Source organism: Solanum dulcamara, chromosome 3, assembly GCF_947179165.1.
Source record: "Solanum dulcamara chromosome 3, daSolDulc1.2, whole genome shotgun sequence".
NCBI classification, from domain to species: Eukaryota; Viridiplantae; Streptophyta; class Magnoliopsida; order Solanales; family Solanaceae; genus Solanum; species Solanum dulcamara.
The window spans coordinates 53,199,142-53,271,230 of NC_077239.1; the positions used below are offsets into that span (position 1 = coordinate 53,199,142).

The following is a 72,089-nucleotide window of genomic DNA, read 5'->3' on the forward strand; positions in this document are numbered from 1 at the left end:
CCAAACTCTTAAGGAAAAGGAGTTGTATACTAAGTTTTTGAAGTGTTAGTTTTGTCTTGCATCTGTGGGATTCTTTGGCCACATTATTTCTAGTGATGGTATTCGAGTGGATTTACAGAAGATTAAAGTTGTTAAGAACTAGACCAGACTCACATCAAGAATGATAAAGTCCATAAGGAATATGAATGATTCAACCTTCACTAGAACATCATAAAGAATGCCCACAGGCTTCTTCACAGTATGATCCACCATCAGAAGTTGCATTAACCTTGGTTTGTGCAATTGTAAGCCCAGTAGTTCAAAGACTGCTAGTAGCATCAAATTAATGTTAGCACCCAAGTCACACAAAGCTTTGACAAAGTTGAACGCTCCAATAGTACATGGTATGGTGAATGCTCTAGGATCTTCCTTTTTATGAACAAGCAATCTAGTGGCTATTACACTCCAATGATGAAAGGTTTTGGCCGGTGTGAAGCTCATAGTTCTCATTTTCCTAATAAGATCATTCATAATATTTGCGTACCCAGGCATTTTCTCCAATACTTCAATCAAAGGATCAGTTACGAAAGTTGCTTTAACAGGGAGATGAATTTGAGATACTTTCCATCCTCGACTTTCTTTCTCAATCTTTGCGGGAAAGGTGGGGAAGGTCGTGGAATTGGAATTAGAGTTGAAAAAGCTTCTTTCTCATTGTCAACCTACACATCAATCTTTTTATCCCTTTTTTTAGGCTATTTTGTGCTCAACTTTTTTCCCTCTACTTTCTCCTCAAATTTGCTAGCTTTATCATCCTCACTCGAATCAGAGTCGTGCTATAGGCACCCACTAAAACTGCCCTGGCGGCGAGTCTTCTTGTCTCTACCTCTGTAGGCCTTACGATGAATAGACTCAATAATATGGGCATGATCTACTATCTAAAAGAACAAACAGCCCGAGGCAACCATCTGCTCTGTAGCCAACCTCAAAGGAACATATAATTCTCTAACAAACTGGCATAACTTCTCCTCCTCAGTCGGCATAATCATGGTAGCATGCCTGAAGAGCTCATGGAATCGAGACTCATACTCTACGACTGTCATCGATCCCTGTCCCAGTGTTGTGAACTAATCTCTCGGCCTCTCCCTAAAACTGCAGGGTATATACTTCTCCAAGAAAGTCTTAGAGAACTAAGTATATGAAATCAACGTTGATCCCACGGGTTTGTGTCATGACCCAAGCCTAGATCCTAAACTTGACACGATGAATGATATATCCGGAGGTACCTAATCCAAGCCTCTTAACATTCTCATAGATTTTCATAGGTGATGACATTCAATAACTACAAGTGGAAATGGAGGAGATAATAGGACTAAGGGATTCAAAATAGAATAGAAGGCAAAAGTCAATTTAATCATCATATATTTATGTCCAATCATACCTCTACTAAAAGACTTAGTGGGGGCTAAGACATGTCTCGAGCTCACCCTCATTCAAATAGAAAAAGTACTCAAAGTAATTCAAACGTCTATACAAAATCATGAACTAGAAAGGTAAATGGGGTATTGTTCTCGAAATATGGGAACTCACCAAGTAGTAGTAGCCTTCAACGAATAAACTAGCCACGGGGAGGAGAGTGTAGAGAAACATTGGTACCTACATAGTGATATCATGTAGGCAAAGAGTATGTATTAGTACTTTCAATATACTAAGTATGTGGGCATGCAATATAATAAAAACGTTAAGACATTTATAAGCAAAGTACATAAGTGATTGAATGCATGAGAAATCATCATATATATAACTTTAAAACATTCATTTTGTGGGAAGATTACCAAAATCAATATTTAAGACCATGCGAGCTATTACATAGAATCCAACATAACCCACTATGTTGGCACAGGAAGACTACTTGTCGGGTAGAACTCCGTCAATTTTAATCATTTCTTTAACTTTAACTTTAAGGGTTAATCGTGGATCACTAGCTTAAATAGCCTATAAGGGCTCCTATGTAGGCACACAATTAATGCAACATGAGACTTTACTTAAGGACCCCTTAGGTGGAGTCACCATCTATATGCTACATTCGGTGCTAGGTCAATCCCACGGAATAACATTTAAATATCATATAGAATAAACATTCATATAACTTTAGACATCAAATCATCATTCAGTGGAATAACTTATTAAAACCTTTCATTTGATTCAACTATGTGAGAATTGTATTTATCACATTGAATCCAAGAAGATCTTTTATCATCATTCAATCATTCTATCATTTCATAGGACTCCCTTTAAACATAAACATTTGCTTTCACAAAACCTTCATTTGGAGCCAATCTTTCAATTCAACTTCATTTAAACATAATGAAACTAAGTGGGTTAATTTCATTCAACCCTCAAATACATTTAAAACAATGCAAGCATGCATGAGAGTGTCATCATATAAAAAACCATAAAATTTCATTATTTAAAAGATTGAAGTACTAAGTTGAGAAAAATATTTAGTCTTCATGCATGGAAGAACCCATGGATGAGACTCACATACCTTGGGGAACAAAGCCCTAACGTAGCTCTAAAAATGGGGACTTGAAGGACCTTGAATTGAAACCCTAGTCTTTGGCTTGACCTTGGGAGAACTTTGAGGGGTAGGGATTTGTGGTTTTGACTATAAGTGCTAGAATAATGGATTAGAATAGCTTAGGGTCCTTAGAAAGGGTAGTTTTAGTCCACAAAATGACTAAACTTTGATGTTAAAATATGGGAAAAGACTAAAATACCTTCATTCAAACTGGCTGAAATCTAACCGTATGAGTAAACCCTATAGGTTATAGAACATTCGATGAGTCATAGAAATGACTTGACATGTAGGCTCTGAGGAAACCCTGATGAGAGAGCCTCTGAAGTTTACTTACGAGTCGTGTTTATGACTCGTAAACACTCATACGAGTCGTTAGAAGGACTTGTTCTACGTGGTTGGAGGAACCTTGAGGACTGAGCCTCTGATCCTCCTCTATAACTCATTCTTAGGAGTCATAGTTGACGATGAGTCATAGACTCAAGTCGTCCTGCAGGTTTTGAAAACCTGCAAGTTTGAAGTCTCTGAAATTTCTTGACGAGTCATTTCTATGACTCGTCTACACTTTTATGAGTCATCAAGTAGACACGTAAAACCTTTCTTCTCTTGGTTCAATTTCCAGGCCTCATGGCGAGTCCTACGACTCGTAGGATATTCTACGACTCGTATAGTGAGTAATAGAACCTGATTTTCTTCCCTTTTCTAGAATTGTTCCTTTGTTTCAACATTTCGACTTATAGGTTCTTACAATATCTCCCTCTTGGGAACTTTCATCCTCAAATGAGAATTATTAGCATAGAAAAGACACGGCATGAGGACTAGCAACCCAACATGCATACGATAATACTTAAAATGCATAGAACATAAGATCTTCAAGCTTAGCATAAAAACATGACTTTAAAACTCACCTTCATGAACATGCATGCATATGAAGGAATTGGAAAGAAACTAAAACATATTTTTCGTAAACATTTGAGCATGAATAACTTAGTACCTTAGGCTTGAGTAGAATGAAAGAGATGGGGACAACACTTCATCATATCCGCTTTCAACTTGTTGATTCCTCCAAAGGAATTTGACGAATAGAACTTCTTTGTTCCTTAATCTCTTGACTTGTCGGTCTAAAATTTCAATCGGGACCACTTCATAGGTCAAGTTTTCTTCAACATCCACTATTTCCAAAGGCACAATGAAACTACTATCACCTACACATTTTCTCAACATAGACACATGGAATACCGGATGAACCACGGACATTTCCAAAGGCAACTCTAACTCATACGCAACCTTGATAATACATCTCAAGATTCTATAAGGCCCTACATACCTAAGGACCAACTTCCCTTTCTTACCAAACCGAAGTACCCTCATCATGGATGAAACCTTCAAATACACCCAATCATCTATGTTAAACTCAAGATACCTTCTTCTAGTGTCGGAATAGAACTTTTGACAACTTTGATCCATCTTTAATCTTTCACCAATGACTCTCACCTTCTCCAAAGCATCAAGCACTAAATCGAGATCCAACATGGTCATCTCACCTACTTTGAACCAACCAATCGGAGATCTAAATTATCTCCCATACAAGGCCTTAAACGGTGTAATCCTGATACTTGAGTGGTAGCTATTATTGTTGGTGAATTCAATGAGTAGTAGATGATCATCCCAACTCCCTTGGAACTCTAACACACAATCCCTTCACATATTCTCTAATGTTTGAATTGTCCTTTTGGCTTGCACATCCATTTGAGGATGGAATACGGTGCTTAACTTACTTTAGTACCGAGACCCCTTTGAAATGATTGCCAAAAGTGAGAAGTGAAATAGATACCACAATACAAAATAATTGACAAAGGCACACCATGCAACCTCACCAACTCCCAAATATACATCTTGGCATAATCTTCGGCACTATAAGAGGTTGTGACCAGTAAGAAGCGATCTGACTTTGTCATTCTATCCATAATTACCCAAATTAAATCATGACACTTCTAATATGAAGCAAACCCACTACAAAATCCATAGTCACATCTTCCCACTTCCAAGTAGGGATTTCAGTATATTGTGCTAGGCCACCCGGCTTTTGATGCTCGGCCTTCACTTGTTGGCAATTCAGATAGTTAGACACAAACCTTGCTATGTCCTTTTTATGCCACCCCACCAGTAGAGCTCCTTTAAGTCTTGATAATTTTTTATCGAACCGAGATGAATAGAATATGAATAATTATGAGCCTTCTTCAAAATCAAATTCCCTAGGCTATCCATATCTGGAACATATAATCGTCCTTGGTAATGTAATACCCCATCTCCCCCTTGTGAAAATATCTCTACTTTATTTTCTTTCACTAACTTCTTTAACTCTACTAGTGTTGGGTCAAGGTCTTGTTTTAACTTAACATCTACCACCAAATAGGATTCAGACCCATTATTAAAAATAATACCACCATCATCGGAACCACTCAACTTCACAACTAATCTAGCCAATTGGTGAACCTCCTTTACTAACTCCTTCTTTCCTTTATCAAATAGGCCACACTCCCCAAAGACACTCTACTAAGTGCACCAACAACAACATTGGACCTGCCCGGATGGTAATGTATACTCATGTCATAGTCCTTGAGGAGTTATAGGCACCTCATTTGCCTTAGATTAAGGTCATTTTGGGTGACCACATGTTGGAGACTTTTCTGGTTGGTGAACACATCTAAATGTACCCCATAGAGGTAATGCCGCAAATCTTTAAGGCAAAAATAATGGCCGCCAACTCAAGATCATGGGTAGGGTATTACGTTCATGCACCTTCAATTACCTAGAAGCATAGGCTATGACCTTACCATTTTATATCAAGACACAACACAAACCAATCTTTAAAGAATAAAAATAAACTACAAACCCTTTTAATCTCTCTAGTAGAGTCAAAATAGGAGCAGAGGTAAGTCGATCTTTCAAGGTTTGGAAACTTCTTTCACACTCATCCGTCCATATGAATTTTGCCTTCTTTTGGTCAACTTTGTCATAGCAGATGATATGGAAAAGAACCCTTCAACGAACCTTCTATAATATCAGGCTAAACCCAAAAATCTCCTAATGTCCAAAGGAGACAATGGTTTAGGCCAATTCCTCACTACCTCCGTATTCTTAGGGTCAACCTTGATCCCATCACCAAAAAATATGTGACCAAGAAATGCCACCTCTTTCAACCAAAATTCACACTTGATAAATTTGGTAAACAATTATCTATCTCTCAAGGTTTGAAGCACAACCCTCAAGTGATTCTTATGTTCTTCCTCACCCCGAGAGTAAATCAAGATGTCAACAGTGAAGACCAAAATAAAAGTATCAAGGTAGGGTTTGAACACCCTATTCATTAAGTCCATGAACACCACCAGTCCATTTGTCAACTCAAGCGACGCCACCATAAATTCAAAGTGACCATATCTTATCTGGAATGGCATCTTGGGAATGTCACACTCCCTCACCCTTAGCTGGTGATAGCGGGATTAAAGGTCGATCTTGGAGAAGTGACTTGCCCCTTGAAATTGATCAAACAAGTCATCTATTCTAGGGATTGGGTACTTATTCTTAATGGTCACCTTGTTTAATTGACAGTAATCTATGCACATTCAAAGAGACCCATTCTTGTTTCTTACAATCAATAGGGGAGCATCCCTGGATGAAATGCTCGGCTTTATGAACCTTTTCTCCAACAAGTCCTTTAGTTGTTACTTCAACTCCTTTCATTCTGCCGGGGCCATTCAGTAAGGAGGAATAGAGATAGGTTGGGTATCGAAGAGGAGATGGATACTGAAATTAACTACCTTTTTGGGAGAAATACTGGGAAGGGCATCGGGAAAGACATCAGAAAAACCATTAACTACAGGAATCGGCTCAAGAGAAGGACTTTTGGAGTCAACGTTCCTAACCCTTATAATGTGGTAGATGCAATCCTTAGCAATCAACTTTCGTGCCTTAAGACAAGAAATAAACTTACCCTTCACTACCAAATCATGACCTTTCCATTCAAGAATAGACTCATTTGGGAATTGAAATTTAACTAAACGAGTTTGACAATCTATGGAAGCATGAGATGCAAGTAACCAATTCATCCCAAGAATAACATCGAAATCTACTAAGTCAATCTCAATGAGATCACAAGGAACAACTTTATGCAATATAGATACGGGACAACCTTTATAGATATTTTTAGCAACAACCGACTCACCAATGGGGGTTGACACCAAATAATGCTCTACTAATATTTTGGGTAATGCATCTACCTATTAGCTAGGAATGGAGTAACAAATGACAAATTAGCACCCCAAATCTAATAATGCATAACATCAAATGAAAAGACCTTTAACATACCGATAACAATATTGGGTGTTTCCTCAACTGCTTGCCTTCCATGCAAAATATAGAAGCGGTTGGTGCATTGGCCACCTGCTTGAGCTTATTGACCATGAGTAATTTTGCCTTGAGGCCTGCCACCACCACCTCTACAATCCCAAGCATGATGACCCAGTTTAGAAAACTTGAATCATGTATTAGAGCTGACTAAGCACTCCCCTTTGTGAGCCCTCCCACACTTCTTGCAAGCGAGAAAATCTTGAGCACCCATATTCTCTCTTAGATCCTTAGGGTTAGCACCATTTTTCTTGTTGAACCTTGGAGGAGGATGTTGGTGGAACCTTGTCCCACAAGTCGTTGTCCACCTTGGCCCTTTCTATTACTACCATACATGGATCTTTGAGGATTGAACCCTCTGCCATCAACTTCTTCAATTTGTTCCGCATATGTCATTAGTTGGGAGATGTCCATCTTCTTGACCAACATGGCCATTTTCCATTCTTTGGACACCAAGCTAAAGACACCAAAAATGAACTTGCTCATTCTTGCCCTTGGATCGAAGACCGTGAAAGGAGCATACATAGACAATTTAGTAAATTTGAGGGCATACTATTTCACACTCATACTCCCTTGACGAAGGTTGATGAACTCTTGGATCTTGGCCTCCCTTAGCTCCAATGGAAAGAAGTGGTCTAGGAAGGCACCTTTGAACTCTTCCTATTTTATTGGCCCCATATCTTCCCCCTCTATCAATGACCCATTTCTCATACCAAAATCTTGCCAAACCCTTGAGTTGATAGGCCACTAGCTCAGACTTTTAATTTGGAGGCACACCCATAATGGCCACAATTTGATATACTTTATCCATGAATTCCACAGGGTCCTCATCAACTTTAGAACCATCAATCTCGGGTGGATTCATTCTTTTGAAATCCTGATTCCTTAAAGCCAGATTTTGTATGTGAGGGGGAGGGGGAGGAGCATTTCCTGGGTTAGCTTAGTTAGCTATGGATTGAGCTAATGATGTAATGATGTTGCGAAACTCTGCATGTGTCACTCCCTCCTCATGTTGTGGAGCTTCGGGAATAGGGTCCTCATCATCAACCCTTGTTCTTTGAGGTGCTCTTCCTTGAAGCATTATCTAGAGAACACAAAAAGATTTGTTATTTAGAGGAATTCTTAGGACACTCTAGGGCGTGACATGAATTTGAAATAAGTGAAAACTTTTTCTAAACGTCCCATAGTATCCTATTCATAGTTTTAGTGCACTTCATAACCAAGAACAAGACCCTATTCGACATGGTATATTGGACTCCGAGGAATATTTTGAAAACCTGGCTATGATACCAAGTTTTTCATAACCCAAGCCTAGGTCCTAGACGTGACACGGCGAATGAGACACCTAGAGGTACCACATACAAGCCTCTTAGCATTCTCATAGCTTTTCATAGGTGATGACATTCAATAACAAGAAGTGGAAATGGAGGGGATAATGGGACTAAAGGATTCAACATAAAATAAAAGTCAAAAGTCAACTTAAGCATCATACATTTATGTCCAAGCATACCACTACTAAAAGACTTGACAGGGGATAAGACATGTTCCTAGATCACGCTCATAGAAAATAGAACAATTACTCAAAGGAATTTAAATGTTTATACAAATAATGAACTAGAAAGGTAAATGGGGTATTGTTCCCGAAACATAGGAACTCACCAAATAGTAGTAGCCTTCAATGATCGAACTAGACACGGGGAGAACAAATAACTTAACCTCCATGAACGCGGAACAAGACCCGTGAATGTGGAGAACAAAAAGCCTTACTCCAAGAATGCGGCCAAGGTAACGCAAACGTGGAGAGTAAATTACAAAAACACCAGTAGCTATGCTCGATGGGGGCTCAAAACTCATTCAAAATCCCATTCACATAAATGCACTATGCTACCTACTATAAATAATATTCCAGACTCAACACATTTCCCAACGGAGTTTGTTTCATTAAAAAGGTGACCAAAGTCAAAGATTTTCATAGGAAGACACAAAAATCGCACAAACACCACTCATTTGGATCACCTCGGGAATAGAACCTAAGGTCACTTTAAATAAAACTTGACATTTCAAAGCTAATAGCGCTGACAGAAGTTTCATCCAAATGCCTTTACTCAAAATGTTGACCGAAGTCAAACTTAGCCAAAACTTTAAAATTAAAATGACAAATCACACAAACTCACAATGAAGACTCTACAACCCAAACCAACCTTCCTCCTAGACCAAAATGGACCTTTCAAAGTTGATGGAACCATCAAAATTCTCATATGATTCCCGAATCTCTGAATATTGACTAAAGTCAACTCTTTCAAGCTTTAAGCCTCAAAAATGAGCAAACCACCTCAAAAATCAACCGAAAACCTTAGGGAATGTGCCACCTATCCTAACATCACCTAAGATCTATAAAGAATCTATGGGAAGGGATAAAATGGTAAAGACATGTAAAAGCACGAAAATGACCTTGGAGGTCATTACACCTAAGCTTACACCCTAGACATGGATGGCACTTGAAAACCATTGTTGGTCCCAAGTGAACCCTTGGCCTAAACAAAAGACTAAACATACATGTGGAAGCTTCATAACACTTTAAAAGATTTAAGTAAATCTCATGGAAAATTTTGAATAAATCTGAATATAGATATTAATACTAATAATAAAAATCTTTAAAACTTCATAATACAAAAAGATTGATCTGACTCACTAACTTTGACTATCTTTGAAACCTATACTAAATTGAGTTAGGTGATGAGATAATACCACAACTACTTAACTAAATATCAAATAAATTGAACTAACTAAATTGGAGCCCTCCAAAAGAGAGGAGATCTTACCAGTTATTGATGGAAAGAGTTCTTAGTGAAAGTTTTCTACCGTAAGTACCTAAATCTACATCATAAAATAATGCAGCACCAAATGGTATCAGTACATGAAATTTATGGTATGTAATATAACTGAATGAAATAATATTTAAACTGAATACTTATGCTGAAAGGGATGCTAAAAATTACTTGACTAAGGAATGTAATGAGAACATGTAAAACTTTACACGTGATATAGAAATGATATTGAATACTCAAAATAATATACTTTTACTTTTCTTGGGGAGTTTCTCTAACCGAAAACTATCACTATGTATTATGACCCAAGCCTAGGGCCTAGGCGTGACACCGCGAATGAGAAACCCGAAGGTACCTCACCCAAGACTCTTAACATTCATTTATCTTTTCATAGTTAATGACATTCAATAATGTCCCGCCCCAAGTCTAGGGCCTAGATGCGATACGACGAATGAGACACCCAAAGGTACCTCACCCAAGCCTCTTAGCATTCATTAATCCTTTTATACATGATGACATTCAATTCAAGCAGAAGTATTAGGGAATAAGAGGACTAAGGGAAACAACATAGCATAAGAGTAATTTACAATATTGAACATCATCTATTTGTCCAACAATACCTCTACATCTTGAGACTTGATAGAGGTTAAGACATGTCTCTATCTCACTCTTATCATAAATAGAAATAAGTACCATGATAAGTATCCCAAAAGACTTTACATAATGAAGCTACAAAGGAAAGGATATTATTTCCAAAACATGGGAACTCACCAATAAAGTAGCATTCAACATAATCAAATAGCCACATGAAGGTGAGTGTGGAGCAACACCGATCCTACATGGTGATATCATATAGGCAAAAGAGTATGTGTCACTACTTTGAATGTACGAAGTATGTGAGAATGCAATATAATTAAAGGCATTAAGACATATAAATAACATACATAAGTGAGTTCATGCATGAGCATTTGAAACATTTATTTGTGGGAAAATGACCATAACCGACATTTAATGTGTGAGCAATTACATAGAATCCAATATAACCCCCTACATTGGTACGGGGTCTACTTGTAGGGTAGAACTCCATAAACTTCATTCATTCATTTCTTTCACACTTAAGGCTATTCATGGATCTACTAGCCTAAGCCTACAAGAGCTCCTATGTTGGCGCATAATTAATGAGACAAGGGTTGCTACTAGGATTCCCTTACTGAATCCTACCTCAATGCCCCATTTGGTGCTAAGTCAATCCCATGGAATAGTTCATATAATAAGAACATAGTCATTTATATAGCCTTAGATCATTAGAATATCATTTGGTAGAATAGCTCATTAAAGCCTTTCATTTGATTGACACAAGTGAGAATTGGCCTTTCACAAGTGGAATACATTATTTCATAATCATTTCACCATTTCATAAGACTCCCTTTAATCATAAATATTTGTTTTCTAAACATTCATTTTGAAGTCAAAACTTTTAACTCAAACTTCATTGAAACATAATGAGTTAGGTGGATTCTATTCAATCAACTTTCTAATCATTCAAATAAATGCTAGAATGCATAAGAGTAATGAAATACATCAATTAAGATATCTTTGAAACTACCCACCAACCACCTTGAAACCCTTTCATGCCTTCATATATAATCCTTTAATAAAATCATCAATTTAATGCAATTAAGAGTCAGTTTATACTAAGATAGATAATAAACTTCAAGTATTCAATAATATATACATTTGAAAGAATAATATGAAAACCCATAAAATTCATCATTTGAAGTTGAAAAATTGAGTTTAGGAAAAATACTTGGGCTCATGTGTAAAAGAACCCATGGATGAGACCCACAATTGGAGAATAAAGCTCTAATGCAGCCTTGAAAATAGAGACTTGAAGAACCTTGAAGTGAAATCCTCGACCTTTCTTGAACCCTTGGGAGAACTTGAGATGAACGAATTTTGTGTTTGAGTCTAAGTGTGAGAATGAGGGGTTTGGAATAGTTTAGAGTCCTTAGATACTATCCATTCAGTCCCCCAAAATGACCACATGAGTTAAATGATTTTCAATGAAAGTTTTATATGAGTTAAAGTTGAGATTTATGATTCTAAAGTTAAAGTTATGATGATGATTAGAATTAAGATCAAAAGATGTTTAAAGATGAAGATAAGGATAATTTTCACCGAAGTTATAGATTCTTATGAATCACTAAATAAATGAGCTATTCCTAATATGTTTTAAAGATGGGTTGATAGGCAGTTAATATCTTTCTCTACTATGTTATGATCCTATTTATGAGTTTCCATTGGGATATTGACTAAGCACCGAGGGGGATTCTAGGTGGGGTTCAGTCCGATAATGCAGTTAGTTACCCAAGGGAATTCTAATAGCAACCTAAAGTCCCAAACTACATTTCTCATGTAGCTTGCCTTCATGGCCTAGCTAGTAGATCCACATATAACACAATTGAGTTTAGTTGAGATATTTTTGGAGTATGTCCTGGTAAGGTAGCCTCCTCTATTTCGATGCATGAGTCATTGTCCTGCCTCGATGTAGGAGTTATCAAATTCCATGTAATAACTCACATGGTCTTAATTGTTGGTTAATGGTCCTATCCCACAGAAGTTGAAGATGAAGTTATGAGATGTCAAGTTATGAGTTTATGATAGAGTTTTATGATATTCATTGACCAAGAGTTTCTTATGATTTAAATTGCTTTTAAACTATACTCATATTCATTATGATTGGTCATGCATCCTATGGCATAGTGATTATGTTCTTTACTTGTTCATGTATATGTCACATACTTAGTACACTCAAATGTACTAATGTATATTTTGCCTATATTGTCTCATAATGTAGGGATGGACGACACTCATGATCAACCCACTCATGGCTAGAGATTTGCTTTAGATTTTAAAGAAGTTGGTGAGTCCTTATTCTACCGAGGACAAGACTTTTATTCATATTACGATTGTTTACACTTTCTTCTATTGTTAGGGTGATCTAGGAACTTGTCCTAAGCCCCCACTCAAAGACTAGACTAGAGGCATGTTTAGACGATATTATGGTGTAGTCTGGTTAGACGTTTATAGAATTGATCTCCCTTAGTCTCATTCCCTTGTGATGATTACTTTAGCTTATCTTTATCATTTTCTTTACCTTATGTATGCAAGATATGCTAAGATGTCTTATGGTTGGGGTACCTCGCATCTCAATCACCGTATTACGACTAGGCCCTAGGTTGAGTCGTGGCAATTTGAATGTTCTAAGTATATGGGCATGACATATAATATAAATCATAAAATATAAGGATCAAATAATATACATAAATAATAGAATCGGTAAGCCATGAGAACAATATGATGATCAAAGCATTTAAAGGACTTAGTTGAAAATCAATAAAAATAACATGATGAGCATGTACATATGTGGGAAAGGAACCATAACCGACAATAAGACCATGCGAGCTATAACATAAAATCCTGCTGCCTCCCCATTCAACAAAGAAAAAGGGGAATCTACTTGCCAAGGTAGACTCTAACCCGCTAGGTGGTTCATGTATAGACACTATATGTGGATCCACTAACTAAGCCATGAAGGCAAACCAACAGTTGCACGTAGTTTATGGAACTTGAGACTACTACTAAGGCTTTTGTTAAAGCCCTCACCTCAAGTCCGATCGATGCTAAGTCAAATCTTATAGAATACATATATAGCATAGTAATCATAATGAACATATATCACAGTCATGATCATAGGTTTGAAAATCATAGAGTATCTCATTTCATAACATAATTGCAATGTGAGAATTGGCCTTTCATTATTATAAAATTGTACTTGCATAATTCATATCATGAGTTTCCTAGGTCATCACATAGGGCCCTAAGTCACCATTTCCATAATTGCATGAAATTCATAATTGAATCATAATTGAGTTCCGCAATCATAATTCATACTTAAATATAGAGTAAACTCATGTATGTAATCAATTTGTTTGGAAATCATTGAACTTCATACTCATACTTTATGTAATTCAACATAGAAAATAGCTTCATGCATGATCATTCATAATTTAACTTAAAATCATGTAATTCACGTAGAAACATACTTATGATGATCATTAGAAATGATTTAAAATATAATTAAAACAACCCAACATAATTCATCAAAACTAGGGTAAATAAACCATTCAAAATTTAAGAAAACCTGGAGAAAACTTTGGGACTCCATGGGTGAAAGTAACCCATAGATCAATCCCCACATACCTTTATTGAAATCACTTAGAATTGAGAAGAAACCTTAAAGAAAATCTGAAACCCTAGAATGTAGCTTGGAGAAGAATCCTTGAGAGAATTATGTTCTTACTTTAGAGAATTTTGAAGTGTGACTTAGAATGAGAAAATTTCAAAGGATTGGGTAGATATAGGTTTGAACTTGGCCATAATTTTATCTAGGTTCATTGAACCAAACTTAGGAAATGACACAAATAACTTTCATTAAAACTCGAATCTGACCCTATGACTTGGTTCCTACAAATCGTAGGAGAAGTGATAAGATATAAAGATGACTCATCCTACATGTCGCCAAACTTAGAAATCTCAGGGTCTCTAAAGTTTGTATACGATTCATGTCTATGACTCATCTTCATGACTACGAGTCATTATTTAGACTCGTCCTGGGTCTCTGAACTTTCACCATGACTTATTTCGACGGGTCGTCAAGGTTTCTACGAGTCGTCAAGTGACTCAAAAACCTTTATCCTACCTTAGTTGAATTTCCATCCCTAATCTCGCTTCCACGATTCATTTCTACGACCCGTAAAAGTCCCTACGAGTTGTAACAACTCGTAGACTTGGGGTCAGTTGACTTTTCTTCAGTTTTCCATTTTGATCCAACTTTCTGACTTCTAGGCCTTACAGAACCCCACCTTAATGCTCAATTTAGTGCTAATTCAAATCCCACAAAATAACATAAATCATAGTAACATATGCATATACATATATATACATATATATATATATACATACACACTTTGAGGCATCAATCATTAATCAATAGAATAGCTCATTAAAACTTGATGATTCAAATATGAGAATTGTCCTTATCACATAGAATCCTTTCCTTTGGCTAAGAAGCCCCTTTCATCATCATTCAATCATTCTTTAGGAACCTTTACATTCGTAATATATAAGCCTTTGTAAATATTAGGTTAGCACCCCTTTTCAATCAATTCAACATTCTTTAAAAGTCATAGTAAAACATGGTGGGTTTAGCCAATTCAACTTGAGATTATTAACGTTAATGATATCATGCATGAGAGTAATGGAATGCATCAAATTAAAATATACTTAAAACAGCCTACCAATTCACTTTAAAACCTCTTTCATGCCTTCATACAAGCACATTTTATAAATCAACAATTTCATGCAATTAAAAGCCAATATGAGCTAAGATAACTAAATAGACTTCAAATATTCAATGATCTATGCATTTGGAATCATGATATGGAAATCCATAATATCCGCCATTTAAAATTGAGTTACAAAATTAGAAATCTTTGGGCTTGGGTGGAAGAACCCCACGAATAAAGAGCCCACATACCTTGGGGAATAAAGCCCAAATGAAAGCTTGAAAATTGAGGCTTGAAGACTTGGAATGAAACCCTAGCTTTCTTTGGTGAAGAAGAAGACCTTGAGAGGAGGAAAGGTTTCGGTTGAGGGAGTTAATGTGAGAAATGAGGGACTTGGGAAGGTTTTGGGTGCTTAGGGTAGATTTTAGTTCCAAAACTACCACACTTCACAATTAAAACATAGGAAAGGACTAAAATACCCTCTTTAAAACTGAGTCGGATAGTCCATACAATTTAACCCTATGAATCGTAGAAAGGTCGATGATTCATAAAAATGACTCATCCTGCAGGGTTTTGGAAATGCCCTAAGAACTGACCCTCGAGACCTTTACTACAGCTTGTCCCTATGAGTCATAGACTTTTCTATAGATCATCGAAGGTACTCGTCCTATAGGGTTGGAGGAACCCTGAGGACTGAGTCTCTGAACATTTGCTATGAATCATGTCTACGACTCATCATTCCTTCTATAAATCGTAACTTTGACTCATAGACTCATCCTGCACTTGGTCAAATTTCATTTTCGTAAGCATCCTCTCTACGAGCCCCTCCTACGACTCATAGAAATACCTGCGACTTGTAGGTGGACTCATAGAGTTGGGGTAGTCCACTTTTCAGAAGTTTCTCCTTTGCTTTGACTTTTTGCCATACGGGGTCTTACAATATCTCCCCTTTAGGAATATTCTTCCTCAAATGAGATTCACTAGCTTAGAAAGGAAGCAAAATAAGGACTAGCAACCCAACATGAATGCAACGATAAATAAATATACATAAACCATGAGACCTTCAAATGTAGCATAAAACATGACCTTAAAACTTTAACTTCATGAACATGCATTCAAATGAAAGACTGGCAAAAATCCGAAATGTAAGAGTCTTAACAATTGAGCATGACTAACTTAGTACCTTAGGTTTGAGTAGAATGAAAAAGATAAGGGTATCGGTTCATCATATCTACTTTCGCTTCCCATGTAGCACTCTCAACTTGTTGATTTTTCCAAAGGATATTAACGGATGCAACTTCCTTATTCCTCAATCTCTTAACTTTCTGGTCCAAGATTTCAAGCAGAACCACTTCATAGGTGATATTTGCTTTAACATTCACCACTTCCAAAGGTAGAATGGAACTTGTATCTCCTACACATTTCCTCAACGTCGATACATGGAACACCAGATGGACCATATCCATTTCCATTGGCAACTCCAACTCATAAGCAACCTTCCCAACATGTCTCAAGATTATATAAGACCCTAAATACCTAGGGCTCAACTTTCCCTTTTTGCCAAATCGAACTACACCCTTCATGGGTGAAACCTTTAAGTATAGCCAATCATCCATACTAAACTCAAGATCCCTTCTCCTAATATCGGAATAGGACTTTTGGCGACTTTGAGCTATCGTCAGCCTTTCTCTAATGACTCTCACCTTTTCCAAATCATCAAGAACCAAATCAGGACCCAATAAGGTCATCTCATCCACTTTAAACCAACAAACTGGAGACCTACATCGTCTCCCATACAAAGCCTCAAATGGTGCAATCTCAATACTTGAGTGGTAGCTATTATTGTATGCAACTCAATGAGCGATAGATGGTCATCTCAACTCCCTTTGAACTCTAATATATAAGCCCTTAACATATCTTCTAATGTTTGAATTGTCCATTCAGCTTGCTCTTTGGTTTGAGGATGGAATGCAGCACTTAGCTTCACCTTGGTGCAAACTCTCCTTTGAAACTATTTCAAAAAATGAGAAGTGAATTGGGTACAATGATTCGAAATAATTGACAAAGGCACACCATGTAACCTTACCAATTCCCGAATGTACAACTTAGCATAATCCTCGGCGCTATAAGATGTCTTAACTGGTAGGAAATGAGCCGACTTTGTCATTTTATCGATAATCACCCAAATCGAGTCATGATGTTTTTGAGTATGAGGCAAACCTACAATAAAGTCCATGTTCACATTTTCCTACTTCCAAGTGGGGATTTCAATGTCTTGTGCTAGGCCACCCGGCCTTTGGTGTTCGCCCTTAACTTGTTGTCAATTTGGGCATTTGGCCACGAACCTTGCTATGTCTTTTTTCATACCACCCCACAATAAATTTCCTTTAAGTCTTGGTACATTTTAGTCAAAACTGGGGTGATTAGCATATGAAGAATTATGAGCCTCCCTCAAGATCAAACCCCTTAGTACATACACATCCGAAACATATAACTCGTCTTGGTAACGAAGTAACCTATCTCCCTCATATAAAAAGACTTTTACCTTCTTCTCTTTCACCAATTTTTTTAACTCCACCAACTTTGGGTCAAGGTCTTGTTTTGACTTCATGTCTACTATCAAAGATGACTTAGACCTATTTTCCACAAGCATACCACCATTGTTGGAACCACTCAACTTAACCCCCAATCTAGCCAACCAGTGAACATCCCTTACCAACTCCCTCTTTCCTTCATCAACATGGGTCATACTCCCTATAGAAACTCTACTAAGTGCATCGACAACAACATTAGCCTTTCCTAGGTGATAATGCACACTCATGTTATAATCCTTGAGGAGTTCAAGCCACCTCATTTTCCTTAAATTGAGGTCCTTTTGGGTGAACACATATTAAAGACTCTTGTAGTTGGTAAACACATCCATATGTACCCTATAGAGGTAGTGCCGCCTAATTTTTAAAGCAAACACAACGGCCGCCAACTCAAGATCATGGGTAGGGTAGTTACATTTGTGCACTTTCAATTGACAAGAAGCATAGGCTATAACCTTGACATTTTGCATCAAGAGACAACTCAAACCAACCTTTGAAGCATCACAATACACCACGACCCTTATGAACCTTCCGATATGGGTCAAAATAGGAGCTAAGGTAAGTCGATCCTTCAAAGTTTGGAAACTCTTTTCACAATCATCCTTCCATAGGAACATTGCCTTCTTTGGGGTCAATTTCTTCATAGGAGATTAGATGGAAAAGAACCCTACTACAAACCTTCTATAATACTCGGCTAGCCCCAAAAAGCTCCTAATGCCCGAAGGAAATAATGGTGTAGGCCAATTCTTCGCCACCTCCATCTTTTTTGGATCAACCTTAATCGCATCACCGATCAGTATGTAACCAAGTAACGCCACCTCTTTCAACCAAAATTCACATATGCTAAACTTGGCAAGAAATTACCTATCTCTCAAGGTTTGAAGTACAACTCTCAAGTGATCCTTATATTCTTTCTCACCCCAAGAGTAAATCAAGATGTCGTCAATAAAGACCACATAAATATATCAAGGTAGGGTTTGAATACCCTATTCATTAGATCTATAAACACCATCGGTGCATTCGTTAACCGAAACGACATCACTAAAAATTCAAAGTGACCATACCTTTTTTGAAATGCCGTCTTGAGAATATCACACTCCCTTACCCTTAGTTGATGATAGCCGGATCGGAGATCAATATTTGAGAAGTGACTTACCACTTGCAATAAATTAAATAAGTCATCTATCCTAGTAATTGGATATTTGTTCTTAATGGTTACCTTGTTCAATTGACAATAGTCCCATCCGAAGTGACACATCCTTCTTTCTCACAAATAACACGGGAGAACACCATGGTGAAATGATTGGCATTATAAATCCCTTTTCCAACAAGTCCTTTAGTTGTTCATTTAACTCTTTTAATTCTGCCGGAGCCATTGATAGGGAGGAATAGAGATAGATTGGGTATCGTGGAGAATATCATGCCAAAATCAACTTCCCTTTCAGGAGGGACAATGAGGAGGTCATCAGAAAACTCATTAACCACAGAAATCGACTCAAGAGAAAAGCTTCCAGAGTTGACATCCCTAACCCTCACAATTAATAGATGCAACCCTTAGAAATCAACTTTTGGGCCTTAATAAAAGAAATGAACCTATCCTTACCTATCAAATCATGACCCTTCCATTCAAAAATGGACTCATTTGGAAATTGAAACTTGATTCTACAGGTTCTAAAATCTATATAGGCATAACATGCATGCAACAAATTCATCCCAAGAATAACATCAAAATCTACCATGTCAAGCTCAATGAGATTACAAGGGATAATTTTGTGCAACATAGAGACGGGATAACCCTTATAGACCTTTCTAGAAACAACTAACTCACCAACAGGGGTAGACACCAAATAAGGTTCTAACAATATTTTGGGTACCATATCAAACCTATTAGCAAAGAATGGAGTAACAAACAACAAATTTGCACCTGGTCTAATAATGTATACACATTGAAATCAAAAAAATTTAACATATCGATAAAAACATCGGGCATTTCCTTAACTTCTTGCCTTCTATGCAAAGCATAAAAGCGGTTGGTGCATTGGCCACTCCCTTGAGCTTGTTGACCATGAGCAATTTAGACTTGAGGCCTACCACTACCACCCTTACAATCCCTAGCTTGGTGACCCAGTTTACCACACTTGAAGCATGTATTAGAGCCAGATAAGAATTTCTCTTGTGGGTCTTCCCGCACTTCTTGCAAGTGCAAAATTTTTGAGCACCCACATTCTCTCTTAGAACCATCGGATTAGCACCTTTGTACTTATTGAACCTTGGTGGAACCTTGACCCATGAATCGTTGCCCACCTTGGCCCTTTCCACAAACACCATAATCAAACCTTTGATAATTGAACACTCCACTATCAACCCTAGCCTTGTTGAACCCTCTTGACCTCTCCCTCAACTTCTCTTCCTCAATTTGCTCCACATATATCATGAGTCATAAGATGTCCATAACTTTGACCAACATGGCCGTCTTGCATTCCTTGGACACTAAACTAGAAATATCGGAGATGAATTTATTCATCTTTGCCCTTAGGTCAGAGATAATAAAAGGAGAACACTTAGACAAGTTGGTGAATTTGAGGGCATATTCCCTCACACATGCTCTCATGGCGAAGATTGATGAACTCTTAAATCTTTACCTCTCTTATGTCCAAAGAAGTGATCTAGGAAGGCACCCTTGAACTCTTTCCATTCTATAGGTCTCATATCTTCATCCCTCTCAATAATACATTGTTCATACCAAACCCTTTCCACACCTTTGAGTTGATAGGCCACTAGTTTGTCCTTTTCATTTGGAGGCACACATATGATAGCTAAAATCCAATAGACCTCCTCAATAAACTCTATAGGGTCCTCTTATACTTTGGAACATTCAAATTCGGGTGGATTCACCCTCTTGAAATCTTGAATCCTAGAAGACAGAGTACTCACTTGAGGAGGAGGAGGAGGAGCAATGCCTTGATTAATTTGGTTGGCTATGGGATAACAAAGTGATGATATTTTGAAATTCTGTATGTGTAGGTCCTTTATCATGCTGTGGAGCCTTGAGAACCGAAGGATCTTGGTCCTCATATTTAAACCTTGCTCTAGGTGGACGTACCCTTCTTGGAGGCACTATCTAGAGAACACAAAATTATTCATTAGTTAGAAGACATCTTAGAACAACTCTAGGGCATGACATGAATCATGAAAGAAGGGAAAACTTTCCTAAGCGTCTCATAATCTCATATTCATAATTGTGACATACTTCACAACTATGAACAAGACCATATTTGATGCGCTATATTAGACTCCGAGGACCATTTAAAACCTCGAGCTTTGATACCAAGTTTTTTACAATCCAAGCCTAGAGCCTACGCATGATACAATGAATAAGGAACCCAAAGGTACCTCACCCAAGCCTCTTAGAATTCATTTAGATTTTCATATATAATGATATTCAATAACAAGTGGAAATAAAAGAAGAAAGAGGGACTAAGGGAAACATAATCAAATAAGAGTTGTTATCCACTTTATATCATCATACTTTCATGTCCAAACATACTACTACTTAAAGACTTGATGGGGTCTAAGATATGCCCCTAGCTCACTCGCAATCTAAGTAGAAAAATAAGTACCATGAAAGGTGTCCAAAAGTTTTTACACGTCATAAGCTAGAAAGGAAGGATTGCTATTCATGAAATATGGGAACTCACCAAAAATAGCAGCCTTCAACAAATCCAACTAGCCACGTGGAGGTGAGTGTGGAGCAATGCTTGTCCCTACATAGTGATATAATGTAGGTAATAGAGTATGCATTATTACTTTGAATGTACTAAGTATGTAGGCATGCATTAACAATGAAGAAATATTAGAACATTATATAGTATGGAACATAATACAATGCATATATGATCAATCAATAAATAATATTTGAAATGTTCATTTGTGGAATGTTGACCATAACCGACATTTAAGATCACGCGAGCTAATACGTAAAATCCAACATAACCCCCTACGTTAGCACGAAGAGTCTACTTTCCGAGTAGAACTCCATCACTTCATTCATTTCTTTAATTTTATCATTAAGGGCTTTTTTGGATCCACTATCCTAAAACTTACAATGGCTCCTATGTTGGCACATAGTTAATGAGACAAGAGGTTGTTACTAGAATTCCCTTCAATGCCCAGTTCGGTGCTAAGTCAAATCCCACGAAATAACATATATCATGGTAAATATATATATATAGATATATAGATAGATAGATAGATAGATAGATAGATATAGATATAGATATAGATATAGATATATAGATATATAGATATATACCTTGAGGTATTAATCATTAATCGGTAGAATAGCTCATTAAACCTTGATGATTCAAATGTGAGAATTGTCCTTATCACATAGAATCCTTTCCTATGACTAAGAAGCCCCTTTCATCATCATTCAATCATTCTTTAGGAACCTTTACATTCATAGTAAATAAGCCTTTGTAAATATTGGATTGGTACCCCTTTTCAATCAATTCAACATTCTTTAAAAGTCATGGTGGGTTTAGCCAATTAAACTTCAGATCATTAACATCAATAATAACATGCATGAGAGTAATAGAATCCATAAAATTAAAACATACTAGAAATAACCCAGAAATTCACTTTAAAACCCCTTTCATGCCTTCATATAAGGATCTTTGATAAATCATAAACTTCATGCAATTAAAAGACGATATGAGCTAAGATAAGTAAATAGACTTCAAATACTAATAATCTATGCATTTAGAATCATGATATAAAAAACCATAAAAACCACCATTTAAAACTGAGTTACTAATTTGGAAAATACTTGGGCTTCATGGGTGGAAGAATCCCATGAATAAAGAGGCCACATACCTTGAGGAATAAATTCCTAATGAAAGTATGAAAATGGAGGCTTGAAAACTTGGAATGAAACCCTTGCTTTTCTTAGTGAAGAAAAAGACCTTTAGAGGAGGAAGGGTTTTGTTTGAGGGAGTTAATATGAGAAATGAGGAACTTGGGAAGGGTTTAGTCCTTATATAGGTATATTTTAGTTCCAAAATGACCACACTTCAGAATTAAAATATAGGAAAGGACTAAAATACCCTCTTTAAATTTGAGCTAGACAATCCCTATAATTGGACCCTAGGAATCATAGAAAGGTCAATGAATCATAGGAATGACTCATCCTACAAGATTTTAGAAATACCCTGATAACTGTCCCTCACGACTTTTACTATGACTCTTCCCTACAAGTCATAGACTTTTCTACGGATCATCAAAAAGACTCGTCCTGTAGGGTTGGAGGAACCCTGATGACTGAGTCTCTAAACATTTTCTATGAGTCGTGTCTATGACTCATCATTCCTCCTATGAGTCGTAACTTTGACTCCTAGACTCATCTTGCACTTGGTCCAATTTCCTTTCCCTCAATATCCTCTCTACGAGTCACTCCTACAACTCGTAGGAGTACCTATGACTCGTAGGTGGACTCGTAGACTTAGGGGTAGTCCATTTTTTAGATGTTTCTCCTTTGCTTTGACTTTTTGACTTACGGGGTCTTACACTATAAGCCTCTTGATGATACAACGTCTTACCCATATTACCAAAGCCAGCTAATACCTTTCTAGAGTAAAGGGCGGACTTAACTTATGGATCCATCTAAAAGTCCTTTTAGGGACAGTAAGGAGTCACCCGAATCAACGCTATGATCCTATGTATGTTGGTGGTACAGGTTATGGGGTTTGATTTATCTTAACTCTTACCCAAATCGATGCTTAATACTACTCTCAAAATATGCACAATGCTCAATAACTTTAAGATGTTCCACTTTAGAGGAAAAATAAAAATCTGATACTTGGAGTCTATGCTCAAAATACTTCTTTAAAACTAAATTGAACTCAATTTTAACTGACTGAAAACTGCTTTTTCACACTAATAATGCTTTGTTTAAAAGTAGCCATGTTCTTTACTATAAAATAATGCACTTGGAACACTCAAGTTCCCTTAAAACTCTTCTTTCACTACTAACTTAGAAACACTTTTACTTTAATCGAAAATAATACATAATATAATAGCAATGTAAAACCTTCAAACAACACAAATAGAATTCATGTGAAAAATAAGTACGAACAACAATCAAGAACTAGAATCACACAAAGAATCATAAGTTCAACAATAGGGATTCAAATTCAATAATGAAGAATAACAGAAAACTCAAAATTCAAGAAAGATTGGGTTAAAACCCTAATCTTAACTCCTAATGACTAAATTTAGATGTAAGGTGTGATGAAGAACTTATTCCAACACTATAAATAGTGTTACATACCTGGAAGAACTAGATTCTTGAACAACATTGAAGAAGATGCCTCAAACACTAGTTTTCTCCACTTGATTCTTGCTCCTAAGCCTTCAAAAAGTTTTTGAGAGTAATGAGGTCAAATAGTAATGCTTAGGACCTTAATTAGGTGCAAAACGATCAGATTTAGGCTTAGAAGGGGTGGAAAAAGACTAAAGTCCCTGTTAAAAACTAGCAGAGGCCATCTACATGACCTTCTATGAGAACTAAGAACTTCTACGAATCGTAAAGTATCTCATAGAAAGTTGGATGAACTTCTGGGGTTTCTAAACTTTCTACATGCCCAAACTACAGCCTCAAGATTCTTCTATGATCCTTAATTGGTTGAGTAAGAATTGGACCAAAACATGAATTTCAAAACCTTTTTCCTTGAGTGAACAGTACAGGTCGTACTTTGGTCTACAACCTGTAGATCAGCTCAATAGTTACTAACCCTATATACTCTGTTCTGATAGTCTCTAGTAAAATAGTCATAACTTTTTACTCCAAACTCTAAATGAGGCAAACTTAGTGGTGTTAGAAAAAAGACTAATAGCCTTTAATTTGATAGGTCACGGGTCACATAATTAATTATATGCAGATAGATGATCATTTGAATTTGACCCTTACATGAAATAATGCAAAATACTTAGCCGATAAGAAGGTTTTGAACTCAACTAAGTACTAGAGGTCTCTTCTGACCCTAAACCACTTCCAATACACTTCCCAAACATAGAAATGAACTTTAATGCATAAGCACAAGTAGAAAATCACTTGGTTCAAGCTTATATACTTACAAATGAAGATTCATATTCTAAAAATAGAGTTGCAAGGTGTTATAACATCATCCATCCAAGTTAGAGATGAATCTTCGAATGAACGCCAAATTACCTTGTAGACTGCGAAGATCTCTCAAGTTCTTTGGCTTAGGAATTTTTTGAATGGAATCAATCTTTGCGGGATCAATTTCAATTTCATGTTGACACACTATGAAGCCAGGAAACTTTCATGAGGTAACTTTAAATATGCATTTGAGTAGATCATCTTCAAGTCAAGTTTCCTTAACCTCTAAAAAATAATTCAAATGACTTCAAGATGGTTGTCTCTATTTTTCATATTTATTATCTTATAAATCATGTCATCAAAAATATTTTTCTTTGCACATTAATAGGTGGCACCATCATTCTTTAGAGCAAAAGGCATCACCTAGTAACAATAAATCTCTTTTGGAGTTCGGAAGGAGGTGCATTCTTTTTTTAAGACATTTTGATTTGATTATATCGAGAAGACCCATCCATATATGACATAGCTTCATGCCTAGTTGTAACCTCAACCATCATCTCATTGATTGGTAGTGGAAAATTATCTTTTGGACATGTTTTGTTCAAATCTCGAAGATCATTGCAGACATGTATTTGACCATTCTTCTTCTTGACAAGTACAATATTTAGGATCCATGATTTGTACTTCACTTCTCAGATAAATTCATCTTCGATGAGCTTGTTGACCTCTGCTTGAATTTGTGTTACCAACTTAGGGCGAAACACTCATTATGATGGCTTTATAGGATATGTTCCATTTCTGATCCCTAAATGATGAATAACTATCCTAGGACTAAGGCCTGATATTTCTCTATATGACCAAGCAAAAACATCTTTGGATTCGACCAATAACTTGAAGTATTCCCTCTTTGCTTGTAGTGTAAGAAGTGTACTTATGAAGATTGGGAGTGGATCTACCATAGTGCCTAGATTTAGTTCCTTGAGGTCATTTATGGTTAATTGTATACCATCCTCCATTTGAGGGGGATCTTATTGGATATCATCATCTGTATCGTCGACGTGTAGACCTTCTTCCAATGTTATGTGATAAGATGTTTGCATCAAGTTTAAATCTTCCTTTTGACTTCCTTCAAAGGTTGTGATGGCTTCGTCTTGCTCTTTCTTTATTTCTCGCTGAAACTAGTTGATGACAATAATAATGCTTTATTTTACCTAAACTATTTGTGGTTATTGACAATGAAACCTTTCTTTTCATATGTGATGGGAAAACACTATGAATCTCTTTGTCAACAATTACTTTACAAAAATATTATTTTTCATGCTCCAACAACCTCTTTCATGATAATGACTTTCTTTGGGTTACCAAGTGATGAAATACTGAGGTTTTTGAGTTGGTGGAAACTCCTTGCACTTGTTCAAAGGATTCACTTACATCCTTGTGGCCTAATCTTTTAAATATAGAGACACTGTTGTTAATCTTGCTCTACGTTCAAACACAAAAGTCCACCATGGTGTTTTACCTTCCTTAGATTCCTTGGTTTTTCCTACTAAGGTATGGTGGGATAAAGTTGTTTCTTTCTCCTTCTCAGATGAAATTTGAAGAGGCTCTGGCAAGTTGAATCTTAAACCAAACCTAGGAGTGGTAATGTACTTCTTTTCTTTCTCAACCTCATTTGAGACTTTGTAAGCCCATGTATATTTTCATCGGTGACTTCATCTTTGAGCTCTTCTAGCCTCGTTGTATTTGAGAAGTTGTAACCTAATTTTTTAAATAGTGTGAAGACCTTTTGATCAAAGTGCCTTTTTTTCTTACCAACTTGGGTATTGCCTCTAGAAGACTCAAAAGTGATAGACGGGACTTGTGCAACATGGACAGTCATTTTATCCTTCAAATCTTAGAATGTTGTGTGACTCAATTCTTTCCTTAGAGGGTGAACTTGTTGAGTACATTCCTCTAAGGGGTAGTCCTTTTTTCGACGCTCACGTAGAATGTAGCAAAAAATTGGTTGCTCATTATCAATATTAGTATGTATGTCTCCTTTAGATGGTGAAAGCTTAATGGAGACCTCTTGCATTCTCTTCTTCAATATCTTGATAGCGGCCCATGGAACTTCACTCTATTCTAAGACTGCCAAACCCCATTAATTAGTATGTGATTGAGATTGGGTTCTCAAATAGCTCCTATAACAAATAAAGTCCTATTATGTAGCTTAGACCCTAACAACAAGTCATCACCTTTGAAGGCAATTGCAGCACAACACGAGGCAACTTTTTCATTAACATGATTTTCTTGTGTTATTATTGGATAATGCTCTCCTTTGCTTTCCTTTGTTTCTTATGTGCTTGAATTAACATGTGTCACACCGATTTGACTACCACAAAGGAATTTTTCAAGAAAGAATTCATGCAATGTAATAGGCTTTCGAACCTTTTGTAATAAGGAATCATTGATCTTTTGGCTACCATAAAATTTGATGTTATTAGATGGTTGTAATTGATTCACATCACGCATTATTTCTCTTGTTTTAGGAAGATGTATCCTAAGAACTGCCTGATATCTCTACTTCTTATGAGTAACTAATGTCCAATCGCCATTTTTTTCTTCTTTGTAGTTGTCGTCTCTCTCTAGTGAACCTTCAAGAGTATTTCTTGGAATATCAACTTCAATAGGTGTGAAACTCTCAAATTGCAAGAAAATGGTTTTTGGCATAATTTATGACCTCAAGCACTTCTTTTGATTGGTGCTACGCTAGTATAATTTGCCTCCATTGTTTCATCTATGGCATGAATAATTTTTCCTTAACTTACTAAAATCATGATTTTCTCCTTTAACCTAAAGCATTTACTTATCGAGTAGCCAATGATGCGATTGAACCTATAGTATTTAGGATCACCAATCTTATTGATTTCTTCGGACAGATCAATAATTTTCTTAGCTAGAAATTCATCAAGGATCATAAGTTCATCTGAATCTAGAAATGGGTAAACCATTGCCTCTAACTCCTTTAAGGTTGGACGACGTTTATCCTCCTTTGGATATTGACTCGGGGCGTCCTTCTATTTTAGTATTTTCTTGGTTGTGTCCTTTACAGAAGTTTCTTTCACTGCCATAGATTCTTTAGTTTGGATCTTTGAGGTTGTACCTTTTTAGATATCATTCTTTTCTATTGTCATATTAGCAAAAGAAGATGCCTTCCCATGACTTGCGATGCTCAACTCCATGTCATGTGCTAGTGTAGCAATTTTTTCAAAATTTTGTGGTTTGATTCCTTGTAGTATATATAGAAGTCCCCAATGCATACCCTGAATTCATATTTCCACAACAAAGATTTTAGAAAGGCAATCTTTGCAGTCCAACCTCAATGCTCTCCAAGGATTGATGTAATCCACCATAGGCTCATCCTTTCTTTACTTAGTGCCAGTCAAGTCTATCATGCTTATAGTTCGACGAGTACTATAAAAATGATTGAGGAGTTCCTTTTTAAGTTTCTCCTAACTATCAATCGAATTTTCACGACCCAACCTAGGGCTAGTCATAACATGATGATTAGAATCCCGAAGGTCTCCAACTAAGCCTCTTAGCATAACATTAAATACCATACATAAGGTACATAAAATAAATAAAAAAGAATCAATGATATAGAAGTATAGTATCAATAGATCATAAGTCTCAAAAATAGTGCAGAATAAGAGACAACATAGACTTCGATAAACATCTGAAATTCCTCTACTAGTCTAGATGGGGGCGTAAGACAATCTCCTAGCTCACCCAATATAAAAGATAAAAGAAATCATAAACTCATAAGAACAAATTATCTCATCCTCAAAATATGAGGACTCACCAATAGAAAGTGCTAACTCTAGCCACTAGCGGGAGAAGGATGAACGTGATCTTTAATTCCTATATTATGATACAATGTAAGCAAAAAGTATGTGTTAGTACATGGAATGCACTAAGTGTATGAGAATATGTATGAAAAATAAACATAGGACATAATTAATATGAATTAGGAGATGCAAGACCAATATCTTTAAAACATATATAAAGTCATGAAACTAATAAAATATATATCTCATTGGTCAATGCATTAAAAGAATCTCAGGATCACCATAAGAACTCATACTCAACTGAAACTATGTGTGATAGGATCTTTAACCGACATGTAAGACCATGCGGGCTAATACATGGAATTCGATGACTCTTGCATCGAGACAGGGGAGGCTACCTTATCAGGGCATACTCCATTAAGTAACTCTTTGACTAGGCTATGTGGATCCACTAGTTTCACCATATTGGCATATGTAAACCTACATGGGCAATGTAGTTTGGGACTAAAGGTTGCTACTAGGATTCCCTTGAAGTAACTGCATTGCCGAATCGAACCCAACCTAAAGGTCCTCTCGATACTTATTCATTATTCCAATGGAACTCATAACACATGATCATCACCATAAATATCATAGGGAAATATAATAACTAATATCAATCCATCTTTATAAAACATCATAAGAATAGCTCATCTAGCATCATCATAGTAAAATCATAGGATTAGCTCATATATCATATAACTTAATGCAATGTGGGTGTATGCATTCCATCATTACATATCTTTGATCATAAACATCTTTAAGGACTTAACTTTCCCTATCTTTAACTTTGCTTGAAATATAAGAGAATGGTCATTCATAAACTTCTTTGCATAGAGGAATCTTTAATTCATAGCATAAAGCTTTCATAGAATATAATTATAAAATCATGATCATATCTCAAAACTCTACTTGAAACTAGAATATATCATGGGTCATTGAAATTCATCTTGAAATCATTCAATATGATTTGAATTATGCATAATTAGGCTAATAGTATTGAAGAATATCATAATTGAGAAGCCCCAATGCAAATCATGAAATTAGGGCTTTTAATTGAAGAAATCATAAGAGAATTGAGAAGAAATCTTTGGAGATTCCATGGGTAGAAGGAATCCATGGATGAAGTCCCACATACATTGATCTTGATGAGTCCTAAATTGAAGAGAACAAAAGCTTGACCTTGAAGAAATTCCTTTGAATTGCTTGTGGAAGAAGAAGACCTTAGAGAGAAAACTTGGGAGAAAAGGTTTTGTGATTTAGGGATTATGGAGAGAATGATAGGGTTAGAAGGTTTTAGGGTAGTTAATAGGTAGTAACTTAGTCCCAAAAACTATCCACATTCATTAATAAAAGTATAGGGAATGATCAAAATACGCCTCATTAAACTGAAAATTGGGACTACGTGGAAGACCCATCACGATCCGTAAACTTCACCATGGCCCATGGTGGAGTCTGTGGTCAATGCCTTAAACTTGGTAAAAAGGGAAATCTGGAGGGTCCCCTTCATGGAGACCATAACGGTGTGTGAAGGTCACTATGTCCCATGGGGAGGGACCTGACATGAGAGCCTGCAAGAGTGATCACCACGAGACCCACCATGGTCCGTAAAGGTGAATACGTCCTGTGGTGGTTCGATCGTGGCCCTGGCCTTGGAAATATTTTTAAGGGTCTCAAAGGAGGGGTCACCACGGAGGGAACCATAACTTATAGTGATCACCATGGCCCGTGGTACCTTCCATGGACCCTTTCCTATAGGGTTAAAGTTTCTGACGCTTCACCATTTGGCACACCACGAACCTTGGTTCTCAATATGGTCCGTGATGGTCTTCGTGGTCATCACCTGGTGCCAAAACGTTGCATTTTCTGGAATTTCATATTTTTTTCTCATTTTCCGTCTTTCCAACTTCTGGAGTCTTATAGGACTCATGTTCCAGGTTGATATACTAGATGAATGCATTACCTTTTAGTGAATGAACAAACTATTTTACCAAAAGTTCATCATGTGTTCCAGCATTACTATAAGTTTCAACAAAGTGGGCGATGTGTTACCTAGGGTCCCTTTTTGCTGTTAAATTATTGTAGCTTTGGTGGGGTATAGTTTGTTGGCATGGATATACAATTAATTCGTATGGTATATGGCTTGGGGTAATACAATGAAATTTGTGGTGTTCCGCCATATTGAGCTCTGATGTGTTTGTTATCATGTCTTGCAATTGTTGGACAGATAACGCTGCAGCTAAAATAAATTATTTCTCCTTTTAAAATTTGAACTTAGCTAGAGATTTTTCAATATCCTTGTTTTTTGGATTGAAGATAGGCGGACAACTGAGGGTATGACTTGACTCTCCAGGTGCGAAGGCCTCCAACTTGTTAATAAATTGAGTAATATAAAGATTTTATTGTCAATAGACTTCTTCAAGGCTTCAATAATTTTCTCCACTATTGCAAATTTCTTGGCCATGTCAATTGAGTCGGGCATCAAGGCATTGGCATTCATTGAAGTTGGAGAATCTATTAAATCATCAGATTCACCAAGAAAATTCTCCAAAGAACACGGATGTGAGGTTGCCCTAAGGGATTGATGTTACGATCTTTGTATGAGAGTCATTATTTTGCATCTTGTCCAAAGGAGTGAAGTATTTCAGATTCATCTAAGCCACATATTTTGAACTTTCTTTGAGTAGTTGGGCTAACATGACTGATATCAGCAGATATGGCAGCAGTAGAGTCCTTCAATAAAATATCACTGGTCTTTCTGAAGGCCATTACAGTATTTGACTTTGTAGTTTTTGATTTGCAAGAGAAAGAGATGAATAGCAGAATTGGTCCCACTAGCGTGCTAAAATTTATTCACAGCAAATTTTTAAAGTGCCAAAAATTATCTACAATAAAAAAAGGTAATTTTTATTGATAAATTTGCGAGTATAATTTTGTTGCTCTAGTGATTCTTATCTCCTAAACTTCTCCAAGATTTGAGGGACTTCAGCAGCATACCTCTCAAATTGTTGGATGATTTAGATCTCCAAGAGATGTATTCTAATTACCGAAAATGTTGGTTAGTGCTTCATTGCTTCATAAAGATCTCTGGGAAGAACTCCGTCGATCACTCCTTGGAAGACTATGCAAGATGTTGTAGCTTTCTACAATACTTGCTCCAATGTTTGTTGAAGCGTTTGCAGAATGCCTTTGAATGTCATGTCTATCTCCTATTTATAGTTATAGGAGGTGAACAAGGTTGCTTATGATTGACCAAAAAATATTATTTTGACACTTGGTGGATTGTGATTGATTCTTGAATTTGATTCGGACTACCACATCATTTGGACACATGGCATTATTTTTTTGGTCTTGGATGCTTAGTCATCATGATACGTGACATGAGTTTGAGCTTCAAGGTGTAATGGACCTTGGACTTGAATTTATTAAAATGAACTAAATAATTTTTCAAGTCTAAATTATTTAATTAACCCAAATGAACATGAATTAAATTCAAAATTTTATATGAATTTAACCTAATAAAATTTATACATCTATAATCGGGTCTTAACAATTTGAGGTTTTTTCTTAATGGGTTAATCAATAACCCTATAGTAAATAGCATTACAGCAAATATTGTATTTGAAGAGTCCAATAAGTTTCAACTAAAACAGATAATTGGAGACGTTAGTCGAGCGACCTTGAAAAAGTTAGCCGACTTAAGCCTAATGAGGGAGCAGTGGCTTGTTGGTCTTGTTTTTCTGTACAGGTCCATAGATCCTCACACTAAGGGAGACAACTACTTGGCTTACTTGGACCTCATCATCACAGCAACACTCCTAAATACCAGGCACATAAGAAGCAGCAACTACATTACAGAGATGCAACAACAACAACATAAGAATGCTGTAGAGATGCAGCACAGGAATCAGCAATGGGATTTCTCCTTTTGTTTGTCTATCTTGTGCAGGTACCATGCAGCTTCAAACATAGCATTGGAGTTGCAGCAGCTGAGAGTGGAATTCTTGGACCAACAACCCACCCTAGACCTGCAGCATCTTAGCAACATCACCTGCATATCCTACATTACAGCAGCAGTAGTGAATACAACTGAGTTACAGCAGCAGCTACATTGCAGAGAAGGCAACAACATGGAACTCCAGCATAACAAGTTGGAGCTACTCACCAGGAATCTACAGCAGCACACCAAAAACAATTACTCCAGAAGTTACACCACAACACCAACAGCTACAGTGCAGAGATACAGCAGGTTGTACGTACTACAAGTAACAACACCATTGGAGACCTTTGCTTGTTTACTTGTTAGTGCAGAACTATACCAACAACATGGGATACCTGGGATGCAGAACTATAGAAGATTGGAGTCTTACAAGGGAACTACAACAGCTGACCTTGGAACTCCTCCAAAGTACAACAACAACTACAACAACAACACCTACAGCAAATTAGCTGAGATGCAACAAGTGCAGCCTTGCACTTTCACACCTCAGACCTATAACATACAACAACTTTCAATAATAACTTCCAACAACAACAGCTTCAAAAATATAATCCAAACTACAGGGCTGATCTGCATCTTGGCATCTATTGGGCCAACATGTGGAATGGCCTATGGTTATTTCTCTGAGCAGAGTATAAGAACAACAACAATTGGAGTTGTTTCTTCCAACAATCCATAGAGTCACAACCTGAAACAGAGGCTACAGCAGATGGTTTCATACTTTTCTTTTGGTGCAACTGAATGTATTTGGAGCAGCAACAGTTCAACAGCAGCAACGACTAAACACCCACAGGTGTTTGTTACTTTGGTTACTTGCCTATGCAGACCCACAGAACTTCAAAAGAAGAGAGGCAGCAGCCTGGCATGCAGGAAGCTCATCAACACTCAATCCATGCCAATTACCATGCTGCAACAACATGCAGCAGCAATCACAACATCAAGCTACACAACCTACCAATAACAACAGCTTCAAAAAGCCTTTTGGTGCAGCTGGATGGTTATCTCAACAACAACTATTGGGCCTTCTCACTTGTTTAAGTCATGCAGGTTGTATGCAGAACTTCAAATGCATAATGCAATCAACAAAAATCCAGACCAGCAACACAACACCCAATACTTGGAGCCGCACTCAACGGCTATCAAAAATAAAACTAGTTTTCAATTTTGGTCACCGTTGTGTGTCTCCTGGTTTAGTTGTACTGACCTTTAGCCTTGTGTTGGAGTTGTGAGGCTGATTTTGGATTTAGGAAAAATTGATCCTCCCTCAGTTATGTTTTCTCTTCTTAGTCGCATTGTACCGAGAGGAGTCCTCTCATAGATTTAACGCTTTCCAAGTACATAGATAGCACCTTTGTATCAGGGATAAGTATGCCGACCTTAAAGCCGGCTTCTCATCCATCTTATTTTTGGAGGTAAGGCTTTTCATGTCTCCTTCCTTGTACTTGTTCTTTCTTTCTGCTTTATATAATGAGGAAAATTTCGATAAAATAAAAATAAAAAAATAGTAAATAGCAAATTATGTTTAAATCATCCTGTTTATAAAGTCCTTGACTTATTATTTAGTTTCATGTTTTATTTTTGACTATCTCAAACTCTCAATTATTGTACAAGGTGTCAGTGTTCGGTTTTGAGCAAGATGTAATCTTTCAACTCACGTGCAGAGTTCTTTTGATTTGTTATTTATTTTTAAGTGAATTTCAATAAAAATAAAATGTGTTAAATCTTAATGGTTAAATGGATAACGATCAATAGTCGATAAATCAATAACTGATAACCGATTAGTCAATATTTTAAATTTTATGGAAAAGGCTCAAAAATGCCCTTAACCTATTAAAAATTATTCAAAAATGCCCTCCTTCTACCTATTGATTTAGAAATTCCCTTAACATTTTTTTAGGTTCAAAAATGCCCGTTAGTTAAAAAAAATCTAATGTGGAATCTAAATGTAAAACCTTGAAAGTGGAAAAGGAAGAACAAGAAAAATATTACAGAAAAATAATCTGGTGCAGGTTTTCACGAGCCAACCTATGACCCGTAGAAAGACCTACGAGCCGCATGACACTTAAAGAAATTTTGAAAGTTCAAAGGGTGACCTACGAGGACCATCTATAGACCGTAAAATATCTTGTGATCCATAGTAAAGGTTCGTAGGAAGACCTATGAGAAGATTTAAATTAGAGTTACTCAAGTTGTGCTCTATGACTAGTCCTACAAATCGTAGGAAGTCCTATAAGCCATAGGATGACCCGTAGAGTGAGTTTCAGAGACTTGATTTTGGAAATTTTGGAAGTTGGTAGGACAAACCCTTTTGATGAACCGTAAAGATTTCTATGATTGTTAGACCAGGGTCGTAAGAACAAGGTACAATTCTAGTAGCTATTATTTTGGTACATGACTTCTACGAACGAGTTTCGTAAGACTATCTACGACCCATAGGACAGCATCGTAGGAATGGTGGTGAAATTATAATAGCCTCAGTTTCTAGACATGGGTTCTACGAAGGGGTTTGACGGGTGGTAGGAAGACTTACAGACCATAGGTCCCATCTATAAGTCACCTACGACAGTTTTAAGTGAAGGGTACTTTGGATCTTTCTCATTCTTTTAACTCCTAAACTATGTTGTTTTTAACCTATAAGTAATCCTATAACCGTTTTTATCCTTAAAGACTAACTTATTCCCTCTCATTCACTCAAAATTCTCAAATTCTCTCAATTCATTTTCTCCAATTCTCTCTCAAGTTCAAGGAAGAAAAAGCTAGACATTTAAGGTAGAGTTCAAGTCTTCATTGCTAGAGCTTGCTTTTAGGACTTTGATTATCATGGTTTGTGGGAATTCACCAATGGACTCCTTTCATCCATTAGGTCCCAATCTCATCTTTCAAGTCTATTTCACCCAATTCAATTAGGATTTTATGTCAAACCTCAAGGGTCCTTTTTATTTTGATTCAATTGATGTTATTCTAGTTTACTATGCCTGAATTTGCTAAGATACATGATTTATAATTGATTTTATATGGAACTCTGCATTATGCCTATGATTTTCATGTATGAATTATGAACTATGATCATGAAATTGATAGAGGATTTATGCATATTTTATGAAAATGATAAATAATATTTCAAGGATGTTTTCAAGTAAGTATCAATGAATTATGAAAGTTTTTCTCACAATATGAATGAAATCATGATTTAGATACTTAGAAAGGTAAGTGTTTATATGAATTATGTTATGAATCATGATTTGAAAGGAGATACTCTAACACGATGTTATGATGTGGATTGATAGATGTTTATTGCCTTTCCTAATATTATATTTTGATAATTGACTTTATCTATTCTATTGGATTTGACTTAGCACCGAGAAGGATTGAGGTGGAGGCTTGGTAAGGGAGTCTCTAGTAGCAACCTCTAGTCTCAAACTATGTGCCCTCGTAGGCTGTCTTAAATGACGTAGCTAGTACATCAACAAATATCTCATGATGATATGATACAGAGTCTACCTTGGCAAGTAGTCTCTCCTTTTTTGGTGTAGGAGTTAGACCGGATTCCATGTTATAGGTCACATGGTCTTATTGTTGTTTAGGGTTAATATCCCACAAACAACTATATTTTCTTACAAGCTTTAAGTGGTATTTTAAGTAATGCATTGACCTTATATCATGATTTATGATTTACTTTCAAGTTTTAAAGGATTCTTGGTCATGCATTTCATGTTTACGCCTATTATGATATCATATCCTATGTTATGCATATTTCTCATATAGTTAGTACATTTCATGTACTAATGCATATATTGTCTCATAATATAAGTCAGATGCTCCTGTACATTCTCGCGGCTAGCACAGATTCCATTTGGAGTTGCTTGTTTTGGTGAGTCCTCATGTTTTGAGAGCGCAACCACTTATGTCGTCTTTCATTTTCAAACTCATGTTACTTCTTATTTTTTGGGTGAGATAGAGTTTGTCCTACACCCACGTGTATGTCAGTAGAGGCATTGTTAGCCTAGACTAGTATGCTTATGTTCATTACACATGTTATGTTCAGAATTCTCTTTTATCGAGATTTGTATATTTTGAGACTTATCTTCCACATTTACGTCTATTCTTGATTTTATGGTATTTTATGTCATGCTATGTATGCTAAGAGGTTTGATTAAGGTCTCTCAGGATTTTTATGGTCATGTCACGTCTAGGTCTAGCTTGGGCCGTGACACTAAACAAGTTACCAATTTTCATTGGTCCACATAATCTTTATATCAAATAGAAAGACCTCACGCACCTAACCCAAACCCATTTCACTAACAATTTAAGCCCTTTCTCTGTTCTTTCTTCCTCTATTTTTTTTTCAAAATCAACTTCCAATCCAAAAACAAGTAGATTTTTTATAATTTTAACATGTTGTTAAAATTTTGTTATTTCAAATTCCAGACACACGAATACGGTTCAAACAATTTGAAAGCAAGCAATTAAAATTTTTTTTATGAAGTTTTATAAACCCATATGTATGAAGCAATTTTGTGTTACAATGTTTGATCTAAAAGGCATATGACCATTTCAAAAGGTCGTGGGGGAACAGGTGCACCAACCGCACCATTGACTTATGGAACACCCGGAAGTGTTGGGGGTCCACTTGCAAGGATGGTGTTGTCATGACCCAAGCCTAGGACCTAGACGCGATACGACAAATGAGAAATTCGGAGGTACCTCACCCAAGCCTCTTAGCATTTATTTAGATTTTCATAGATAATGACATTCAAAATAAGCAGAAATGAAAAGGAAAATAGGACTAAAGAAAATATCATAGAACAAGAGTCATTAACAACTTCAAAACATCATTTATTTGTCCAACAATATCTCTACTTTTCTTAGACTTGGCAGGGGCTAAGATATCTCCCTAGCTCACCCTCAAATGTAGTACCAAAAATACCAGAAGATAACCAATAACTATACAATATCATAAGCAAGAAAAGAAATAGAATGTTTCTCTCCGAACATGGGAACTCAGTAATTAAATAGCCTTTAATGATCCAACTAGCCACGTGGAGAAGAATGTGGAGCAACGCTGATCCCTACATGGTGATATCATGTAGACAATAGAGTATGCATTAGTACTTTGAATGTACTAAGTATGTGAGCAATGTAATGCATGTCATCATAATGTGCAATTGATCAACTTAGAAAACATATTAAGTAAATAATTAAATCATGATAGTAATTCATAAACAACTTCAATGTAATATGGAAATCATAATAGAGTCACGTGAAAACATAAATACTATAGTGATAATCATAAGTCAATGTAAGAAGTCATTTCCCTTATAGAATGCCATGATACAATAAGGTGATACAATGGGCCATTTCAAAACCATGAAGTCCTTTGAAATACTATTTGAAATTTTGAGACTTGGCCAATGCAATATAGGAACCATCATGAATCATAAAAGAACTTAAACACTATAATAGAAATCATGAGTTATTATAGAAAAACATATACTTTGAAAATACCATGAATTGTAATGAAGTATACCATAAATCCCTTGGGAGAAACCTTTAATCTTGTGAGAGCACATACTTTACCTTGTGAGAGATACCGGTATAGTAAGAAATACCTTAAATATTTTTTAGAGAGACTTTTTACCTTTTTGTGAGAGCAACCGTTAACCAACATAAACCATGTGAGCTATAACATGGAGTCCCAATGTTACCCCTACATCAGAGAAAAAAGGGAAACTACTTGCCAAGGTAGACTCCGATATGCCTAAGTCGATCCACTAAGCTATTGTGTGAACCGGGAACCACTCACCCCTAGTTCTTAGACTCGGGTACTCACCTCCAAGCCTTGATATTTTGGGTACTCACCTCTTAGAGATTTGGGTATTTGCCTCTAATCCTTTTATACCTACGGTGGTACGTAGTTCTGGGACATGGGTATTCGCCCCTAGTCCAACTCGGTGCTAGGTAAGCTCTCAACGGAATAACATTTAAATATCATAATAACATAAGCATTTATATAACTTTAACATAAAATCATCATTCAGTGGAATAGCTCATTAAAACCTTTTATTTGATTCAATGCAAGAATTGTCCTTTCACATTGAAACCTTACTTTGGCTAAGACGCCCTTTCATCATTCAATCAATCACAAGACTTCCATTTCATAAACACTTGCTACATATCATTCATTCTAGAGTCAAGCTTTCATTTCAACTTTACTTTAATATAAGGAAAACGGGTGGGTTCATTTTATAAAAACCTTCAAATGCATTTATACAATACTTTCATGCATGAGAGTGATAGAAATGTATCAAAATACACATCTTAAAATAACCCACCATATTTTCCTTAAAACCATTTTCCAGCCTTCATATAGGCACTTTTACAAATCCTTTTTCATAAAATTAAGAGTCAATATACGTCAATATAAATTAATAAATTATATATGCATTTAGAGTCATCATGTAAAAGTCTATAGGAACTCATCATTTAGAATTTGAAATATCAAGTTGAGAGAAAGATTTAGGCTCCATGGGTGGAAGAACCCATGGATGAAACCCACATACCATGGAGAATGAAACCATTAATTCAAAACTTTGAGAAGAATGGAGGCTTGACCTTCTTGGAGTGAAACTCTAGAACCTTTCTTAAAGATGGAAGAAGAGCACTTGGGAGATTAGGGTTTTTGCCCTTAGAGTGAGAGTGAGAGTGAATGAGTGTAGAAAGAATTTGGGGTCTTTTAGATAGGTGAAATATACCTTCAAAACAATCTCACTTTGGGTAAAAATGTAGGAAAAGACAAAAATGTCCTTTTAAATTTTTTTCCTAAAACTAGTTTCACAGGAGACCTTTATGGTCCGTAATGCCCACCACAGACCGTGATGGGGTCCCGTGATGTTTGAATTGGGAGAATATTTTGTAAAGTGTTGCAGAGAAGTCTCTGAACTTTCTTCACGGAAGCCAATACGGACCGTACTAAGGTTTACGGAAGACCACCATGGGTCGTGGTGCTCAAAGGTAATCTCAGGGCTTAAATAGGTTGAAAAAGTGGCTTTCATGGTCGTCCACTACGGATTGTACTGAGTTTCATGAAAGGACACCACGGGTCGTGGTCCTCTCCTGTCTGAACAACTTTACTAAAATAGTCATAACTTTTTACTCCAAACTCTAAATGAGGTAAACTTGGTAGCGTTGAAAAGAAGACTCAAAGACCTTTAATTTGATAAGTATGCTCCACCTAAATCTTAATATTTTGAGAGATATGAACTCTTGAAGTTGAACTTTATACAGACTCATCTGAAAACTTAATTGATAGAAATTCTTTAGATTTGACTTGGTGTTAGAGATCTCTTATGACCCTAAACCACATCTAATACCTTCAAATACTTAGGAATTGATCCTAACTCATATGTAAGATTAAAAGTCATCGAGTTCAAACCTATACGCATAGGAAGAATGGTTCGGGTCTTAACATAGAAATTTTTTGGGTATTACAGGTGTGAGGCCTATTTTTCTGGATACCTAGATTACTTGAAGCTAAAATCCTGTATATTATCCACAACAAATTAGGATTGCCCCAAAGTGTATTGGAAAAGTAATGACTACATAATTCAAAAAGATAATAAAGTTCATGAAATTCAAATGTCAAAGAAGATACACAATTAGCAACTAGTACATTTTAATAAATCACCTTACTTATACCCTTTGTTACACACTTGAGTAATCCAAAATACTAATTCAATCTTCTACAAATTTATTGTAACACCCCAATTCTCTTTTTATGTTTTTTCTAAAAGATTACCATGTGATCCATGTTATCTATGAAGTTCTATGTGAGTAGCGATGATTGGAAATAGGTCTAGAGGAATTTGGAAGAAGTTGGAGGCCAAATAATGGGTCATGGTAATCAACCTACTTGCGTAAGCTACCGACTTAGATATTTTACATAACAAAGCTACTTGAGTACATGTCGATCTTGAGTAGCAAGGATTTCATAGGTTCTTAAAGTGAGATGAAATTTTAAACCCACGAAAGAGGAATAAGGAGACGACGCACCTACTTGGAACGAGTAGGTGATGCACCTACTTGGACCAAGTAGGTGATGCACATGCTTGGGTGGACCCACCCCACCACGTGGCAGCTATGGGGTGGATGCATGGAATGAGGTGGCAGCCTAAGAGCTGGACATGTGTCACCCTTAGGGGCTGACACGTGTCACTCTCAAGGTAGAAGTATATGTAACTAATGACTAAGGGTTCTCATTATTCATCCTTTACACTTAGAAACTTAAATTTTTTTTGAGAGAAAGCAAGAACAAAAGGAGATTAACGTGCACACCACATATTTTAGCCAACTTGAGAGACCCATTTGTTAAGGTAAGATTGAAGTTCTTTTTATTGTTAGCAAACCCGTTTTGGATGGGACTACCATTAGTAATATTAGCATAACTCCTTGTGTACAGCTTCGTTTTGAGTAATTCAAGATGTTTTGGAAAGTTATTCCATAGGGATATAACTTTTATTTAGTCTCTAAAACCCAATTTTGCTTTTATCTTCTCAAAAAAGGGAGATGAAGTATAGGGTAGATGCTACCCAAATTTTATTTTGGAAATCCTACATGGATTGCTATTGGTATTTTGGGCATATCTTTTTGTACATAATTATTGTAGGGGTGATTCAAAATTGTATGCGACCCTAAGACACATATGTATAACTTTTATAGAGGCCACAAAGCCTATTTCCCCCATTTACTCCTTTGACACTAAGCAATAATACAAGATAGTAGGCTGTCTAGAATTCCCGTTTTGATAGTTTGGGCTGATTTTTATTGATTTCATGTTGAGTTTTGATATGATGAGACTTTTAAACTTAAGTAGATATTTGATTTTGTATTTAAGGTATATATGCTCTTATAAAAAAAGAGGATCTGTTTGATGAAGTGGATTTTGGTTGGTCTATAGCGTAGATGAATTGAACTCCTTGAGTTGTGGTAGAACTTGTTATGTGCTAAAACGCCAAGGTTTGTGTATAAACTTGAACTTGGAATATTTTATTTTTCTGAAATTTGAAGTATTTTGATGGGTTGTTTCCTTACTCCTTATCTTGTATTATGGTATAAATATTATCTTAAGTATTGCAAAACTTTCTCTAAATCGTCCACTTATGCGAATTGCTTGATATTTTGCATTCTTGTTGGGACTTCGTTCTTCTTGTTATGGTGACTTGTCCTCGATATTGGCATGCCTCTCGATTCGGATCCTTCCCATCTTAACTTTGGATTTACATTTCATCTTGACGATGGATTTTCGTCCATTTTTTAGCACGAGTGGAAAGTCACTTTCAACATGGTTCTTGATTCTCTTGATATTGGGTGATGATCCTTCTTGATATGGGCTTCGGTCCTTCTTGATTTCGGAGATTCGGTCCGTCTTGATACTGATTGTGCTTAGTGTGAAGGCATGACGTATATATTGGGCGAAATTGATTATTTGAAATTGATTATTTGACAACTCGTTTGAATTGAATTATAAGTTTTTCTGATACTTGAGCCTTCGAATTTTAATATTGATATTTTGAAACTCTTCAAGGTTTGTATTCGATACTTTGATATACTTATTCACTTGGGCTTACTTTTACCTTATTGAGCCACCTGCGACGAACAAAGAAATTGAAGAGTTTAATGGCTCCAAGCCCAAAGTTTATACACCACTAAGCTTTATGCTTAGCGATAGTTGTTTTCTATCGTAAGTAATGTGCGGGATGAGATGTGAAGATGACCATTTGGAGTAGACTTTTGGAGCCCTTGTAAAGATCACATCTGCATATGCATCTAGTTTTATAAATATTTTGGGGACTTGTACAGGATACATGTGGTACTTATATATGAAATTTTGAAGGCGTGTGAAAACAAAACCAGATGCTTGTAACTTGAACAGGGTGACTAGTTTTGCTATTTTTGGAGTGTGCTTTTAACTCAAGTCATACCATATGCTGGGTTTATACTTTGACTTGTCATTATGCACAAAGGAAGATAATAGTTTTGTGATAATTACTAGTTTGAGTTTTGTGTATTTTATGAACCCGCAATGATGTTGAATTGGAAATAGAATTTCAAAACAAGTTTTCTAAATGTGTTGACTATTTGAGATTATAAAAAAAAAATTATCTTTTGCTTCGTAAGTGACATCCTCCCAAAGGGGATGCTACATTTATGGTCCAAATAGCTAAAAGATAAATTCAAAAAATATATTTGCAACAAGCAAAATAGAGTTGAACACTCTTGATCGAAGACAAGTATCCACAGTTCATTCTTACTAGCAGGAGTTCCATGATGTTCCCCCTTTGTATCTTTCTTTTAGGTAAAGGACACCACTATTGGGTGGTTACAAGGAAATTGACCATTCAAAATCTGTAAAAACGCCAAGTTGAAAGTCAAAATACAGATGTATTAGCTAGAAAGCATTTAGCATGAGTAGAGGATTTGAAACCTCAAAAGCAACAATACATTAAAAATCCAGTGTTCTCCAAACATGTGGTGTTTCTAATATTGCCAAGGGTCAAGTTGGAATTGACAAGCATTAATACATACATACTCACTAAAAAGAAAGCAACGGAAGAAAGAATAGAGAAAATGCTTAAATTGACAGTGAAACGGGTTTGGGTAGGGTTGGGTGGGATCATTTTATTTGATAAAAAATTATGTGAACCAATGAAAATTGACCACTTTTTAAGTTAAATTTCACATCAGATTTTTGTTAACTAAAGGACATTTTTGAATTTAAAGAAAACATTAAAAATATTTTTAAATTAATAAGTGAAAAGAGTGTTGTCTATTGGATGTTATTTTCCCAAGTGGGGCCCACTTAAAAATGGGTTGGTTGCCCACTTGATCTTCTTTTCTCTCATACTTGTTGCCTTTTTCTCTTCTATAAATGCCATCTTTGGCATTAAGAAGAGTGCATAGATACGGAAATCCCCTTATACTCTCTCTATTTTCTCTTACTCTCTTTCCTTCATAAATTGTCAAGTTAAATTGTCAAGTTAGTTTATTTCATAATACTCAAGTTAGTTTATTTCATAATAAAGAGGATATTTTTGAAGTATTTCTAAAAAATTAAAAGTATTTTTGAGCCTTTTTCAATAATTTTATAAATCTTTTAGTAGGTATATAAAATACAAAATTCAAAATGAAACCGAACTTACTCGGGGGAGTGAATTAAAAGAGACTTTTGAGAGTGTAAATAAAAAAAAATAGGACACAAGTCTTGAAAATAAAGTAAAAGGTATTTTTCTTTAATTAGTGATAATGACACATATTTTAAGAACCCACAAGTTTTTTCAATTTACAAAAGACTCCCTCTTTTTTTCCCTACCCCTCATCTACCCCTCAGCCCCATCCTCCCCCCAACCTCCCCTCCTCCACGTCATCATCACCTCCAAACAACTACCAGATGTTTAAATATTTGTCTAAACAACTAACAAATGTTTTCATATCTCGATCTCCAAAACAATTAACAAATATTTTCATATTTCTCCAAATAACTAGCTGATATTTAAAATATTCTCATTGTTTTAACTAAAGAATCATAAAAAACACCTAAACAACTTAGAGTTATTTAAATATCTTCTGGTTGTTTGAACTAAACAACTTTTGGTTGTTTAAACAACTGTTGGTTGTTTAAACAACTTCTGTTGTTTGAACTAAACAACTTAGGGTTGTTTAAATATCATCTCTTGGTTGCTTAAACAACTCATGTTTATATAAACAACATATCATCTCCTCTCTTCTCTTCTCTTTTCATCAATTTTTTTTTATAATTTTCACAATCAAATCGGAATGAAAGAATTGGGGAAAAGAAAAGAGAAGAGAGGAGAGGAGAACAGAAAAAATCGAATAAAGGAGAAAGAATTGGGAAAAAGAAAAAATAAGAGAAAGGAGGAGAGGAGAACAGAGAAAATCGAATAAAGGAGAAAGAATTGGGAAAAAGAAAAAAGAAGAGAAGTGAGGAGAGCAGAGAAAGAGGAAGAAATGCGTTTAAAAAATAAAAAAATGGATGGAATTTTGAGTTTTGTTAAAAGTTATTGATCTTTTAATTTTTTATTCTAAGTTTACAAATATTTTAAATCAACTCTATCTCTTCATAATTAACCCCTAATTAAATATTTATAACAAAAATAAAATAAAATAGAAATGCTCTGTGGTTCATTCCACTCTCAAATATGTCTTCGGCTGATTTCCCAACTTACTCACATAACCCTACTCAAACGGACAATTTTTTGTCATTTTCTCATGCGCTATACAACTTAGCAATTAACAAAAGAGGAATAGCGCAGCAAGTCATCTGGTTTCTCTCCAGAGTGTATCATGCTTTCAATCACTCGACGAGTTCAAAGATCACATCCTTGCCTCCAATTTATTGGTGTCCAACTCCGGTTTGCTCATACCGACGGAAGTTCTTCCCCACCTCGGCGGCGGCGCTCCAAGTTTTCTCCGTCATCAATGTTGAAGAAAGCCGATGACAAGTCAGATTGGTGGGTTGTCGACGGAGAAATGCACGAAATTGGTGAAAACGTACCACCCAGAGAGCGATTCGTTATCCCAAGACAGAACATTCCTAACAAGCGTCGTAAGCAGCTGCGCGAACAGTTCATGCGCCGTACTCGCCTAGTCCTTAAAGAATCTGTTAGTTCCTATCATACTTTGCCTCTACTAGGTATCAATTTCAGATATGTGTTTCCCAGGAAATTATCTGTTTTCTGCTTGTTTGCACATTTTTTGGGGCAAATATATCAATTAGGAAAGGGCCAACACACACACACACACACACACATATATATCACACACATATATATATATATATATATATCTTCTTTTTTTTTAATTATGAAGAGGGAAACAGCACCCGCTACCTTTCGGGTGCTGTTGGGGGTGTTGGGGTTTTAAGGTGTGAATGTGAAATGGGAAAAGGCGCCCAGGGTAAACTCCACTCGGTGTAATAGTCCACAAAGGAGAGAGGTGTGGTAACCGCACTAAGCAAGCCCAACCGACGAAGCATGCAGGAGTTTTCGAAGGCTAACATAGATTTTACTGCCTCAATATTGGAATGTCTCGAAGAAAGATCTCTTGCGTTGACGTTAAATAGTCTTACTATGTCATTCCACTAAACCTTAGTCGGGTTGTTAATGGAGTATTACTCCTACCATAGCATACTGATCTCCGTATGGACAAACTATGTTGAAGTACTGCTTCATCAGATTTCGACTATCATTTCTTATTCTTTGAACATTGTTTGACTTGTATATTTCCCATCGTCTCATCCTGAAAATATGTTAGAAATTCCTTGATATTGGCAGCTCTTTCCCTTCTTTTTATCCTTCAAATTTTGGGATTGTGTTTAATGTTCATTTTGATTGTGTACAACTTTATTAATTGAAGGAGCATGAACCATGGTGCAAAAGATATATGGAATTGTATAACGAGATGAGAGAGAACTGGGAGAGGCTGTATTGGGATGAGGGTTATTCCAAAAAGCTTGCTCAAGATCATGCAAACTATGATTCTGCTGAAGACGATGGTGAGGATTTCTCTCCATACAGGTTAGTTTATTTCCTCTTTTCTGCATTCCTTTATCATACACTCAATTGTTATTAGTTTTTGGGAGGTCATTAATTGTTTCATGAACTACATTTTTCAGTACTTTCTCCCTTCTTAATTGTGTCATGTAATCAAATTTAATGTTGTTAGGAAGATTGACCTATCGAGCCGTTATGCATATCTAAATTGCTCTGTATTTGTTCTTTCAGGAGAAGTAGACCTAATGCGGACCAAATGAAGGTAACTATAAAAATCCTGTACTGCATTACCACGTTTACATATTTTCTAATAGCATGTCTTTGCATTTGTACATTTCTGCCTCCTTTGGCAAGATAAAGTTATGGTGCCCTTTTGATAAGTTCCAGTTTGTCACTGTTAGATCTTCATGCCCCTGGTTTCTTCCTCTAAGTTGTCTCTGTATGGCTGAAATTGATGTCTCTTTGTAAACATGCAGATGCATGCTAGTTAAACACACTTCTATTTCCTGTTGAGAGGATGATATTGTTCATAAACATGATTATATTCGCTTCTGGTAGAGGAAATGAACTTTACTCCAGTGATCCTTCATCCTTCTAGCTGCCCGCTACAAGTTATATACTTTCTAGATGTCCTGAAGCATGAAAACTATTGCAATGCTACAGTAACTTACGTATGAACAAACAAACTTGTGTACAACAAATTGTTAAAATTTTGCCCGCTCATGCTCTAGGTTTCTCCTACTGTCATGTAGGCTCCATTTAGAACCCCACATACATTGGACAAATTATTGCCAAATTAACCTACTGCTCAAAGTCAAGCATCACCTCCATACCATCCCATACTTTTACTTTCAATCAGTCACCACTTACAACCCCATCCCATACTTATACTTCCAATCAGTCACCACTTACAACCCCATCTCATGCTTTTACTTTCAATCAGTCACCACTTACAACCCCATCCCATACTTTTACATTTAATCAGTCATCACTTACAAATCCTACTTGATCCCTTACTTTCACTGTCTTTGTTTGAGCAATCTGCATTACTTCTGGGAGTTTCTTCTTTTATTTTTCTGTAAGACGACTCCCCTCCATGTGCTTTTAAATCTATTCACTCCTTCTTATCAGTCATCATATTATCACACTTAGGAATTAGTGCATCTGATGGTACGTAAGAGATGGCCAAATCATCTTAGGTTATTTTCTCTCATTTTACCCTCTGTATTTGCTAGTTGATCGTGTATTAGATATGATCATTTGAATCCTTTCCAATCTAGCATGTCCGAACATACATCTTAGCATCAACTTTTCTCTTACAATGTTCATCTTGTGGATATGTTATGCATTAGTGACACAATATTCACTCCCTTATAGCATTAATGATCTCAAGAGTGTTACATAGAACTTTCCTTTTACTAGCATATCTTTTTAGCCTTCTGGGAACCCAATGGTGTATGCAAACAACACATTGGAATTTTTGCTAGGGTCATATGGAGAAAGAAATGTGAGTTTTTTGAAGACAAGATCAACAATGCTATTTATCTAAAGCTCACATTTTTATTTTTGCTTAGGCTCTGGTGCAACGGTACTACGGGATATGTTTTAGAGCCGGAAGATATTGTTGCCTTTCTTAGCTCACACACATTGTGATTTACTCTTTTGGATGTTCTTTTGCCCCAACATTTCCTTAATGCTGGTTTGTTTCACATCAGTAATATTCCTTTATTACTCATAAAAACTAGAAAACTTTCCTTTTACCTTATTACTTATCTTTACATATCATAGCACTTCAACCATCCTATTTAATTCTACATCTTACATATTCATTTATTATCCTATTCTCTTGGAAAACTGAGTTTAGATATCTGAATAGTCTGTATTTGGGCAGCCAATTTTATTTTATCTCACTTCACCTTCATTTTTTGTACAAAAGCTAAAATTGTGGTATATATATTTGCTACTTTTTAAAAACCTTTACAATCTAGAGCACTTCTGCATAGTTCCAACATTTGCTAATTTTGTCAAGCCTGCAACATGGATCCTCTCCCTAGATATTTTTGGGTAGCTCATCTATAGTCGGTGTAAACATGTTCAGGTTATAGACAGATCCTTGGTGTAAACCCATATTTATTGGAACCTCTTCTGTATCTCCACCAAATGTTCTCACCCATATGGTTGCTCATTTTTCTAAAATAAAAGTTCACCTTACTAGGTGGGGGTTAGGAATAGCCCTAACCAATTTCATGTCGAACAAGAGAAGAAGATGGAGGACACAAACCTTAGCCTCCATCACAAAAGTAAGAGTGAAATTAGTCAATCTTAGGATAATGCACAGTGTCAGGGAAGCGTGAAGCGGAAAAAAGCAACAAGGCCCCACTTCATGCTTTACGCGAAGCGCTCGCTTCATTGAAGAGAAGCGTACGTGAAAAGAAAAAAAGACCAAAATAAACAAAGACAATATATATGCGCAAAATTTCAAATTATAAACTCTAGATACGTGAAAATCCTAGAGGACAAGCATACCAGTATTCAAACTAAGTTGGGTCTCTTTAAATAAAAGGTCGCAGCTCTTTTTTCCCCCTTTAATCGACCTTTTAAGACATAAAAAAACTAAGCGTCGCTTCCTTTGCTTCGCGCATCGTCACTCTTCAGCCTTCGAAGCGACCTCTTCTCTTCACCTCCATCGCTTCTAGTCTGCGAAGCGTGACTGTCTCGCATGCGATGAAGCGCTCGCTTTCCTGAACACTGATAATGCAAGATGAAAAAGTAGTACACAATTGTAATGTTTCTACCAAAATTACATCTATATCACTACAATACATTCCTGCTAGGTAACCTACCGCTAGCATATAATCAGCAAAAAGAGGCTTTTGACAACATTATTAGCTTCTAAAACTATTCTTGTTAATTTTGAACAATAAGTTTGAATTTCATCTTGATCTTGCTTCATTGTAGGTCTGACTCGACCAGGTAAGGAAAGAGCCTCATTTTAGACAGTAAGTTCCCTTCCACTTTCTCCCATATTAGCCTACTGATCCGCACCTGTATTACCCTCTCTAAAAAAAATGAACAAAAAGGAAGTTACCATTTCTGGTCTACCTCCAAAAATGCTCAATAATGCTTATAATCTGCCATGGTGGTTTGGCTCTCTTATTAATAATCTCCATGATAAGTAGAGTGTCCGATTCCACAACAACAAACTCCTTTCCAATATCAAGAAACAACTTGATTCCCTGTAAATGAGTTTTAGCCTCAACAATATTATTGGAACACATTCCATAGACCATAGTAATCAATAATACCTTTAATAAGTATTTCTCGATTGCCTTTTGAGCATCCATCCACTTTTAATTTCACCCACCCTTCCTCTGCTTTATGCCATTTCAACAGTTGACTATGGATGGATTAGTGCAAATTTTCCAAGTGAACACATTTTCCTTCCCAACTTACTGGAAGTTGGAGTCCAGGGAATTGATTTTGAAGATGAGACTCATGTAGTGTACAGACCTGATGAATAATGAACCTGACAGACATTCATATTCTCACATTCTGGCAAGAACCTGTTCTTCCAAATTTCCCAACAGACAAGAATTGGAACACTGTAAAAGAACTTCATGGGTCTCTTTTGTTGTTCTAGTCAGCCACCATTTCATCACAATTGTCTTAAGATAACCCAGAAGAAAATTGACACCACAAGTGTTGCTGAAGTAAGTCCATACCCATTAAGCAATTAAGCTTTTACCTAACAAATGGGGGATATTCTTCAGTTCATAGATAGTACAACAGTTGCACCTTGAACAAAGCACCACACCCTTCTTTTGAACTTTGTCATCAGTTGCTTGCTCCTCCGTGAAAAAAGCCTGAACTCAAAAAAGGAAATTTTAGAAGGTGATCTTCTATAGCCACATAAGTTTACCAGATAAAGTTTCATTCTGACCTCTTTCTCAATTGTTTCCATGTAGACTTGGTAGTGAATTGCCAGAATTCTCCAAGGTCCGGCAAGCCCAATCTTTCCTGCCAACTTCAATCTCAACACTTAAAAAATCTTGTCGACAATATAAGAAAGCAAGAAGAGGCTCAACTTATCCCAGCTCCATCTACCATCAACAATGAAATTTTTTAACTTCGATACCTCTTGGGGTAGTTCTGATATTGGTTAATCTGGCTAGTGGTATGCTCCCATACTTGTCCAATTATCCCAACAAAAGGAGGTTTCACCATCTCCAACTTTCCATGGGATGAAAGATTCCACCTCATCTCTACTCTGCATCATTCTTCTCCAAACATGGGACTGTCCATATCTCCAAATCTTTTTTGAGAAAAGTAACATGTATTATAAACAAAGGAATACACTAAAGGTATGCAAGCTGGGACAGTCTTTCATCTCTCCCTGTGCCCTGGCTCATTCCCATCCCTATTACATCAAAGCTAAAGCTTCCTTTATGTTTCTTGGCATAGCCCAGCTAATGCCCCTTAGGTTGATGAAAATCTGCCACAAATTTCAGCGTGTCTCTATACAGTGTAGAAAGATATGATTTATTGTCTCTACCTCACATTCACAAAAAAAATATCTGGAGCATAATTGGAAACCCCTTTACATGAGGTTATATCCTGGAGCATAATTGGAAACCCCATATCTCCAAATCTTTGCAACAGGATATATCCTATTACAATACTTTGCAAGGAGAAACTGATTCAAAAGGGAGTTCCTGGCTTTAATAGTCCACCACATTTTTTTGCAGAGAAAGCCTAAAGTCTTCAATAGATCTAAAGCCAGCTCCACACTGAGATGTGGGGAAACACAATTGTTCCCATGTGACCCAGTGATTCTTGTTCTTGTTCTCCATCTTCCCCCAGAAAAAAATTAGCAATGATTGTTACAAATTGCTCCATAGCAGTAGTACTTATCTTTTATAGCATTTGTATATTTGATATGAATTCTTTCTTCTCAAACCCCTATCAAGTATGCACACTAAATAAATAAACCCCACACACAAATACCTCAGAGAAATACCTTCCTTTAAATACTTCGCATTTCCTGCATTATGTTTTCGGTGTTGAAGTGACCCCATTCCCTGGGTTCAGAAATTGCCAATTGTTGTCCTATTGTCATTGTACTTTAATCTAATTTCATTCATCATGCTTAAGAGCTTGACGAAGTCAGTATTTTTAATTTAAGTCATTGGAAATAGTTGTTTGTGGATGATCACCATTGGTATATCTCTGGATTAAGTTTATAAACATCCTTTTGATTAAGGTCAATTGCCACATAAATAAGATATTGTCCTTAGTTTTGATCTGCAAGCCGACACCATATTGTAAGTTTATTATATGATATGTGGGTGGTTAAGCTTTATATACATTTGTGTTTTGGCTTTTAGTGATTGGTTTTCAGATGATGCATTCTTTATGGCAAACAGTAAATAATTAAAAAATGATCTTTCTTTGGTTCAACTTAGACCTCATTTTTGTATACTAGCACGTTTTGTTCTTTATTTTGGAGTGATTCGTTTAGATTGCTAAATGGCTAAGTTGCTGATATTTTTCTTAAGTTTCCTGGCTGCACGCTCTCTTTACCTTTTCTTCTTACGTCTCAATTTTCTTTATTTTCATGTTTTTCTTTTATCTTTTTAATGTAGTAGCTCATATATAATTTGTGCCATTGCTTGGTATGTCTTTGACATGGCTGCCCAAGCTGCAATGTGCAAGGTCATTTTTTAACTCTCTTCATGTCCACTAGTTTATTGATTGCACTTCCACCTGTTCAATTGCAGGAACAGGGAGGTACAGGTAGAAACAGGCAAGGTGATAATTGGGAAAAGGTTAGCCTATTCCGAGATAAATTTGAGTACGACAGAGAGAGAAGAATGAGAGAAAAAGGTTAGTCCAGCATTCTTCTCTTCATACACTATATTCGTTGACTTGTTTGCTGCTAACCTTTGCCGGAGAAGTTGGAAAGTTGTAGCAGGGAAAAAAAAGAAGAAATATTACTTATTGAGAGAACTTACATGTAACTTATCCTCTTTTTGCATGTTGGGTCCTATATTCTGTTGACATACTTATATCCTGGTATTGTACTATTTTTGTTTTTTGTGGAAACTATGTATGCATCATTTCCGAATCTACCTTCTTGCAGGAGATGTTAGCATTTCTTTTCCTTTTAATTTGGTTTCAATTGTTTCCTATTAGTAAAATTTGACACCACCATTTTATTTTATTTAGCCCATCTCGGTGTTCTTTTCATTTATTTATTCTACTTCTCGTCCCCTTTTTTTAACTCCTCTTCTTGAAAGTTTTTTTGGGTACACTTATTATTGTAATTTCCCCACTCTTACTCAAATAGGAAGGTGTCCTTTGTTTTGAATATCTACCAATTAGCATTGGTTTGTTTGTATCATCTCCCTGCTCTGTCTCGATTGATACAGGTGTTTGCTATTTGTTGTTTGCCATCTCTATATACTGGCACTAAGAAGTCTCCATGGTCTTGATAGATTTACGTATGAACAATAATCTCCCTCGTCTCAAATGCACAACTAAGGGTCTGTGTCACTTGGTAATTGGAATTGGTGTAATTACTAGGATAGTAATTACACACTCTAGTAATTACGATGACCTGTTTGTTTGCCACAGCGTAATTCCAGTGTAATTACAATTGTTCTGTTTGGTTGCACAAGTGTAATTACAAGATTATATTAAATATTAAAAATAAAAGTTAATTTTCTAAATTTAAAATTTATATCAGACAAATAAGAATCTTTATAAATCATATTAAATTAAATAAATTAATTAATAAACATATGTTCTTAACTAATATTATAAAAAAAATTATTTATATTTTTTAAATTAGTCTATTTTAAATAATTTAATAAAATAAACTAAAGGTATAAGAGTTTTATGAACATCATGAAATGTATATTTGATAAAAATGTTAATATTATAAATATAGTGTCATAAAATTATTAAAACATTTGAAAAAAAAAATTATCTATCAAGTTTAACTAAAAAATAAATGTTTTGCAATGTGAAATATTAAGTCAATAGTATTAAAATAAATGAAATTGAAAATAAGACATAAATCCTAAATTCAAAACAAAAAATTTAACATAATGCTCTTATATCAAATTTTAATACAACATACATAAATATGATTTTAAAAATTAGAATACTAACAAAATTATTTTTAAAAAGAAATAGAATAATAAATAAATAAATAATATGAAAAATTGCATAAAATGAAAAAGTAAAGGTTGGGAATGAGAATGAAATGAAATATAAATAAAAAAAAAAAATATATATATATTTAGAAAATATTAGAATAATAAAAATATATTTTTTAAAAATACAACCACAACAACAACAACCCAGTGAAATCCCACAACGTGGAATCTGTGGAGGGTAAAGTGTACGCAGACCTGACTCCTACCAAAGTAGGACGGCTGTTTCCGAAAGATCCTCAGTTCAATAAAAGCATAAAAGCATAAAAGAGGTTAGATAAATATTTTTTAAAAATAGTAGAAATAAAAAATAAATTAAAATGAAAAAATATAAATATAAATAAAAGAAGAATTTTAGAAAGCTTCATGTAATTACACCAATTCCTTACCCTCCCTTGAGAATTGAAGAGTGTAATTACTCCCCTTCAATTACACCAATTCCTCTCTTACCAAGTAATTACTTGGTATACCAAATATGCCAAAGAGTGTGATTACACCCAATTACATTGTGGCTTTCCAAACATGCTCTAAGGGAACGAATCTACTGATATATTTGACTTACTGGTTACTTTCGAAGTACTGATCTTTTATTTTCTTGTGGCCAATTTGCAGCATTTGCGCCTATGAGTGAAGCAAACAACATCGGTACGGATTACTCAACTCCCAATTACCAGGCCTTTGACACTCGGAGATACATCTCAGATAGCGATAGTGACATTGACCGACTGAAAGGACGCTCACCTTTCAGAAACTAGCCCCAATTGTCTCTTTTGTTTGCAAGCAATTTTCACGACACAGATGATAACTCACTGTGCATACAGGCAGGGTATTTCAACACATCAAAGACAAATTTTATGGGGCTTTCCTGCTTAACTAGTTAGACTTGCATGAAGAAAGAGACTACCAATGTTGAAAATATACAATAAATTCCTACGAAGTCACTTGCGTGAGCTCAATTCAGATATTCAGAAAGAGGTGCTTAGTGCTCTTGTATATTTTGGAAGCAGACTTCTCTACTCTGTTTACTTTTCTACTGCGTTACCTGTGGAAGGCTGATCTTTCCTAAAGCATGTTTTGCGAAGCAATGTAGCTTGCGTTTGTGAAGGGATCATTGCCACAATTGAGCAATAATGGTTATGCTGCACACAAATCTATTTTGGGGTTTAGCAAAACCTCTTTGAACTTGCTGCTAGTGCTTCATGTTGGTAGTTCTATTCATTGAAGCACCGCACTATAGTGCTGGTATAATAAGTCCATATTTTATAAACGCCCAATCCACCCATATTAACAAGTCAGGGGAGTGATATTTGAAAGCAAAAATTTCATAAATAGCGAAGAGATAAACATAATAGGCTTCCTTAGATATAGTTTGCCTAATTACATAACGTAGCTATAGCTTCAGTATCTTCGTATGTATATCTTGTTGGAATTTGATAATTTATACAAATTGATCTTTCAATATAATTTATGAAATAGGCGGTAATTTCGGTTATTAAAATGGAAAACAATTATATAAATCATGGTTGTATTTGAGTAGAGTTTCTTACCAATTATGATTTCTGCTAGATGGAGAACACCAAATTCCATTGGGTTGATAAGGTCAAAAAAGCTTGATTGATCCAAGAAACTCGTTTGATTTCTTTGTTCATTATACAACAAAAGGTATATGCTAAAATCAACTCAATTCAGTTTTTTTTCTCACGGATTTGTTGTTTAACTAATCTTTTAGTTTCAGGTTTGGGTTTGAATTGTATTTTTATCAGTATGTATTGAAGAATTGGTTTGATTTGTATTTTTATATAATATGTATCGTAGAAATGATTTGATTTGTATTTGTTTGGATCGATAACTGGAGTTATGATTGAAGAACCATTTGAATTTTGTCTGTATGGATTGATTGTTGGGAGATCAGATTATTGGTGTTGCCAGATATGGATTGATTACTAATTTGTATATGTATAGATGAACTATTTTGATTTGTATTTGTATATATTGATTGTTTTGGATTTCTGATTATTGTAGTTACTGAATATTATCAATTGATTACATGATTTGTATATGTATCGTAAAACTCTTTTGATTTGTATTTGCGTATATATCAGAAAACTCTTTTATAATTTATATATATGCATATTTGTTTTTGTTCTTATTGAATTGTATACAACAATGTTTGTCATAACTATTTTTGTAATACATTTCGGGAAATGGGATGATGGAAATTGTTATGTTGATTACACTATAGAGGAGATCATCTTTAGAGAAAATGCATAGCATACTGAGTTGTATAATGTAAATTGCAAATCAACTTGGTGTGGATGTGAGTGCCAAGATACTGAAACTTGAATACAAGATTGACAAAAGCAATACTCCAATGGAGATACACAATGAGATGGGTGTGAGAGTGTATGTATTACTATAGAAAAACTATAAATAATTTTAACAAATATTCAATTTGTGTAAATGTTTTGAATAAGTGTATTCAAAACAATGAACTTTGTGAAAGCTCAGATCAAGGACAAGGGGTAAACTTTGAATCAATCTATATAAATGGAATTGATGAATTTGATACACATGACCTGACAATTGTAGAATTAGTAGAGCGCTTGATGCATTTGAATAAGGAGACTGTAATTTGGTCATTTTAGATCCATGTCATAAGTATGTGAGGGTGGACCATGTATAAGGACAAAGTTACTTTGAAGGCTATGATGAAGCAATATGCAATTGTGCAAGGATTTTAAGTTAGAATTGAGAGGTCAAATTCCATCAAGAAATATCATTTGTATAATGTTTTACAACTGTTTAATTTGTGTTTCTTGGTATATGTATAATTGTATATGTATTTGTATAATTTTATAATATACACTTACATAAATGTTCTGTAAATTTGTATTTGTATATCAATATGTTTTTGTCTATATATATATATATATATATATATATATATATATTGTCTAGTTATAATTTTGTAATGTACATTTATATACATATGATATACATTTGTATTTGTATATCAATATATTATTTGTATAACTATACATTTGTTGTGTATATTAATTAGTTATAATGTATTTTGCATGTAGTTATACACTTGCGTGTGTAATTGATGAGTGTGATTGGTTAATGAAGGTATCAGATATTAACAAATCAGGAATGTTCGGAATTAGAGCATTCAACATGGACCATACACCTTTGAAGTATAAAGTGTATTCACAAAGACAAGCAACCAGTAATTTGGTTGGAGGAATTGTTAAGTCTATGTTCTTACATCATAAAAGGAAATACACAACTAGCAATATAAAAAATGATATCAAAATCGACCTCGGTGTTGATTTTACTTACATGTTGGCTTGGGGGGATAAAGAATAGGCGTTGATTATTTTTGAGGGGGACGCCTTCTAGATCTTACAATAAACTGCTAGGATATTTGTATATGCTGGATACTACATACCCTAGCTCACGTATACGTCTGAAGAAAATAGATGATAATGAATTTGTATATTTATTTGTTGCATTGTATTCTATCATAAATTGATTTGATCATTATAGACCTGTAGTTGTTTTGGATGGAAGTCACCTTAGAGGACCATATAATGAAACATTTGTTACATTAAGCACTACGGATAGAGCAGGTATTTTTCGTAGATATTTGTTTAGTATATACATATATAATTGAGTCCTACTTTTTATGTAAATATTTGTATACAACTGTATGTATAGGACATAGCTGTAATACCTCGCACCTCTAATCTTAAAATTTGAATCTTTCATTGTAAGTATAAAAGCTTAAACCAAGTGATGTTCTACTTGTACTTATGTGTTAAGGTCCATTCCTATGTGAGAGAAGTGTATTGGAAGTGGTTTGGGGTTATAAGAGACCTCTAGTACTTAATCAAGCTCAAACCTTCCTATCGGCTAAGTTTTTTGCATTAGTTCATAAAAGGGTCAACTTTAAACGATCATATCTGTCAAAACATAATGAATTAGGTGGCCTATGACTTTAACAAATTAAAGGTCTATGAGTCTTCTTTCCAACACAACCAAGTTTGCCTCATTTGGAGTTCAAAATCAAATGTTATGATTGTTTTACCAGAGACTACCATAATAGAGTTTCAGGGTTAGTACCTATGAAGCGTAGATGAGGTGTATGACCCGTACTATTCACTCGATGAAAAAGTTTTGAAAGTCAGTTTTTGGGTCCAATTCTTAGGGACCCAACTATGGGTTGTAGAAGCATATACAGACCGTTGTTTGGGCACGTAGAATGAAGTCTAGAATCCCAGATTCCAGCAAAATTTCTACAGTTGGATTCTTCGGCCTGTAGAAGCTTCTATGGACTGTAGATGGCCCCGTAGACGACTTCGACAGTGTTTAATGAGGTTTAATTTGGTCTTTTCCCACCTATTCTAAGCCTAAATCCCAATAGTTTTGCACCTGATTAAGGTCCTAAGCTAAGTACTAGTCGATCTCATTACTCTCAAAAACTTTCCTATGTTTTAAGAGCAAGAATCAAGGGGAGAAAATTAGGGTTTAAAGCATCTTCTTCAAAGTTCTTCAAAAATTTAGTTCTTCGAGGTATGTAAAACTATTCATAGTGTTGGACAAAATTTGTCCTCACACGTTACATCTAATTTCAGTCAGTAAGAGTTTAACCTTTGGTTTTAACCCAATTCCTTTCTTGAAATTCAGGTTTCTAATTATTCTTTTTATTGAATGCAAATCTCTATCCTTATATGATTCTAATTCCAGATTGTCTTCGTAAGACCTCGAAAAGTAGGAAAGCCTAGTCAAATGAAAATGTTGTAGAAATTCTACTGGTGCAAGCCTCTACGAGCAGACCTACAGGGCGTAGAAAGATCTACGATCCATAGGAGGGAACTTGTAGGTTAGCCTTCACACTTGGGAAAATTTGAAGTTTCAGAGGTAGACTTCGATTGAGATCTACGGACCGTATAAAGACCTACGGTCCAAAGATGGTACTCGTAGGAAGGGTTGTTAGGGTTTGTTAATTTCATAGTTACATAATTTTACCTACGGACCAATAGGACGGTTAGTAGAAGGACTATGATTCGTAGGAATGATCCGTAAGTAGAGATTCATAGACCTTGAAAGTTGGGTATTTCAAGTTGTACAGGACGACTAGGTACTACGACCCATAGACTAGGGTCGTATGGACAAGGTACAATTCCAATAGCTACTTGTCATGACCGGACGAGGAAAGAAGGGCTTTTGATCCAGATGGGTAGAAGAAGCACTGCAAAAATTGTGGGAATTAGGAACTAACTTCGTTCTATTGCCTAGTGTCTGAGCTAACATTAAGTAATAGGCGGGATGCTTAAGAAAAAAAAGTGTGTTTTCAGGTAGGACTAGATGCGGCACAACGAATTAAGCACCCGGAGGTACCTCACCCCAAGCCTCTTAGCATTCATTGAGTATTTCATCGGTAATGATAAAACAACAATAAACAGAAACATAAGGGGTAATTTGGGAATAAGTTATTTCGCAATCAATAAGAGTCAAAGTCTACATTTCATATTTTACTATATACAACAATACCTTCTACATTAAGACTTGGCGGGGGCTAAGACATGTCCCTAGCTCACCCTTAAGATTAGGTCAAAATACCAAAAGTGTAACTCAAATGTCTAAATATATCAAAACCTAGATAGGTTAGGAGTGTTGTTTCCAAAATATGGGAACTCACCAAAAGCGGTAGCCTTCAATAATCAACTTAGCCATAAGAAGGAGATTGTGGAGCAACACAGGTTCCTACATGGTGATATTATGTAGGCAAAAGTATGCATTAATATTTTGAATGTACTAAGTATGTGAGCATGCTAAAAATGAAGAACATTAAGTCATATATATATATATATATAAGGAATATGCAATAATGAATTCATGCATGAGGAATATCATAAAGAACCTTAAAACATTCATTTTATGGGAAAGTGATCATAACTGACATTTAAGACCATGCGAGCTATTACATGGAATCCAACGTAACCCCCTACGTTGGCACAGGGAGACTACTTTCCAGATAGAACTCCGTCAATTTTAACATTTCTTCAACTTTATCTTTAATGACTAATCGTGGATCCACTAGCCTAGAATAGCCGACAAGGTCCCCTATGTTGGCTCATAGTTAATGCAACATGAGACTTCACTTAAAAACCCCTTAGGTCGAGTCCCCATCTACATGCTACATTCGATGCTAGGTCAATCCAACAAAATGACATTTAGACATCATAATGGCATAAAAATTTATATAACTTTAATATAAAATCGTCATTTGGTGGAATAGCTCATTAAACCTTTCATTTGATTCAATGCGAGAATTGTCCTTTCACATTGAAACCTTTTGCTAAGAAGCCCTTTCGTAAATCAATCATTTCATAAGACTCCCATTACATAAACATTTGATTCATATCATTCATTTGGAGTCAAGCTTTTATTTCAAATTTACTTTAACATAAGGAAATTGGGTGGGTTCATTTCATGAAACCCTTCAAGTGCATTTAAACAATACTTGCATGTATGAGAGTGATGGAAACACATCAAAATACACATCTTAAAACAACCCACCATATATGTCTTAAAACCCTTTTCAAGCCTTCATATAGACACTTTAGCAAATCATTCATTTGATGAAATCAAGAGTCAATATACATCAATATATGTAACCAAACATAAAATACAACATAATCTATGCATTTAGAATCATTGTGTAAAAGCCCATGAGAATTCATCATTTAGAATTGAAGTGCTAGTTTGAGAGAAAACATTTGGGCTCCATGGGTGGAATGACCCATGGATGAAAAACCCACATACCTTGGGGACACAAAATCCCTATGGACACTTGAAGAAGAAATGAGACTTGAAATGCCTTGAGATGAAAACCCTAGCTTTGCCTTGAAGTTCTTGGGAGATTTTGAGAGGATGGGAAATTTATTATAGTGACTAAATTATGGAGAATGTGGGTTTTAGAAGTCTTAGGGTCTTTAGATAGAAGAACTCAGCCTCCCAAATGACACAAGTTCTATATAAAATGTAGGAAAAGACTAAAATGCCCTTTTAAAAATTTGACCAAAAAGGACTTCACGGGGACCCTTCACAGTCTGTGGTGCTCACCACGGCTTGTGGTGGGGTACCATGGTTAGGGACTTAGAAATATTTGGAAAAGGGCCTGGAGGGTTGTCTCTGAAGTTTCATCACGGAATATCTTTACGGTCCGTGAAGTGCAGGACGGGCCATGAAAAGTGGCTGTGGTGCAGGATCTGTAGGTGGACTTGCAGGGTGTCCACCACGAGGACACACCACTGTCCGTGAAGGGTTCCACAATCTGTGGTAGTCGTCCATGGACCTATCCTTTTGAAAATTTCTGAGGGTCTTGGGGAGGGGTCACCACAAAGGGTTTTACGGTCCGTTGTCCTCCTTCGTAGTTCGTTCCCTGCTGTCTGAATGTGTGAATCTCTACCACAATTGTGCACCATGGTCCGTGATACATACCACGACCCGTGATGCCCCTCCTCATGGTCAATCCCTAGTGCCAGTTTTCGCAACTTTCTCAAATTTCATCCTTTGTTCCTTTGTTTTAGACCTTTCACATTTTGGGGTCTTACAATACTGTTTTGATACATGAATTTTATGGACTAGTTCTACGACTCGTAGGAATATCTATGACCCATAGGACAGCGGTTGTAGGATTGAGGTATAATTCCAGTAACTCTGTAAATTAGACATGGTGTCTATGAGTTGCTTCAACAATTTTTTCTAGGACCTACGGACTGTAGGCCCATCCGTAGGTCACCTCCGGTTAAGTGAAGGATATTTTAGACCTTTCCCATTATTTTAACCCTCAGAAGAGATCCCCATACTGATGATTCTACCATGCAAAACATCTTAGGCTCTATGGCCAAGGATTTGGGATCCTTTGCAAGCAGTAGTGGAAAGACTCTAATGCAAAAAAGAACAAGTTAAGCAAAAAAAGGAGAGAGGCCATCAAAAAGAAATCAAACCTTTTTGAGAACTACCAAACTCTTTTAACTGACAGTGTTGGAATGTAACAAAGTGAACAGGGATGTCAACAATTTGTACTTGCTGATGACCAGGTGGGTATAGATATCACCCCTCTTCAAAATCCAGAGGTAGCTACAGATCACTTCACCTGCAACACCAACATACAGGACCCTATTGATGAGTATGCTGTATGTGATTCAGAAAATGAAGAAGATAATAATTATCAGCCCTTGCATGATCAGGAGGAGGATGATATTATAAGTGAGCACTTAATCAAAAATATCAACCCCTCTTCTGAGAATATATATGAGGAAGATATCCAACAGGTGGCTAGTTCACAGGGTCTATCTCCTAGAGGGATACATAGGACCAGATTCAGCAACAAGGCAAAAATTTCTACAAAAACTGCCCCCACAGGCAGACCAAGTACCAGGTCCCATACTTCAAGAATTTCTCAATGATTAGTACCCTTAGCTGGAATGTAAGGGGTATAAATACCCAAGGAGCCATGGATAGAATAAAAATCCTCACAAATATCCATCAAATTTCTCTTATAGCTCTAATGGAACCTTTTTCTGATAACTCTCAGTTACAATACTTTAGAAACCAGCTCAATATGGACCATGCCATCCACAATCCCAATGGTAAGATTTGGATTTTCTGGACCAAAGATGTGAATTGCAAAATTTTGGAGAATGATGAGCAACTAATCACTTGTGAACTCAATCATGTTTTGATCCCAAATCAATTCATCACTACCTTTGTCTATGCTAAATGTAAAGATCATCTCAGAAGACCTTTATGGGACAGCCTTCTACAGCAGTCTACTACATCCAATCCATGGTGCACTATAGGAGACTTTAATGTTATTGTAGACCCTGAAGAAAAATTAGGGGGTGTCCCCTATAATATGAGAAAGAGTTTTGAGTTCATTAGCATTATTGAGGCTTCAGGTCTTCAAGACCTTGGTTTCTCAGGTCAGAAATACACCTGGTCTAATCTGAGGGGTATCAACTTTAGAATTTGGAAGAGACTTGATAGAGGGATGGTTAATAACAACTGGCTAGAAACCATGCCCCATACCAGCATTACTCATCTTCCTTTAGTGGGTTCTGATCACTTCCCCTTGCTCTTAGAAATGATTGACCAACAACACAACCCCATCAAGTATTTCAAATTCCTGAACTGCTGGCCTGAGCAACCTTCCTTCATGGATACTGTCAAGAATTGCTGGAGCAGACCTTCTAATGGAAATCCAATGTGGAGTTTTCATCAGAAAATAAAAAGACTTACTGCTACTCTTAGCAGCTGGTCAAGAAATCAATTTGGAGACATCTATGCTAAAGTCAAAGAATATGAGGAGAAGGCTAGACAAGCTGAAGAGAATCTGATCAGTCTGAACACCTATGAAAATAGGTCTCAACTGTATGCTATCAATGCTGAGTACATTAGATACATGAAGATGGAGGATTCTATCCTCAGACAAAAGTCTCAACTTCACTGGTTCAAAGAAGGTGACAGGAACTCTTGCTACTTTCATGCTCTCATCAGAGGCAGGAGAAGAAAGCTCCACATCCACAGAATCCAAAATAAAGAAGGCTCTTGGGTGCAAGGTGATAAAGAGATAGCTGATGCTGCTTGTGAATATTTCCAACAAATTTTTACTAGAAAGGAGGAGCACATCCAACAGCAGACACTCCAATGCATCCCTACAATGGTGATTGACAAAGACAATGATGAGCTACAAGCCATTCCTACTATGGAAGAAGTGAAAACTGTTGTTTTTACTATGAATCCTCACTCTGCTGCTGGCCCTGATGGGATGAATGGAAATTTCTTTCAGGTGTGCTGGGACATCATCAAAGAAGACCTCCTTAAAGTGATCATATCCTTCTTTTGTGGACAAACTATGCCTAAATATTTCACCCATACTTGTTTGGTTCTACTCCCAAAAGTAAACCATCCTACAAAAATCTCTGAGTTCAGACCCATAAGCCTTAGCAACTTCACAAACTAAATCATTTCCAAACTCCTCTACCTAAGACTTGCTCCTATTCTACCCAACCTTATTTCCTTGAACCAATCTGGCTTTGTCAAGAATAGAAACATCTTTGAAAATATAATGCTTGCCCAGGAAATAATCCACCAGATCAAAAAACCAAATATTGGAGGCAATGTTGTGATAAAACTTTACATGACCAAGCCTTATGATAGGGTCTCTTGGAATTACACTTGTCTTGTGATGAGAAGAATGGGATTTAAAGAAACCTTCATTGACATGGTTTGGAGAATCATGGCTGAAAATTGGTACTCTGTTATAGTCAATGGATCAAGACATGGTTTCTTTCACTCCACAAGGGGTCTCAAATAAGGTGATCCTCTCTCCCCTGCTTTATTTGTCTTAGGTGCTGAAGTGCTGTCCAGACTACTAAATAATCTTCATCATCACCCCAATTCCATGGCTTCTTTATGGCAAAAAAGGGACCTCAGATCAATCATCTGAGTTTTGCAGATGATATCATCATCTTTACTTCTGGAAGAAGGCACACCTTAGATCTCATTATGGAAACATTAACTACCTATGAAAGAGTTTCTGGACAATTGATTAACAAGCAAAAAAGTCATTTCATGGTTCCCTCCAATGCTTTCAAGTCTACTGTACTGAGAATCAAGAGTATCACTGGTTTCAACCAAAAGAGTAGTCCTATAACATACCTGGGATGTCCTATTTATATTGGTAGGCAAAGAGTTATTTACTACTCTGATCTTATTGCAAAAGTTGTAAGCAGAATAATTGGTTGGCATGCTAAAATCCTGATCTATGGGGGTAGAGCTATTCTTGTGAAGCATGTTATTCAAGCCATGCCAATATATTTGCTTTCAGCCAGCATCCCTCCCTCAACCATCATTAAGCAGATTTAGAGCATCACTGCTAACTTCTTCTGGGGATGGAAAAATGACAAGAGGAAGTACCACTGGTCCTCATGGAAGAACCTTATCTATCCTTATGATGAAGGGGGCATAGGGTTTAGACAAATCACTGATGTGGTCAAATCTTTTCAATACAAGCAGTGGTGGACCCTTAGAACCAAGAACACCTTGTGGGGAGAATTCCTTAAATCCAAATACTGTCAGAGGGCCAATATTATTACAAAAAAGTGGGACACTGGTCAGTCCTTAATTTGGAAGCACCTCATGAACAACAAACACAACATTGAGCCTCACATTCAGTGGCAAATTAAGTCTGGCTCTTGTCTTTTTTGGTGGGATAACTGGCTGGGTGTTGGCCCTTTAGCTCATTTTTCTGCTAACAGCTGTAGGTTTAACCACACCCAAGTTTCAGCTTTTCTAACTAATGGCCAATGGAATGTTGATCTCATTATCCAAAAAGCCCCTCCTCAGTTTGTTCCTAACATTTTAGCAACTCAATTCAGCTACCAACCCCTCAAATAGGACCATCCATACTGGATTCCTACTACCAATGGGGAGTTTAGTTGTTCTTCTGCCTGGGAGCTCATTAGAGACAAGAGGACAAATACTATGCTGAATGCATGTACTTGGCACCAACTAATACCTTTCAAATGCTCCTTTCTGGTTTGGAGAGCTCTTAGAAGGAAATTACTTACCAATGAGAAAATAACCAGCTTTGGCAAACCCCCCTCTCAGTGCCATTGTTGTGAAAGCCCTGGCCAAGACACCATTGATCACACTTTTGTTGCAGGAACCTTTGCCAAGAATATTTGGAGGGTGTTTGCTGATTCTTTGGGCATAAAAAAGGATTACACACCTCTTATAAATATGCTTATGAGATGGTGGACATCTAAACACAAGAATGCAGCACATAAACTCCTGTTACAAGCAATCCCTATCTTCATTTGTTGGAACTTATGGAAGAATAGATGTGCTTCCAAATATGGTGGGAAGAAATCTAACCTTTCAAGAGTCAAATTTTCTGTGTACAAAGGCATCTCTAACCTGCTCATCACAGCTTTTCCTTATATTGAATGGCCAAATAACTGGAAGGACCTAGTCATTTCAGTGGAACAATGCTACCATGACACCAAAATTACCCCTGTATGCTGGATCAAACTAGCTGATCACATGGTAAAGCTAAATACAGATGGTAGTGCCCTAAACAACCCAGGCAACATTGGTGGAGGAGGAATACTTAGAAATACTCATAGTGACCTTATCTTTGCCTATGTAGTTCCATTGGGGGAAGGAACTAACAACCAAGCAGAAATCAGGGCTGCTATCTTTGGTCTATCTTGGTGTATTCATCTTGGTTATTTACAGGTAGAGTTAGAGGTAGATTCTCAACTACTAATCAGGTGGTTACAACAAGAAGCAAAACCTCCTTGGTCAATGAAGGAGCTGCTGGACAATTTAAACAACATCATCAACCAATACCAAACTTTCAGCTGTAAACACATCCTTAGAGAAGCAAATTACACAGCTGATATCTTATCCAAACACAGCCACAAATGCAAATCTCCTGAACTCTATTTCACTGTGCATGATCTCCCCAAACAAGCTAAGGCATACCTTGAGATGGACAAGCTGGAAATGCCTTCTTTTAGAAGAAAGAAACTCAGGAGACTAAAGAAACCTCCCTAACTCATTCCATTTTTGGTTCTAACTCAAACTTCAACATGCTTTTATCTATGCATAGCTATAAATACCTTGAAGATCTCACAGTTAGAACTCCTGGCAAAAGGAAAATCTCCCTTCCTTATTACTATCTTTATTATTTTCTTAGAATAACCAGTCTAACCTTAGAGGTAAGAAGTAGAATAGTTTGTATTTTGTCTTCTCTTCCTTCTTGGCTTAACAGGTATAGGAATTCAAATATTAGCAGACTTTGCACAAGCCACATTACAGAAGTAGCAGTGGCTCCAATTGATAAACAACAACAGCTTTCTAACAGCAGCACAAGAGACCAAAAGCAACCAGCAGTACTTAACAAATACATCAAGCATCACCAAAATGCCTCCATATTGTGCAGGATTACTGCAAATACACTTCCTGAAGATCCCATGGAGTTTCAACTCAAATGGATAATTGGAGACATTAGTCGAGCGACCTTGAAAAAGTTATCAGACTTAAGTCCCCAAATGGAGCTTTTCACAACTTGGAGCCTCCAGCCTATCCAAATGATCTCCAAATGTTGCAAGAATATAGAAAATATAGTATTTGCAAATCCCAAGAAGTTTCACCTCCAACAGATAATTGGAGACGTTAGTCGAGCGACCTTGAAAAAGTTAGTCGACTTAAGTCTCCAACTGATGCACTTCACAACTTGGAGTCTCTATCTTGTACTAAAGACCCCCAAATATTGCAGGAATACAGAAAATATAGTAATTGCAAAGCCCAAGAAGTTTCACCTCAATCGGATAATTGAAGACGTTAGTCGAGCGGCCTTGAAAAAGTTAGCCGATTTAAAGCTAACAAGCTCCAAAGCACTCTTTGAGGTCTGTTACTTTCAATGCTTTGTGTTTGTTTGTATGTGCAGGTGTTCTAAGGAACTGATCATGAGGAAAGATCTTCTCCTGAATGTAACTTGCAACAACAAACAACTGAGCTTATCCACTATGGAGGCACCAGGAAGCTGGCTATAGGTTTGTAGCAGACTATACCCCCCCCCACATTCCCTTGTTTCTTTGGCTACTTGTTTGTGCAGGTATACAGAGATCCAAACAAAGGGAGACAAATTCTAGAGATGTAGGAGCATCACCAGCCTTCACCAACAATCCAACCATGCCAGATTCCATCCTTTATTACCTGCATCAACACCATTACATCCAAGCTACTTGGAACTCCTTGTTTGATTATTTATTGGAGTGCAGACACATAATACATCAGCAATGGAACCTTCCAAAAGGCAAGGCTCCATCAGTTAAACACTCAAACCAAGGCTATTTCTCCTACAGGTTGCAATATACAACAGCAAAAGCATGGTGCAACAGGTACAACTATTTCAACAACAATAACAACATGAGGAGCTACATCCACAACAATTGGTCCATCCACAGCAGTTCTGTTTGTGGATCTTTGTTTTTGGTCTTGTTGGCTTGGTGTTATGCAGTTGCAGGTAGCTGGAGAACATTTGGGGATACAAGCCTCAATACACAACATCTCCAGCAACATGCAGCATCCAAGAAGCTTGCAGAACTGCAGCATGAATCAGCAGAATTGCACCTCTTAATGTGCAATTCTACTGCAGGATACTACAGTTTAGAAAGGCAACAGGAAGTTGAAGCCTCCCTTACACCTACTACAAGATTGCAGCTGGATCCCCAATCCACAACATCTCCAAACATGCTGACTAATACAGCTCCAAAGCGGCTGACTGATATACTTCCTTCCATTTTTCATCCTCCATAGCTGCTATAATCATGATATTAAAGTTGATGCATCTCTCCATTTGGACTTACTTGGTATGACAAGACTAAAAAGGGCAAGATGAATAGAACTTTCTCATCCCATGCGAGATAGAAGTTTCGTATACTTGTTCTATTTCAGTTTAACTATGTGATTCGTCGCGTAGTTGAAGAGGACTAGTGTAGGTTACTTTCTTGTTTTTCTCATGGAAGGGGAGAGTCTCCCTCATTTATGCTTACTTAATCGACTTGTACGGGGAGGAGTCCTCCCATAGGTTTAATACTTTCTAGTTTTTAGTTAGCCTTTATTTTGTAATGGGAATGAGTTAGCCAACCTTAGTAGGTTAGCCGACTTATGAACCAACATAGGATCGAAGGTAAGGTTTATGTCCCCCTCCGTGTATTTTTACTTTATTTATTTATGTTAAGGCTTGGGGGTGTTGCTCAACCCCTGACTGTGCACGAGAGGTGGGAGCCTCGTGTAGGGTCTGTTCCCCCCCCCAAAAAAAGAACTATGTCATTTTGGACCTATAACTAACCCTATAACTACTTTTACCCTTAACGACTACTTCATTCCCTCTTATTCACTCAAATTCTCAAAGTCTCTCAATTCATCTTCTCCAATTCTCTCTCAAGCTCAAGGAAGAAAAACTAGAGTTTCAAGGTCAAGTTCAAGTCTCCATTACTAGATCTTGATTTTAGGGCTTTGATTATCAAGGTATGTGGGAGTTCACCAATGGATTCATTTCATCCATTAGATCCCAAAAGATCTCAATCTTTCATGTTCTATTTCACCAATTCAATTAGGGTTTATGTCAAATCTCATTGGCCCCTTTTATTTTGATTCAATTGATATTATTCTACTTTATTATACATGAATTTACTTAGGTACATAATTTACAACTGATTTCATATAGACCCAAACATTATACCTATGATTTTCAATTCTAAAGTATGAATTATGTCATAACTTGAGCCTAGGGCCTAGACATGACATGACGGTCGGAATTACAAGGGATCCCAACCAAGTCATCTTAGCATACATTGCATACATAAGGTAATTGAACACAACAACATAAGAGGAAGAAATAACTCCAAGATATAAGTCTAAGGGATAAAAATACTCAATCAGTGTCCAAAATGGACTACATCAAGTTTAACGTCTAAACATGCCTCTATTCTAGACTAGAATGGGGCTTAGGACAAGCCCCTAGCTCACTCAAATTATAAGAGAAAAGTCAAGTAAACAACTTGAAAGAAAATTCATATCCTCAATGATATGAGGACTCACCAACTCTTTGATAACTAAAGCAATTATAGCCATGAATAGGATGATCGACATCCGCCCCGACATTATGAAACAATGTAGGCAAAATATGCGTTAGTAAATAGAAGGTACTAAGTATGTGAGTTGTGCATGAACAAGAAATAGTACATGAACAATATGACATAAGATGCATGAACAACAAAATGAACATGAATAAGGCTTAAAAGCAATTGAAAACATATGAAAACTTATGGTCAATGCATCATAAAGCTTCATAGTAAATCTCATATCTTTACATTCAACTTGTGTGTGATAAGGCCTTTAACCGATATCTTTAGACCATGTGAGATATAACATGGAATTTGATGTAACTCCCACATCGAGAAGAGAAAGACTACTTTCCAAGGTAGACTCCATGAGAAAAAACTTTAACTCAATAGCTTTATATGGATCCACTAGCTAAGCCATAAAGGAAACCTACGGGAGAAATGTAGTTTGGGACTTTAGGTTGCTACTAAATTTCCTTGGGTAACTAACTACGTTACTGGACCAAACTCCACCTAAAAGTTCTCTTAATGCTTAGTCAATATTCCAACGAAATTCATTAAAACACAATCATAAACATTATAGGGAAATATATTAACTACCTATCAATTTATATTTATAAAACATAACAAGAGTAGCTAATTAACTTTAGTAATTCATAGAAATCCATGACTTCAGTGAGAATTGTCCTTATCACCATCTTTAAACATGATTGTGTGAAAATTGTACTTATCACACCATAATAACTATCTTGGATCATAATTGATCATCATCATAACTTTTCATCATTAAATCATAATCTCAACTTTATTCATACAAGCTTTCTTTTGAAAATCATAAAACTCATAATCAACTCATGAAAATCATCTCTGAACCTCATAATCATAATTGAGATAGCTTTATGCATCAGTATTCTAAATTTAACTTAAAATCATGTAATTCATATGAAAATATGCTTAAAATGACCATTGATAACATCTAAAAACGAAATTAAAATAACCCAATGCAATTCATCAAAACTAGGGTTCATAAATAATTAGAAATTGAAGAAAACTTTGAAGAAAAATTGAGACTCCATGGGTGAAAGGAACCCATGGATCAATCCCCACATACCTAGGTTGAAATCACTTAGAATTGGAGAGGAAACCTTGATAAAATTTGAAACCCTAGCTTAAAAACTTGAAGAGGAACCATGAGAGAATTTGTGTTCTTACCTTAGGAGAATTTAGATGAATGAGTTAGAATGGAGAAATTTCAAAGGGTTGGGTAGTTATAGAATTGAACTTAGCAAAATTAGTGTCTAGGTTCATTAAACTGTAATTGGGAAGAGACAAAACTACGTCTCATTAATTCTCATTGGCAGTCTTTACGAGAGGGTTCTACGAGTCGTCCTCAAGTCTATGACCCGTAGACTTGAGTCATAGTGCAAGCCTGAGAAAAACCTTGAAAATCAAGCCTTAGAAGTTTTATTACGAGTCGAGTTTATGACTCATCGTCATGTAAACGAGTCATCAAACTAATTGGTCCTACAGGTCTGGGGTCTCTCATATTTGGTTATGATCGTGGTTATGACTCGTAAACTTCTTTGCGAGTTGTCAAAACCACTTGTATTACAGGTCTGAAATCCTGTAAGTTTGAAAGCCTTTGAAGTTTTTCCATGAGTCTTCCTTATGACTCGTCGATAGGACGACGACTAGTCCTATTGAGTCGTAGGACTTTTCTTGAGGGTTGTCTTGGATAAGTGGAAAGTCTCCCTCTACGATGCATTTCTACGACTCATAAAAACCTTTATGATTTGTAGAGTGACTCGTAAAATAGGATCTAGTCAATATTTTAGAAATTTCTCCTTGGTTCTATCTTTCTGACTTTTGAGGTCTTACAATATCTACCCATTAGGAATATTCTTCATCGAATGAGATTAACTTATCATATGAAAGAAACAAAAAGAGGAATAGTAACCCAACTTGAATATAATGACACCTCAGAATGTATAGAACATAAAAATTTCAAACTTAACATAAATCGTGACTTAAAATCAACTTTCATGAACATTCATGCATATTAATGACATTGGAGGGACTAAATATGTAAGAGTTCAATTGAATTGAATAAGAACAACTTACTACATTAGGCTTGCGTAGAGGAAATGAGGTACGGGTATTATTTCATCATATCCGCCTCCGCTTTCCAAGTAACTCTCTCTTCTTGTTGATTTCTCCCCAATACTTTAATGAAAACAACTTCTTTGTTTCTTAGCTTCTTCTGTTGCTGGTATAAGATTTCCACTGGAACCTCCTCATAAGTCAAATTCTCTTCAACACTTACGTCATCTAATGGTACAATGGAATTTGGATCGCCCACAAACTTTCTCAATATAGATACATGAAACACCAGGTAAACCATGGTTAACTCTAATGGTAAATCCAATTCATAATACACCTTATCAATACATCTCAATATCTTATAAGGTCCAATATATCTAGGTCTCAATTTCCCCTTCTTACAAAAATACATTACACCCTTCATGGGTGAAACCTTCAAATAGACCCAATCATCCACCTCAAATTCAAGCTCTCTTTTTCTAACATTTGAATAGGATTTTTGACGACTTTAAGTCGTCTTCAACCTCTCCCTTATGAGTCTCACTTTTTCCATATAATATTTTGCCAAATATGGACCGATCAAGGCCATTGGACCTACTTCAAACCATCCCACATGGGACCTATATCTTCTCCTATACAATGCTTCAAAAGGAGACATTTGGATGCTGGAGTGATAACTATTATCATAGGAAAACTCAATCAATTATCTTAGACAAACTCAATCAATGGCAAATGCTCATCCCAAATCCCTTTAAAATTAATTACACATGTCCTCAACAT

General features: G+C 36.2%; 1 protein-coding gene across 1 annotated transcript; it reads left to right on the forward strand.

The window, feature by feature from the left end:
- Nucleotides 1-44,953: 44,953 nt before the first annotated feature.
- LOC129882604 (uncharacterized) lies at nt 44,954-54,993 on the forward strand. Its single transcript, XM_055956984.1, has 5 exons — nt 44,954-45,389; nt 46,143-46,303; nt 46,511-46,541; nt 52,057-52,162; nt 54,109-54,993. Exons 1-5 carry the CDS (start codon nt 45,072-45,074, stop codon nt 54,249-54,251), a joined length of 759 nt encoding a protein of 252 aa, XP_055812959.1. The 5' UTR covers nt 44,954-45,071; the 3' UTR covers nt 54,252-54,993.
- The last annotated feature ends 17,096 nt before the right edge of the window (nt 54,994-72,089 follow it).

Coding starts and splice junctions, on each gene's coding strand:
- LOC129882604 (XM_055956984.1), top strand. CDS start 45,072: ATGCTTTCAATCACTCGACGAGTTCAAAGATCACATCCTTGCCTCCAA. Junction 46,542..52,056: donor CTAATGCGGACCAAATGAAG/GTAACTATAAAA, acceptor GTTCAATTGCAG/GAACAGGGAGGTACAGGTAG. Junction 52,163..54,108: donor GAGAAGAATGAGAGAAAAAG/GTTAGTCCAGCA, acceptor GCCAATTTGCAG/CATTTGCGCCTATGAGTGAA.